This window comes from Hoplias malabaricus, chromosome 7 (genome assembly GCF_029633855.1).
Source record: "Hoplias malabaricus isolate fHopMal1 chromosome 7, fHopMal1.hap1, whole genome shotgun sequence".
NCBI lineage: Eukaryota > Metazoa > Chordata > Actinopteri > Characiformes > Erythrinidae > Hoplias > Hoplias malabaricus.
Genome location: NC_089806.1, coordinates 15334713 through 15405926, shown reverse-complemented (window position 1 = coordinate 15405926; position 71214 = coordinate 15334713). Strand labels below are relative to the sequence as shown.

Below are 71214 nucleotides of genomic sequence, written 5' to 3'. Positions count from 1 at the left end.
CAGTGTGATTGGCTGTGCCTTTCCCTGCTGTCACGAGAGCCTCTGTAGTTTGGTTGTTAGCAGCACCAAAAAGGGGAAGGAAAACTTTCCAGTCATAAGTGAACATTACTTTGCAAGACTCGGGTGCATCGTGGGTGACACACGGGTGTCAAAGGTGAGTGAGGATGGCAGCAAAAAAGAAGAAGGTGGACATCATAATAACAGCTGGCTAAAATCATCTGTAGCTATGAATAACGTGGTTTGGAATTAACTGCACAACAAACTGCCAATCGTCAGTTCTTTTACATTGTCCTTTTATCATGGAACAAAGGGGGGGGAAAAAAGAAACAGTAAATGTGGGTGTGTGTGGGTGGAGGTTGTAGATTCACAGGTCCCCACCTATGTCAAGAGCAAATCTACACCATTGATCTTGTTATACCATGACAGCGTTAGAAATGCAGCATTCAACCAATATTCAACATATATTCAACTATATTAACTCATAATCATACTGTCTTACCTTTAGCCTGGTACCTTACTGAGGAAGCTTACTGGAGAAAGCCTATAGAGATCAAGCATTGTTTGATCTTACCATACGTTATACATGATCAAAAGAGGTGTGCACTTTTTACCATGATGTAAATGAGATGTGCGTGAGGAACCTCTTTTGAAGTTTACACAGCTTTAACAGCTCTATAGCAATGAGACTTAACAAATACCAATTAGGAACCATTTTAAAGAGTGTAAATCTGTGCCTGAATTCTATGTACACGTCTTTACCATAAATAATTCTTGTCAGCTTCATTAGATGGCAGATTCTACAACATCAACATGTCAACAAACCATTAAAACTGTGACTGTTGTTCTCTCTCTCTCTCTCTCTCTCTCTCTCTCTCTCTCTCTCTCTCTCTCTCTCTCAGTGTGACGAAGTTTTGCTCTTATTTCTCTTTCATTATGTTGCTGAAGTCAGTGTGCTTTTTAGTCTGCCGTGCTGGCGGGGGGTGTCTGTACTCTCTGTGGGAACAGGCAGCCATTTTGGCTGCATACAGGGAACCTGATGGCGTAAATACGGCTGCCATCAATCAATCCCTGGAGCCCTGCAGCGACACCATCCCTGATCTCTCGCTCATTCGCTCTCTCTCTCTCTCCCTTTCTCCTGCTCTCTGAGTAACATTTAAAGACACAAGGCTCTCTAACAAAGCACCACATTCTACTAAATGATAGTCATCGGGAAATGGGTACACCTAGAGCTAACACACAACCAGCCAAATACACCATATACACATCTCATCCAGCACTTTGTCTTAAATATAGAGTGTTGTCCTATACTGGAAGGCTTTACACTGGATGTTGTAACATTGCTGTAAGGATTTGGTCACATTCAGCCACATAATTATCAGTGAGGTCAGGTCCTAATATATTGTTAGCTAACCTGCTTCAACTGATAAGCATTTTGGGTCAAAAACTGTTGTTTAAAATATACAAATAACGGTCATTTGAGTGATTTCACATGGTTTATTAGTTCTGAATCACAAACCCCATTCCATCTCCTCCCAAAGGATTATATAAAATTTATACCACTTTAGCTAGTGCTAGCCACTGGGCATAGTGATCTTAGGGTCATCCCATGCACCTGGCAAAACTTTAAATGCAAGAAATTTATTTCTGGCATCAGAGCAAAGATTCATTCGTTCATTGAAGGTCTGGAGCCTAATGGGAATCATTGGGCGCAAGGCAGGAACATACCCTGGAGGGGGCGCCAGTCCTTCACAGAGCAAGACACACACTCACACATTCATTCACGCCCTCAAACCTATGGACACTGTTTTGAGTATCCAATCCACCTACCAAGTGTGTTTTTGGACCATGGGAGGAAACCGGAGCACCCAGAGGAAACCCACGCATACACAGGGAGAACACACCAAACTCCTCATGGACAGTCATCTGGAGCAGGACTTGAACCCACAACCTCCAGGTCCCTGGAGCTGCATGACTGTGACACTACCTGCTACTGAAGGTTCAGTAGTATGTCTTCCCTATCCTTATTACAACTTATGCAAGACTTGCTTTATAGGTGACAAATTAGACCCCTTTCTCCACAAGTTAGCACAGTTCCCTGGGGTCTTAATGAAATGTCTGTCACCTATTTTATTCAAAATACACAATGATCAAGGACTAGCCCCATATTCACCCTGTCTCACCCTGACTTTCAACTGAACAATAAATGATAGAATATTAAAAAAGTGAATGTGATTTCTGACTTCTGCAGAGTAATGTGGAGAACATGACGTTATTTGGTGTATTGGCCTTTAGTATAACCAGTGTTTCCAAGAGAACCAAGAAAGCTTCATGATATGCAGCACGTTCCATGTGGTCATTAGCTATTACGTGGAATTTAGTAGAAGGAGTAAATAGGAAGGACTTGTTCAGCAGCATCTGCCAACGTTCTCTGCAAAAACTGAAATAGCCAGTATAGATGAGGAAGGAGCTGTGTGTCTGGAGGTCGCTTAATCAAACAAGAATGCAGATCAAGTGTCAGAGGAGAAATGTTTCTCACAACACACACTCATTTGACCCTATATATTGGCAGCTGAAAATACTGACTCATGACCACTGGAACAACAACTCACTCACACGTTTTCAAAGAACTGGAGGGATGCACCACCAATTTTCAGCCGAGTTCAGTCTATCTATGAACAAACAAACAGACAGACTGACAGCCAAGAGTGAGCGTCAGAGCAAGTTAATTTCTTCATTTATACCTAGAAGACAGGTACGGAAGTGAAACAAAAAAACATCGAGACTGTTTTATTCAGTGAGAAACCGGCTGCATTGTTTGATCACACACTGTGAAAGTAACTAAATGCCAGATGTAGAATTTCTAATGCTAAGCTAGAATTTGACATTCTTCAAAGACCTGAGTGACTTACAAACCTGAGCTTAGCTCTATGAAGTGTGCAAGGTCAAATCACAGAAAATTAATGATGTTTACTAAACTCCAATGTTCTCTCAAATTAAAGTCATTGCCAATTCCACTCATAGCTATGTCTTCTCCAATCACATAATAGAGACCCTAAGCAGCTACAGCAAGAGGGACTGTAATGGTGACCAGAAATAAAAATGTGTTCACACTGTAAGCTGTGGAAACCAAAGTCACTAAGCAACATCTGTAGTGTTACAATGATAGAACTGAGGATTTGACAGTTTTGTACACCTAGAAAATATCATTTATTTAGAAAGAGATATTTTTGTTTGTTTAGACCTTCATTTCTTCACAGAGAAGCACATCATATTTCTGAATAACATCAGTATGTTAGTAAAATAACCTTTTTAGAGACGGGGAAGTTTAGATATTGAGTTCTGTAGTTTCTTGTTGAGTATCTGTTGCGTTATCATTGTGTAAGATTTTACTTACTGAGCACCATCTGATGCGCATTATGCTAATCTTGGGCTACTTTGACAGGAAGCAGCAAGACAGGTTTCACGTATGTGTTGAACATCACAGATATCCTTCTGTTCACTGTTGCTGTCACTGCCACCGTAGCTACTTAAAGTCCCTGGTGTAACCAAGCTGGGCAAACCAGCACAGATTTCCTCAGTGACGTATAAAACCAGCCACCACTTCTTTTCCACATCATCTTGTGTTAGCTAAAAGACTAGCCAGTTGTGCTGTCTTGTGGATGGCTATATGGATATATATAATATAATAAACAATTTTTTCTCACACAAGTTTTTGGAGGAATGATACCACTTGGGCAAACTTGAAGTTTATTTGTGTGCTGCCATGTGTACAGTCATGTTTATTATAAATCCTACAGTAGAGCTTTAACATGGTGCTAATTGGAAACCTCTGGAGAGTCTGGACAGCAGCCTTATTTGCGTTCACTCTGTCATGTTTGGGATTGTTTGGGGGTTATCTGAGAACAGTTCTGCATATCCGTGATTTATGCTGTTGTTGTGTGTGGATTTGGGGTTGGGGTATGGCTAATTGAGTTGTTTTTGTTGGGAATTCACAGTAAACGTGAGGTGTGTGTGCTGGCATGTTGTGCACCCTGTGAGTTGCCTTGCACCAAGCCCAAACTGTTTGCATGCCCTTGTTCCATATACCTTTGTTAGGGTATAATAAAGAGCACCCTTGAGAAATAATGGCAGTGTCTTGCGACACCTTCCACACTGTGGAATTTTGGAAAACCATGCACATGAATTTTAAGATTGTGGCAAAGTAAGACAATTACAAATCCTTGTCTTAAGTACTTGTTATCCTGAAACACACACTAGTACAATCAATTGCATATCTGTTCACTATACTTGAGTACCTTAATCCAAATGAGAATTTCATGCAGTCTGAGAGAGGACATACTCACAAGTTCCATGGCAAAGCTTCATTCTCTTACACGATGAGCAGAGGAATCATGGTCAGTGTGTCTCACTGATGGCACATTCTTTGATGTGTGGAAGACAGATGCAAACAATGGTAGTCAGGGTTCTATTCAATCCAATTGTTCTCATCCATCGCTAGTCCTTGAGGCAGGAACACACAGATTTAAGCTTAGTAACCAAGTAAACTAAGCAATGGAGCTTAACTGTCATGTTAAGTATTACTCTGGACCAATTCTAGCTAGCCCCCTCCAGGGTGTGTTCCCACCTTGCGCCCAGTGACAATGGTTACAGACAATGAATGAATGAATTAATTAATTGTAGCTACACCTCAGCTGTAATGAGAAGTATTAACTGAAAATTAAAATATACATAACATACTCAGTAGGAACATCCATGATGGAATTTGAGCCATGAGAGCATTCCTGAAATCACGTACAGATGTGAATAATTTGTTCTGAATCACAAATGCCACTTTAACTCAGCTTGGATAGAGCCCGCTCCACTGCTCCAAAGCCCAATGTTTCAGGGCTTTATACAGCTGGGTCCATCTTGTGTTGACCTTAAACTCGTGCAGCTGCTCTATTGTGTCCGACTCTAGTAATGCTCTTCTGAAGAGATCATACAAACGGTGTGTGTACAGCTAAATGCCAACAATGTGTGCACCATGTTTCAGCTAAACAAACCAGTAAGTGAGTATGTGTTGTGGCTACAGGTTACAGCTTTAAATCAAGCATTTTGTTTAAAACATTGCTCACTAAGCATTCAACACTTTCTCCCAGATCATCCCACATGTCACCACTTTGTAAAATATTGCTCCCTTCATTTATCTTCTGTAACCATTTCATCCTGTCACAGTGTGTCCGGAAGCTACCTGGAATCATTAGGACCCAGTGAAATCGACCCAAGTACGGCTTAAATCTATGAGGTACCATTTCAACACTGGGAGGCTATTGCTACCTATACTCTTAAAAACAATACTAAAAAGTAGCAGTAAACAAACAGGTAGACCCATCTTACCTACAGCTATTAATAATGTTTGAAATAAACCAGTATGCTTTAAATAAACCTATGCTTTATAACATTTGTTTCAAAGAAAACATCTAATGCAGTCAAGACTGCCCTTCATTCCAAATGATGTTCCTCTAAGGTTAAATGTTTTAGTTGCAATATTCGGAGAATGTTTGGAGGATCTTGTCTGGACCACAGATTATGTTACATGGTGTTGTGGAAGAAAACGCCCAACACAGATGTTTTATGGATGACATTAAGGCATGTTTTTGAAAGAAAATATTAATAGCTGGATAAGAAGCATCTTGTTTGGCCTTTACTGAACAAAGAACAAGACCACAACTGGATCTGTTCCTTAAAGTAAAGTCTTACTCATCTGACATCTGAATGCTTTGTTTTGAACAATAGTGGGTCAGTGGATTGTGTTGAATGTTTATTTGATCACAATATTATTAAGACAATGTTCCACATTTTATTTGCATTCTGTCTGGTATGCTGCTGGACATTTTGGTAGCTCTTAAACCAGAAAGTCTCTGAATCAAATTACTCACATTAAAGGGCAAGGATTTGGGCCCCTGAATATTTGGGCTCTTGCAAAACAGGAACCATATATATATAAATATTTGTAACCATTACCTGAAATGACATGTTTGTTGCCTTCTTTTATAAGAAGAACAGTAGATAAGATATTTAAAAATAATCAGGCTATAGATAGAACATAGTTTCCATTCAGTCTGAGGTTTAAAAGTTTCACACTTTTATAAAATATATGCTCAATGCATTAAATGCTTCCAACGTCAGGTTCCTAACGCCACCACTGCGAACATGTCAGTGAGTTTGTTTTGGTTGTTTGTCTGACACTAGGAGTTTTTCTTTGTCAATGTTTCACCTCAAAACAATGCTGCAGGGGGTCCAGCACTGCAGGGGTTCAGGAAAAATGTAAGAAATAACTGTTGGTCCTGGGGCATGGGTGATAAAAATACAAAGAAAAGGTTGCAAGACTTGCCATTTTCTGTACGCTAATGAAAACCTGAGTGAGCCACAGCATGTCAGCATATTTCTTTTTAAAGGAGCAGTCAGTCATTTTCTCCAGCGATTTTTCACTTTTGTTACACTGACACCTACTGCCTTGGATGTATCGAAAAGTCTATACGGGAACTCATAAACATGGCTGCCCAATGTGTGGGACCTGCTCTTTGGAGCACAAACTGGTTTGTTCAGAGACTACAAAGCAATATGATTCTTCATTTTATGTGAGTTGCATGTTGCAGAATAGACATAGATATAATCACTATCATTATTATTGTTTGCTACATGTAACTGGTATATCTTAACACTTTAAGCTTTGCCATTTGTAAAGGAAAGGTTTTCTATATTTTATATACAATATATTGTATTGTAGGGCGGCACGGTGGCGCAGCAGGTAGTGTCGCAGTCACACAGCTCCAGGAACCTGGAGGTTGTGGGTTCGATTCCCGCTCCGGGTGACTGTCTGTGAGGAGTTGGTGTGTTCTCCCTGTGTCTGCGTGGGTTTCCTCCGGGTGCTCCGGTTTCCTCCCACAGTCCAAAAACACACGTTGCAGGTGGATTGGCGACTCGAAAGTGTCCGTAGGTGTGAGTGAATGTGTGTGTCTGTGTTGCCCTGTCAAGGACTGGCGTCCCCTCCTGGGTGTATTCCCGCCTTGCGCCCGATGATTCCAGGTAGGCTCTGGACCCCCCGCGACCCTAAATTGGATAAGCGGTTACAGATAATGGATGGATGGATGGATATTGTATTGTAATCCAGTTTTTTTCTGTATTTCTTTTCTTTATCTGAGCCCAAACTGTATCTAAGTCGTATTCAATTGGGAAAGTGCCTAATACAATCTCTTTGGGATACTATTGTATTATTGTATATTTTTCTTCTTTTTCTGTACTCCAACACTCACTAAGTTTGTTCTGTTGTGCATAATTAATTTGAAAATTAACACACACACCCACACACACACACACACACACACACACACACACACACACACACACATATATATATATAAAGACAGAAGTTGTGATTATTTCCACATTGTAAGTTATAGTTTTACTATAACTATAAGTTTATAGTTAAACTTTACCACTGTTATTCCAAATGTAAAATAAATAAAATAAAATAAAAATAGTTTGGGATGTCACTGGAACTGGCTTTTATTACCGCTAAACTCATGCTAAAGAAGGAGACAGTGAGAGGATGTTCTGATGGTTTGTTAACATTTACTGAACTGGGCTGAATGGTATGGGAATAAGGGGAAGACCAGACGGCTGGAGCTCTGGCGGTGAGGAGACAGAAGCAGAATGCTAACTAAAAAGGAAAAGGTCGCAGCTCAAGGGCACAGATTAGCAGAACTCCGGCAGCAGGCCCTCCCACAGCGCCTCCCTCTGCTGGCTGCAGCCGTGCAGCTACACACAGTCTACAGTTACCATTCAGTTACCTTTCACGCATATCTTACTGGAACTGAAGAACACTCTGTTTTATCAATGTCAATATTAGAATCAGTTTATTTTGCATTACTTATTTAGAATCAATTAAGTTACACACAGGAAATAATTCTTATTAAATTTACACAAGTATCCAATCTCTTCAAGCAGTTAATGGCTTTGTTACTGTCCCTTTAAGACCAACATATCACACACATATTTACATGTGTTGCCATGGATTGTGTTTTCCAGCATGAAATAATCCTTTAAACTCCAGTGTGAATGTGTGGGATTGGAATGTTGTAGATGCCATTTTAAATATATGCTTTTACTTTTATAAATGGAGACAAACAATTTAACCCATTAATGACATAGAAAACATATGAGCACACACACACACACCACTCCCTGCTGCCACATTTTTCCTGCTAGTAAAAATACTTTTTTGCCCGAATTTCACCTCTGTAACCTCTAGGCTTTGATGACAATACTTACATGTGTTTTGTGACATCAGAAAAAAAACCAGTGCAAAATATGTCATTAACACCTCACAAAATATCAAACTTTTTTTTTTTGCTTAAAAAGGTGAGGGGGGGAGAAATTCTATGGTTTTCCATAGAGAGAGAGAGAGAGAGAGAGAGAGAGAGAGAGAGAGAGAGAGAGAGAGAGAGAGAATCCGGTTAGCCATTGTACTGAGGGAAATCAAATCATGCAAATGTGTAGCTTTTAAGTCCTTAACAAAAGTACTTTGTTTTTATTTTGCTGTGTGTTGTGTAGAGTCATATGGCAGAGAGCAGGGTGGCACTGAATGAGGTGAGTGTGTGTGTGTATGTGTGTGTGTGTGTGTGTGTGTGTGTGTGTGAGAGAGAGAGAGAGAGAGAGAGAGAGAGTGTGTGATAGTTCAAAGTGCATATGCATTATGACGGAATATGCATTACAACAAATTGTAAGTTTTGCAAGTAGGTGTGTGTGTGTGTGTGTGTGTGTGTGTGTACTAATGCATATAAAACACTATATTTTGATTTCATTAGTGGCAAATCATTCGGATGCTAATCATTCGCCACCACCCCAACACCCCACCCCGCCTCAACACACACACGCAGCTCAGTGACGCTTCATCTGAAATGCCGCAGTGCCCTTAGCTGGCAGTGCCACTCAACTCCCTCTTGGCTGCCATGCCAGGCTGACTTCAGACTGGGAACAGTGCCAAGCCTTCACCGCCAGAGAGAGAGAGAGAGAGAGAGAGAGAGAGAGAGAGAGAGAGAGAGAGAGAGAGAGAGAGAGAGAGAGAGAGAAATAGCAATGTATAGATGTTTAACACTACTGTTCAAACTGAATGGGTATCGACACACAAAACACACTTTCACACAGTTAACTCACAGCTCACAATATAGAGCTACAAACACAGGCATGTGAAAGAGTAGGATGAGTAAAAAGCAGACAAAATGACATACAGAGAAAGACTGAAGGGAATGAAATGCAAACAAAGAAAGGAATGGAAGAGAGAGATAAAGGGGGAAAGGAAAGAAATAAGAAGTAAAGAGGTCGAGCGGAGTGAGACGAAGAGAAGTAAAAATGCTATACAAGCTTAGTAAAAGGACAGAGCGAGAGAGGGAGAGAGAATGAATGCAAGTAAGAGAAAGAGGAGAGAGGAAGCAAGAGAAATGAGAAAATAATATCAAGGAGCGAAAGCTAGTAAAAGAATGAAGGGGGAAATACAAAAAGGAGAAAAAAACAAGGTGTAAGATTTCTATAGACATTACAACTCAACACCAAGAGAACACACACTCTGACAGAGATACACACACACACACACACACAGAGAGAGAGAGAGAAAGAGAGAGAGAGCACAAAACACAGAGAATCTGCAGCGAGCTTGAGAGAGAAAAGAATGGAAAAAAAACTGAAAAGGAGAGGAAAGAGAATGCAAGGGAGAGAATGTGCAAGACAGTTGTGTAGAAGAGAGAGAAGAGAGAGAGAGAGAGAGAGAGAGAGAGAGAGAGAGAGAGAGAGAGAGAGAGAGAGAGAGAGCTGTTTGAGATTGCAGTAGACCTTATCATTTGGCTGAACTAGTCTCGACACAGAAGGAGCAACACAAAGAGAAATTGCACTGAAAGAGGGGGAACAAATGAGAGAAGAATGGGGGAGAGAGGGAATAAAAAAGGGGCAATGAGAGAAGTGAGAATGAGTGCTAGGCAGGGAAAGGGAAAAGGAGAGAGAGAGAGAGAGAGAGAGAGAGAGAGAGAGAGAGAGAGAGAGAGGCTGAAAATCAATAGCTGGGTTCCATGCAGGGCAGGTTGCTGTGGGTTGTGTTGTCAAGGTGACAGAGGAGCTGTGGGGCTCGGTGGAGCTGGCTGATAAATGGGCGGCGGGTGAATGACCTCACGCTACCAACACACGGCTCTGCTCACTCTGCTCCGCCCTACTCCAGCTCACAGACGCTCCACTGGCCTCTACTCAGCAACACTGAGCTAACTAAGTCCACAGCACACCACAAGCATATCGCAGCTGTCCAAAGAAAAAGAAACACGTATCTCCTTTTTTGTGGATGTTTTTAGTTTACTACATCATTTGAACACAGCAGCAGTCCTTCACATTGTGTGAAAATTTCATGATGAATGGACCCATAGAAGTTAGTTGGAATAAACTCTTTTTACACTGAACTTCCAATGAAAGTTAGGAAGGGTTTTTCCTTTGCCGAAGTACTGTTGCCTTAAGGCTTAACCAGTAATACCAAGAACGGCCTGTAAGGTTGTACCATTTAGAATGTCACAAATGTAGTGGTTACAAAAACACCTGAATGGATAAATGAATGAACATTCACTTCTAGCCTTAGCATTGTTAGCATCACAGATCCAGTGCAAAACAAATAATGAAGAAGTAACAGAGGTACTGAAATTACATCCTAAATAGTGGCCCTTTTGGGGCATTTTGTATACATATAAACGTATGTGATAAAAGTTATAAGCCAGCTTCCAGTACCAGTATTTATGATTTGGTATTTTTGCTCCTGGGCTCCCCCTACCTTGGCAGATGGTAATTAACTTTTACAGCTCAGTCCTGAATTCAACGGGGCAAGGGGAAAAGGAGGGGGTTGTGGTTTCCTACCCTCCTCAAATAGTATCCTAGTACAGTTTCTGCTGTGCTGAGCCCAGAGAGGCCACACTAGAGGCTCTGTTCTCCCTGTCACAGGCCCATGGAACATCCCAATGATTTTGAAGCTGCAATTCTGTGTGTGAAACTGTATCATTCTGATTTCTTCACTGACCATTTATAAAAACCAACTAAACTGAAATGAGCGGAAGAGGCATCAAGAGCGACAGATAGAGAGAGAGAGAGAGAGAGAGAGAGACATATACAGAAAGATCGAGAGAAACAAATAGATCCTCCACCCATTGGCACTACTATGATGCCAAGCCCAGCAGATGGCACAGGCTCAGTGCAAGGATGCGTCACATCATCTCTCTCTTTCTCTCTCTGGTAATTAAGCAGTGGTTGGGCAGCAGAGCAGTGCAGTTCCCTCCAGAGGCCACAGGCACACTGGCCATGAAGTGGTCCCTCGGGTGACAGGGAAGAGTGGGTGGAGCTTACAACATGCAGGTTCGCTACTTATGAGTTCAGACTACACACATACGCACACTATGACAATATAAAATAAATATATCATATATATGTCACGATGGCACAGCATGTAGTGTCACAGTCACACAGCTCCAGGGACTTGGAGGTTGTGGGTTCAAGTCTTGCTCTGGGTGACTGTCTGTGAGAAGTTGGTGTGTTCTCCCTGTGTCCGTGTGGGTTTCCTCCGGGTGCTCCGGTTTCCTCCCACAGTCCAAAAACACACGCTGGTAGGTGGATTGGTGACTCCAAGTGTATGTGAGTGTGTGTGTGTTGCCCTGTGAAGGACTGGTGCCCCCTCCAGGGTGTTTCCGCCTTGCGCCCAATGATTCCAGGTAGGCTCTGGACCCTGAACCTGAAAAGTGGTTACAGATAATGAATGAAGGCATATACGTGTATGATAATGGTAATACAATGTAAGTTAAAATCAGAAGATTGAAAACAACACATGGATTGTCCTCTTCTGTTCTTCTCCACTGTAAACATTAACCAGACTTATGTCATTTTTGTTAATATCATTCATTCATTCATTATCTGTAAGCGCTTATCCAGTTCAGGGTCGCAGTGGGTCCAGAACCTACCTGGAATCATTGGGCGCAAGGTGGGGACACACCCTGGAGGGGGCGCCAGTCCTTCACAGGGCAACACAGACACACACATTCACTCACACCTACGGACACTTTTGAGTCGCCAATCCACCTACAAACGTGTGTTTTTGGACTGTGGGAAGAAACTGGAGCACCCGGAGGAAACCCACATGGACACGGAGAGAACATACAAACTCCTCACAGACAGTCACCCGGAGCGGGAATCGAACCCACAACCTCCAGGTCCCTGGAGCTGTGTGACTGTGACACTTCCTGCTGCGCCACCATATATATAATATCAATATCTTTTTTGAGCTCAAACTTTGGTTTATGACGGCAGGTGTCAGTGACTGTATTTGAATGAGAGTGTGACAGTGATGGAGTCAGCAATGGTATGTGAGCAGCTGGGCCTCTGGCTGGAGCTACATGTGGTTTTAGGGGTCAGACTAGGAAAATATTGTAATAGGTTTAATGAAACTAGATATTACATTAATACATTAGTCTGATTAATGACTAAACCTAGCCACAGGATTCTGCCAGCTGCATTCTGATTGCAATCCATGCTGCTGCATATACACACTTTTAAACTGATCATTGTAAACTTATGTAACATCGGACCGTCTATGGCTGAGACTACCTCTTTCAAAATAGCATCCTTGTGATTGGTCATTCGTACTGTATCAGTATTGCTGAGGCATTTATGTTCGACCTGTATATGGACAGTTTATAGCCCAGGAGTAATACACTTAACAGTGGCTACTTTATATTTACATTTCTGGTGTTTTAGCCTAGGCTCTTAGTCAGGGAGATTAACAGTGTGAATCATTATAGATATTCAGTGGTGTCCCTATCTGAGCTGGGTACTGAACCCCAGTCTGCTGTGTGGAAGTCCCTGATGTGACCCACTGTAATTTCTGCTTGTGTAAAGGCAGGTCAACTCACAAAGACACAATTCATTGCAGTGTTGCCGACCCACTCACATTTCTAGGTGTGTGTCACTGGCTGAATCAGTCTCCAGTCCCTCTCTTCTGCTACTCCATTTTGAAGGTGAGCCACACTATTGTGAGGTGTGTGTGTGTGTGTGTGTGTGTGTGTGCTTGTGTGTGCGAGTGTGTGTGTGCATGCACGCATTGAGGAGAGCCACGCTCCAGAAGGCCATGCTCCAACGAGACAGAAAATGAGGCACAACAAACCTTCACCCACTCTGACTCATCTCAGAGAGAGAGAGAGAGAGAGAGAGAGAGAGAGAGAGAGAGAGAGAGAGAGAGAGAGCAAGTAAAAATGGACTAGGAAAGACAGGGATATAAGAATGAGAGAAAAAAGTGAAGCAAAAAAATCAAAGAGAATGTGGCAGTGAGGATAATCCAGGAGAGAGAGAGAGAGAGAGAGATTGCACCCCCGCGGCGTAGCCAGACGTGGGTTGAAAGCAGCCTCCCTCTTTCTATTTTGTTCTCTCTCTCTCTCTCTTTCTTCCTTCTTTGTCTGTCTCTTTTTTATCACTTTCTTTCTCCATCCCTCACTTCGCAGTCTTCTGAAAGTACTGCACAGAGACACAACTGCATCCAGTCAATAGCAAAGGGACATTCCTTTGTGGCTGATACCAGCTGCGGAGACCCCTGCACTTAAACTCTGTCTGTCTGTCTGTCTGTCTGTCTCTCGCTCTCTCTCTCTCTCTCTCTCTCTCTCACACACACACACACACACACACACACACACACACACACACACACACACACACACACACACACCCATTTGGGCTTATGCCATCAGTGGTAGATCTCAAGGGAGGCTAATTAAGTTGAAGTTAGGGCTGGCTGTTTGCTGATGAGCTGCAGTGTGCTCAGGCTACTCACTGTGACTCAATCATCACACAGAGTCTTATCCAAGCAAAGCCGTCATGTATGGCCTCTTAGTACAGAGGGGTATTGACTTCAAGAAACCCACAGTGGAAAAATATCAAGGCAGACATTTCCTAGACATCACTGCGATCAGATTGAAGGACAAAGGTGACTCCATCTGAAAATAAATGTGTTTTATCATTGCACAACATGCAACAAAATTGTGCCTCTGCATTTATCTGTGGCAGTGAACACACACACAAGTGTTATTAATTAGCACACACACACATACACACACACACACATACACACACACACACATAGAGCTACTGTCCTAGCACTCAGGGAGCCAGTGAGGTTAGATGTTTTGTCAGATTGACACAAGCCTGCTACACTAACCATTAGCTGCCCCAGGAGAGAAAGTCATTTTTTACCACCAAAAAGAAGAAATCAATATTTATTATGGTGATTTTTATACATTACTTTTTTTATCTATAAATTGAAACTTACAAATTCAAACCACATTGCTTTGCACTCCTTGTATGAGCCTGTTTATGCCTCACTGAGCAGGTCCCTTGTATGTGCCCAGCCAGGTTTAAAACAGGTTTAGAACTGAGTCTGAGAAACTTTCAGGCCTCAAGGTGTCACTATTAAACTGTATAGTATAGTAACTATTGTGGCTAGAAGAGGCATTTTCGTTTACTGACTGAGTGACAGACTGACTGATTCCTAATGTTAAAACTCACTTGCGTGAGTAGGAACTGCTAATTCAGCTGTATTTCACAGAGAGAACTTAGTTTAGCCATATTTCACATTCCAGTCTGTGAACTAAATTTGGAACCAATTGGCACATTTCCACCGACGTAAACTGGTTCACGAACCAGAAAAAATTGTTCCCAGCTGGAACCAAAGAAGAGTAGGTTCTTCAGTGTGAACCGTGGCTGAATAATAGGAAATAAGACAGGAACATTCTCCATTTGTGTGTGTTTCTGGGGCTGTGTTTGGCACAACACCATTAGCATTGGCCAGAGCCTCTGCTCGTTGGTTAGTTCACAAGCTCAGCAGGACGACTTGGAACTCACATTTACACACATATTATAGTGCACAGAGAGAGGAGGGCTGCTGAATTTGTCTTATTTCACATGAGTGTGTGTCTTAGCCAGAAATATTGAAAAGGAAATTTGTGGAGAGACATTTTGTGGTATTAGTGTGTTTACAAAACTCCTTATAGCTGTGCACAGCCACATTGAACTTCACATGCTTAACCTGTTACATTAAATAAATAAGTAATTGGAATTCTTAAAATCAACAAAATGTTCTTGGTCTAGAATTTATTTTTAAATAAAATGAACAAGAAAAACACTGATGCCGGTGTTATATATTAAGTAGGGTGACCAGACGTCCTCTTTTACCCGGACATGTCCTCTTTTCTAGACTTAAAAAAATGTCCGGGTGGAATTTCACAAACGTCCGGGATTTTGTTCTTCTAGAGCTTACAGAGAATTTCGAGAAGCGTTTCGTTCATAAACTAGTCCCGCCCTCCCCTACTTCGATTGGTTCGCTTGAGTGAGAAGGGGGCGTGGTGAAGTAGCCTAAAATCTTCTGATTGGACGGTCTGACTGTAGAGCTACCGTTATTGGTCGATAACCTTCTCTGTAAACATTTAATTGGTCAGTCTGCACGTCAGTAGTCCTTGTTTACGTCAGGCAAAGCTCATGTACCTACCCTCATCTCGAGCAGCTATGCTCCTTTTTTAATTTCTGCATTAATCAGTCTTCCACTCCATATTTTCTGTACAATACAATCACATAATAAAAAACATTTGTGAACAAAGACATTGATATGAAGCACCAAAGCTTCTCCAGACCTTCCAATGACAAGAGTATGTGTTTTGGGCTTTCCTATTTTTGAAATGCCAGAAAACACCTCTGTGACAATGACTTTATGGCTAATGGATGTCCATCAAAATTAGGCTTGCATAGTTTCTCTTTGCTCTTGTTTCATAACATTAAGATGAATCTCTGGAGAAAATAGGCTTGTTCAACTTCACCCACCACTGCGCATACGGATCGCTGTCTGTTTCAGTGCAGTGCATGCTGGTTAGGTTTTTTTGTCCAACTTGCATCTGCACCTGCAATACGTCACGATTACCCACGCCGTTATAATCTCGTGAGCGCGTGGTGGCTGCAGACTCCAGAGCCAGCTGCTGTAGTTGCTCCCTAGGAGCTGTGCGAGACGAGACACAGCCTCATGATCCATCCATCCATCCATTATCTGTAACCGCTTATCCAATTTAGGGTCGCGGGGGGTCCAAAGCCTACCTGGAATCATCGAGCGCAAGGCGGGAATACACCCTGGAGGGGACGCCAGTCCTTGACAGGGCAACACAGACACACACATTCACTCACACACTCACACCTACGGACACTTTTTGAGTCGCCAATCCACCTGCAACGTGTGTTTTTGGACTGTGGGAGGAAACCGGAGCACCCGGAGGAAACCCACACGTACACGGGGAGAACACACCAACTACTCACAGACAGTCACCCGGAGCGGGAATCGAACCCCCAACCTCCAGGCCCCTGGAGCTGTGTGACTGCGACACTACCTGCTGCGCCACCGTGCCGCCCTAGTTCTAAAATGTAAATCTCAATTATCTTAAAGACCCTGTACAGTAATACTGTATTATTTTAAATATGACGTAGTTCAGGTCATGAAATGCTGTGAGATCTGCCAGAGCTCACGTGGGCTGCAGGTGGCTACTGTCCGTGTTGACAGCTCTTTTCTACCCCTCCCAACAGCAACTGACTACTCTCGCTGACCACCAAGGCGAGGCGCAGTTCATCTGGAACAGGCCTACTGACTGACTGCTCCTTTAACTCTCCTGTGGCTCAGCGGACTCTGGTGTGTGTCCTCTCAGTAAAGCCTCAGTGAAGTCAGATTTGCCCGAGATAGCAACATTTTTGTCTCAAGACAAAACAGAATCTCTGCCCGTTTTTCCACTCAAGATTTTTCTCAGTTTTGGAGCTGAAAATAACATTTTAACTGAGAAGTACCCCATTACTTTTTCTGCCTAATGCCTTTAATCTTCTGAGCCATCAACAAGCAGAGAGAGAGAGAGAGAGAGAGAGAGAGAGAGAGAGATGTGAAGTTTTGGGCAGTAACTCCTCAGACAGCCTATAGGAGCCAGTTTCAGCTGTTCACTTTGTCCTCTGTAAGACTAATCTTTCACAGACAACTGATTTCAGCTTGAGCCAGCCATAAACCTATTCAGCCCTCCATCTCTCTTTCTCACCTCAGTCCTCCTCTGCACTGCTACAGTGCAGCCCTTTGTCCACTAAAACTTTCTGAAATAAAGATTTGATGTTATGAACATACCTTAATACACTCCCAAGTCCATATAGGGAAACTACGCTGCAAAAAAAGAGCAGCTTGGAATTCCTTGTATTAACAATGTCATAATAATTAGATTTAAGGCATTTCTCCCATTTCCTAGTCCTGATTTAATCTGCAATCTGAATGGAGCTTCCCCATTGAAAGGAAATGTTTAGAAATTTTACATGTGTGCTGTTCCAGTTTTTCTTCTGAAATCAATGGTGTTAATATGGAACCCCAGTGTAGAGGAATAGGGTGGCCTTGCCACTGTCTTGAAAGACAACCATTATACTTGCCAGAGGTGGTATGCCTATTGGGTCCAGTTGGTTTCGCTGACCAGTTCTCTACCAACTGAGCAAACCATGGTTCGAATAGCACCTTGGGTGACTGTCTCTCCTCATTCAGGTTCCTCGGGGTGCAAGGCCACGCAGATTCTCCACATTAAGTTCAGATTGTTTGGCATTCCTTTGCTTAAGGGCAAAGCCATCCTCTTCCCCACAGGTGTTTCTTTCACCACTGGGAGTCTTAGGTTCTAAGTTCCAGGATCTAATCAGGGTTTCCTTGGTGTCTGTGGTAGCACAAGCAGACCAGTGGTACCCCAATGATATAGTAAACAAGGACAAAACTAGCTGTTCTGCCTGTTCCCCCGCTGTCAGGTTTAGGTCATGACTCAACTACTAATATTAGTGTGATAAATCAATGATCAGACTTGACTGTATTGCCCTTCCCAACTTCAAATATCTGGAATCTTCTGATACTAGTGTATATTCCTAGTATATATCCATACCGGCCTTTTTCCGGTCTTCATTTTTCTCTTTGCTATTCTCCAACAAGAAGAGTGAAGGTACCTTAGAACCCTGTAGCCTCCTACATTTTCACACACCTTGCTTTATCTCATTCATGCATTTCTCCTTAATCTCTCTCTCACCTTTTTCCCTCTCTCCCTTTCTCTCTCACTAATGCACTGATTCTCGGCAGGCCCCAGCCCCCTGCGGTGTCTCTCTCTCTCTGTCTTTCTCTCATTAAGATTAAACACAGGCCTGTGTCAGTGTGGACAGGGAGCTATGGGCTCGGAGGCAACTCAGGTTCACAAGCTGATTGCTGCAATTACGAATTTATTTCTCAAAAAAAGCCCCCCCGTGTGCCAAGGGAGAACCATTAGAACAATTTAATGTCTAAACGCAACTCAGCGCTATTTTTGCAAACAAAATCAACTTGCTTTAAAAGCCAAATTTCATGCGGCTGTTTCGGGATGAGCAGTATGAGTCGAGTTAGTCGAGATTGTTGAGTTGCCCTTGCATGCACTTGAACACACTGTAAAATAAAGGTGATGTTTTAAGTATTCACTGGGCTGCGTTTAAATTTTACTTGTAATAAAATAGACAGGGTGAAAGAGAGATTGGTCAGTTTTTAGTTTACTCAAATTTCAGTGGCAGCCCAGTAACTTTGTAAAGTTAAAGCTTCAGTGTTTACATCATTTTACACTGATTTTGTTTTCTATTTTCCTTGTTTTTCAGGAATGATGATGGGTTCCCAAACCAGCCGTTTTCACAGACCCAGCTCCAACACTAAAGTAATGAAAAAGCTGTGACATCACAACCATAAGGAAGTGCGACTGTGAGGATGCAGCTGTCAATATGTGTAATAAAATTAGTTATGTTTACATGATGATTCTTTATCCTTTCTATAATTTTTATAAAAGTTTTGACATCACAACCATGAGGAAATTGGATCGATTTTTAGTGTGGTTTTCATAGGAACCGTGGGGGTGCAACTAATATGATTTATAAATGATCGTTCTTCATCTGTTTCTCTTAAAAGTTAAAAACTTCACAGAATTCCAGTAAAGATATAGTTTTGACATGAATTGTAAAAATGTAAAAAAAAATATCCCCCAGCAAGCCAGGGGCAACATTTGGAGGAACCAAGGCTCACAAAGGGGGGACCTATCCTCGTCTGGTCAATCCATTGGTAATAATAGTTAGGAGTCAGTGAAAACTTCAGTGTAGGATGGGCAGCTAGTCCAAGGCAAGTGGTGGTGACTGGAGCATGGGCAGCGGGTCTGAAGCGTGGAGCAGGAGCTCAACAGTCATCCATCAGTGTCCAGTCGGACAGGTGTGCGGTTGTTTACTCTGAGAAAGGTAGAGGGATGGAGTTAGTTTTGTTCTGTTTGAGCGAATGGAAAGCAGAAAATGTGAAGTAATGTGTGGCTAATGACTCACATCTGACTACAACAGCTTTAACTACCGTCGACAAACCTGAGTGACCACCTGAAGCAGCGGAAACAACAGCACCAGCGTCTCAGTTTACTATAACACTCTCTGTGTCCATGGACCCCCTGGATCTGCCGCCTTTATCTAAGGGGGAACATATTCAAGAAGATCATTCCAGAGTCGGGGGGCTTTATAAGAAAAAGCTCTTCCCTGAGTTAAGACCTTCTGAATTCTGGGAACTACTAAAAAGCCAGTACTCTGTGATCTGAGTAATTGTGGTGGCTCATAATAGGAAATAATATCTTAAATCTCTGCTCTTCATTTTCAGCCTTTAGATCCCAGCTAAAAACCTACCTCTTCTCTCAGTACTTCTGCACTTTGCAGGTATAAGTGTTCTCCGTTTTCCTTTTTTTTGCGTGTAAAGTGACCTTGGGTATTAGAAAGACGCTATATAAATGTAACTTATTATAATGTTAATTAATAATAATTATTATTATTAAAGGTACACAGGAGCGAGCCCATGTAGGGCTTTATACCTCAATAACAGAATTTTGTAATCGATATGGAATTTAACAGGCAGCCAATGAAGTAAATAAATGCTCCGTAACTTGCAAAGCTTTATGTTCATTGCAGAGATAGTAGCAAATTGCAGTTTTTCATTAATCATCCTCACATTCCTCAAATTAATGAACAACAGTAAATTTATAAAGCAAATAGACAAAACAAAGCTGCGCTGCTAAACTAATCAACGTGAATGAGCGTCTTGCAGCAAGAGTAATGCTTTTATTCACAGATTCATTGAAAATGTTGTGATATTTAATATTTAACATATTGGTTTATCTTTTCCTCATTAAAATGTCCCACTGTCTCTTCCCAGGAAAGCCACTGCTCCATATATACCCTCGCTCTTGCTTTGCATGGCTGACTCCCCAATGGAGAAGTTCGAAATAAACAGATGAATGAATGTATGGCAGGTCATTCACACATGGTTTAATATGTGAAATTATAATTTTTTTCACTAATGAAGACGGTTCATGTTTCATTTTTACTCCATGACCAATCAGGTCAAGTCAACAGGCCTTTATTTTTAAGGCTCAATGTAGCTGTATAATAAATACTAGAACAATATGTAGTTTTTCAGACCCAGACCCAGATTCACAACGGTGTGAAATGTGTGTAAAATATACAATGGAAAAAGCATACAATAAATACAGAGGAGAGGAGATACACATAATGCAGACGAGACAGGGAGCCAGGAAGAGATGGGGATGAAATACGTGCGTTTGTTTTGGAGCAGAACTAGTGTTTACATACCAAGGTCCATGCTATGCTTTGTTTCTCCTGCCTTCCTCCAAAACATACATACATAGTGCAGTTTCTGCAGTGCTGAGTCAGGAGTAGCAATGACAGAAGCTCTGTTCAGGTTAGTGAAACATCACAATGACCCTGGAGCTGAAATTTTAAGGTTCGGATACTGCATAATGTTTGTTTGCATGTCATCATATCCTCACAGAAATGTTTATATTCTTGCTTTCAGAAGAAATGCTGGATGAGCAGTTGTCCATGAAGTGTTGGCAATATGGTTCACATCAGAGAGAGACATGCCCACACCAAAGCTTAAGCCCAGACATGGAATCATTCATTCATTCATTGTCTGTAACCTGCTTATCCAGTTCAGGGTCGCGCTGGGTCCGGCGCCCACCCGGAATCACTGGGCGCAAGACGGGAACACACCCTGAGCAACACACACTTACACATTCACTCACAAACTCACACCTATGGATACTTTTGGGTTGCCAATCCACCTACCATTGTGTGTTTTTGGACTGTGGAAGGAAACCAGAGCACCTGGAGGAAATCCACACGGACACTGGGAGAACACACCACACTCCTCAGAGACAGTCACCCGGAGTGGGACTCCAACCCACAACCTCCAGGTCCCTAGAGCTGTGTGACTGTAACACTACCTACTGCGTCACCATGCAGTCAGTTTTAAATTAAGCAAACACTTAAAGAATTGACCACAACAACATCTGGCTCTAATACAGATGTGCACACAGATATTCTGAGGTGAACAATGGCATTGCTTTAAAGTCCTAATGGAGAGTGACGTGACAGAAATGTCTTGAATCTTGTTTACAGTGTTTACAAAGAACTGAAAATGTGCAGTATACTAAAACAACAAAAGAAAGTGTTTTCCATATTATGGGCTTTTTAACTGGGACAATGTAGATTAGAATATGATGCCCCCCAATGTTCTCTCTCTTTCTCATTATGATGAGCTTCATTGCCCCCTCAGTGAGAACGGCGAGGAGAGAATGGGAGGTTAATACACAGAAGTGAGTGGACGCAGCTCAGTGCTCCTGTAGTGTCCCCTGCCAGGGGCAGTAGTGTGAATGTGTGAGTGTGTGCTTGAGATCCTGAGATGTAGGGGTCCTCTCCCATCAGGGTAATGATATCTCACGCCTGGTTAGAAGCCCGCTGCATAATTAGAGAAGCGGGGGACTGATGGATGGGGAACTGTGTGGAGTGGCGAGAGAGAGCCGCTGCCCCGCTGACCTTGTCATCATTACGGATGGCAGGGTCAGTCCAGGCAGCACCAGCTCCAGCAAGCAGCTGCTTCCTTTAATGGTACCATTTGTTCTTCACCTTGTCCTCACTTGCTCGCCATCTCTCTCTTTCTCTCTCACTTGTTCCCCATCTCTATAGATTTGTGGTCAAGGGCAGCTGCGATCCTGCCAGCTGACCACTGGCCTCTGTGCAGGGTAATGGCTCCTGCCGGTCAGATGCTAGTTAGAGTAGAACATGGCCTTTGGTGACCTCGCGACTTCTTGTCTGCTCACCTTTCCTTTTGGAAGAAAACACACTCCCTATTTCCAGAAGTGTAAACATCTGCTCGTCTAATGTTTATCCCCCATTGCTGCAGTAACAACCTTTACTGTTCTGGGAAGGCTTTACACTGAAGAGGAAACATTGCTGTGAGAAGCTTGTTGCCCTCTGCCACATAATCAGTGAATTAGTGAAGTCAAAGTACTGATGATGGTTGATAAGTTCTGGATCATAAATACTATGACAGCTCATGAAAAGCTTATATATTCCAGCGGCTGTTGCTTGGCATTGGGCATGGGGATAATAAGCTCATGTGCAGGTGCTTCAGAGTGTCCCATTCAGTTGACAATGCTTTTTGAAATATGTGTATGTGTCTTGGAAAATCTATTTACTATTTACTAAATAAATCTATTTATTGTTATGTTTGTGATTTTGTGAATTTGAATCGTTTATAAATGCATTTCAATGTATAGTGCCATATTTTGTTACCAATAACCAATAATTTAAACATTAAGCTGGAACATCACTGGTCCCTCTGCACAACAGTGGCTCCTACTGTTCAGATATTATTTAGACAAGAATATTACCTTAAGTGACCTCACAGCCTCTTGACTGATCCCTTTTACCTCCATTTCCCTCAAAGACAGCATAAACTTCAAGACATTCATGGATTTTTTAAAATCTAAATACCAGTTGTACGGTAGTCTGGAGAACACTTTTATTAGCTTTATTTTACTTGTGGCTTCAGGCTTGACTCGATCTCTGTGTTTGCTCTGCCTTGGGATAAAGAAAGATGATTTGTTCTTGAGCCAAATGAAAGAACTGATCATTGGTGGCTGAACTGACTTTTATTATATGCAAATCACATCATGGAACAGGCTTAAAGGTGACATACATATCTTAAGAGTTAACAGTTCTTGGATCTTAGTGAAACATCTGACACAGCACAACAAGGATCAAAGAACACAGCACCTATCTCCCCATCGAAACAGTCCTACTCAGTCCTGGAGTTAATGAGACTTTGTTAACTCCAAGTGGGAGCCTCCAAGCAGTGAGGAGGAAAAGAAAGAGAACAGAGCAAAAACAGCTAAAAAAAGCCAACAACCATTTCTGCTTCTCACTCCTTGGAGGCTCCCATTTGGGGTTCTCATTCTTCAGTCTCATTCCTTAGAGTAAATAGTAATAACACATCCAGCACTGTGATTGGAGAGACTTAGATGAGGAGGCGGGACAATTCTAAAGTGCCTGCAATTTATACACAGTCCCACTGTGTGATCCACTTGTACCAGCAAAATACACACTAATATAACACCACCACATATGTGAGGGTCACTGCAGCGTTGAGTATGATGTACCTCCCAAATCACACCTGCTCTGTGGTGGTTCTGTGGGGGTCCTGACCATTGAAGAACAGGGTGAAAAGAGGCCAATAATTAAGCAGAGCAACAGGTGGACTACAGTGTGTAATTGTAGAACTACAGAGTGCTCAGTGGAATAGAGAGAATGAACTGTGAATGTAGAAACAACGAGGTAGCCATAATGTTATAGAGATCCATGTATTTTTTTAAGGTAAGATTGGCTGATGGTAACTTTTTCCCTCATTCACTGTCTAGCCAAAGAAGGGTTTTTTCCCAATAGTCTAGTACTAAGACCCAAAAAGGAACACAGCTAAATGTAATTTCACATTCTTATTCAGGTATCTGTTTTAGTTTTAATAGCCTCGAAGCAGCTGCTTACTCCAACATTGATATTTAAATTCTGCTTAAACACCTTTCATTGAATGAGATGTTCCAATTACCAGTTTGCAGAACTACCAGTGAATCTTTGGTTAGAAACCAAGGATACCCCCAAAAGACAGTGATGGAATGATAATGGTCTTCGTCTCTCATTCTTTTCTGTCTCTCTCCCTCACACACACACACACACACACACACACACATGCAGTGTGCTCCTCAGTTTCGAGAGGATGACTGTCCTGCTGCAGGGTTCAAATGAGTTCTCTGGTGGCAGGATGAGCCAGTCTCAAACAGAGTGAGGCAGCCCGGAGGCCACACCGCACCAAACCCACTCTACAGAGCTCGCACACTCGAGTGGCAACTCACAACCTGGCCATCTGCGTGATCCGGGCCAAGGACACGACGTCTTCATTCAGCCCACTGACTGCAGTCGGGATTGTGTACTGATGAAGAGCAAGGTAACACCGTCATTCAGTACTGAAGCACTTGAGTTAAATATCATAGAGACACCTATATTTCACTGCTATTAACAAGTCCATAAGGATGAAGTGTGCCAGTGTGTTTGGAAACCTTGAAAATCCATCTACTTAAGTGCTACTATGCATAAGAATTTCAAAACAGGCTTTCTTTAAGCAGCGAGCCTTTTCCACAGTAGCTACAAAATATCAGTTCTGGATGCATTGGCGCTCCATCAGTTTAATTATGCATTAAAAAATGGTTGAAATACATTTTTGAGAAATATTAGCATAATTTGCAATCACAGCAGTGAACAGGATTGTCTTCTTTGTATGTGAGCAGGCAAGTCAATAGTTAAACATCTATCACTTCAGTTGTAGTGAACACACACACGAGGTGAGCATACACAACCTAGGGTGGCGGGCAGCCATCCTCAACACCCAGGAGCAATTTAGACTTAGTTGCCTTGCTCAAGGGCACCTCAGCTGTGAATGCTGAGGGATAAGACTTTGAGCTTTTCCTTCACTCCCTCTCCTCCCAGCGTTCCTGACTGTCAAGTAGATTGAATCATGCTGACACCTTCCAGTCCCAAGCCTGCGTCTCTAATAATTAGGCCACTGTTAGGCCCCTTTTATATTAATAAATGTGTTATTTAAGGGAGTTCTTAATATACAGAAAGCTGTAATTGTGCTGAGAAGTGTGAACTGCTATCACAGGAGGATCTCACCCCTCAACACATATTGCTCTTCTTACTGTTTTTAAATATCTGACTTATGCCAGTTACCTTTTTTTCTTGTTTATGTCAGATTGCCAGTGCTGACTGGAAGATCCCAACTGGACCAGCCTTGCTGGTCAGGGCTAAATCATCTGTCCAGAACGAAGATGCTCAGCTCACACCTGCTCATTATTATCGCATCCAACACACCAACTACGAGAACCATCCGTTAGCATACTGTCATCCGACTGTCAAAGATATTTACTGGTCAGTGAGTGGCTTTAATGTTTGGGTTCGTACTTTTGTTTGGGCATTTATATCATTTTGCCGTTTTTCTGTCTTCCAAGCCTACGGTACCACAGATAAGATGGAGCCAGATCAACATAAGGCACATTAAAACAAACTGGTAGAGGAGAAATCTCTGTTATTTCTCATGTGCAGACAACAGGCTTTTGTTTTACGAGCTTTTGTTGTTGAAGATACGGAGGTGTATATATGGGAGCATTCCTGAACAGGTGTACTGACAGGGGAGAGGGAGGAGGAGGAGAAGGAGGAGGATAGATACCGTGCAAGGCAGGGAGATTACATATGCATAAATATAAACATATGCAAAAAGAGTTGATAGAAAGAGAGTGGGAAGGAGAGAGTGAGAGAAACATGATGAAGAGAGAGAGAGAGAGAGAGAAAGAGAGAGAAACAAGATGGATAGAGAGAGAAAGAGAGCACTGCAGAATGCCGCAGTGCCAGTCCTCACCTTACTGCTCCCCCTCCATGGGTTTAGCTCCCCTCACGACCATCTGTAAGCCAGACAGACCAAGCCCAGAGCCAGGGACAGCAAGACAGACTACAAGAAGTGTGGTGAAGAAAAAGCAGCCCAACCTTTGTATTATTCAACACATCCTGAAGGGCCACTGGGAAGATCAAACTTTAAACCATCCTTAACAAACACCAGATCATTTCCCCGGGGATCACATCATTCCAATACAATTCCGGTTTAGAAAATATACCAAAATTTACTTAAGTAATGTATGTGGATCAGTCATGCAAGCTAGTTTACTAATAGTATTGATGCTGTTACATGCCCGATGCAATGTATCAGAGCGGCACATTAAGAGCACTGGGATCTAGAGCAGTTGCCAATGGTGTTTTGGTCATTGGGTAATTTAAAAACTAGCCATCTACACGACTCACACATTGCAACTGTCATCTAACACTAAAGGGTTTATTACTGTGGTCACCTCTTATAGAAATACCAGCAGTAACCACTCTATTCCTAAAGCTTAAAACATAAACTTTCTCTAAATGTACATACTGTACAGTATTTGTGGATAGCTATGTCTAGGAGTTCATTATAAACTTACCTCAACAGTGACTGAATAATCAGCTGTGGTCATAAACAAATAAAATTTAATTTAGTCACCCTCACAATTATTTTGAAGAGAGACCAGTTTATCACTGCTCATATACAATTGTATGTATTTTTCACTCTTTAGATAACATCATGTTTTAGTAGCAGAATATCCAGAATAAGAGTATTGGGGAGTTTATTGTAGCCACTCTGACCAGATCGCTAGCTGCTCTCTACATGGCTCTGGCTGTTCCAGTTATCTGTGCAGTGTTGTTATTATTATTAATATTAATCAGTGCCTTATTCACTATATAAATACTTCGCTACATAGTGAGCAACAGAGGCGATTGCTCTAAGACTGCAAGGAAAGCTCATCTTCCCCTAAAATGTAAAAAAATAAGTGATCAAATATATACTGTTGTGTGTACATCATTGAATAAATATGCACTACAACGCGCTCAACTTTTGTTCAGAATCAGCTTCTTATCACTGGTAAAGACGTGGCTTTGCTCTCAATCATTCCTGCAGCTTTCACAGTGATTTAAACAGCGTCCACAGAGTTCAATAGCGAAGCAGCGAAGTGCAGCGAAACGAGACGAGTGATTGGATAAATGCTGGGCTTTGTCCCGCCCATCGGACGCTCAGCGTCTCTGGAGGTCTATGGGGCAGTGGGCTGGCCTCGGCTGGCCCGGACGCTCAGCTCCTGCATGATGATTGGATGATTTGTCTGAGGCTGAATCCCTTTTTGATTGACAGCGAAATGAGCGAATCAGCGATCCTCTGGTGTAAAGATCCGTGGGAGCATTATATTTTCATTCTGTTCTGAGTTGAACCGGAGACTTTCTTAAACCTCTTAGCAGCATTTTCTTTGTTAAAAACGACTAGTGACAGATCGAGCTTCTATTTCTGGTGGGGTTTTTTTTGTAGCTGCTTGTGTTTGGAGACTGACTTCTATCACTCTTTCTGACTTCTATCTCAGTTTCTGTCCAGCGGGTGCCGCTGAGCCCCTCCACCGTCATAAAGCACTCACTGGCGGACACACTTCACATGGGCCAAGGCCGTTTAAGCAGCCTAGCTCTGCTGGCCATTGAGAGGACACTAGTCAAGTCCCTGGAAAAGACGCCTTGTTGGTACGACAGGGTCACAGATCATTTTCTTGAAAAGGAACGGAGGGTAGAATTTACGTATAAATAAACCGACACATTTTATGATGTAGGCCGAAATTGAGCTTCCCCTCCTTGAAAGACCAGCATCCGCCACTGGTGAGCAATATAGGGAATGTAGTAGGGGACCATTTGAAACATGCCTCACATTGAGTACGATGAAAGCACATTGTGCAGAGCCCTTTCAGAAGCCAGAGAGAATGAACTGAAGGCTCTGCAGCTCTAAAAATATAGCTTGAAATTTGGGCGATATTCTGCCATTTTGAGATCGCTCAAATAGTGGCATGATTGCACAGAACAAAACCAACGCTGATTGGACTGTGATACTCAGATGTGGGAAAAACTCTCTGGCAGAGCATGGTTAATACAAAGAAGTGGGTTAATACCCCCATAATGGACAAACCGACAACATAACAAATTCACCTATGTCAAATCAACACTATTAGTGTTAAATTAATACTGACAGTGTTGATTTAACACAGGTAAATTTGCTGTGCATGCTGCAGAGGTGTTACACTTTTATGTTTGGGTGCACACTGGATTTTTTTGGATGGGCAAAAATTTTTGAAAACATTTGTTTCATTTCATTGGACAGGCAGATGAAACTTCTGGATAATTCTACCGTAGCCCTCCCATACACAAGCCCCTGATGGGCTTCATTAGTTTTACTGCACCCTCACTGAGTTTGTTGTGCCATTTACCACAGAAGTTTCTTTCCTTTTTGCATCTGCTACAAACTAAGAGTGCTCTCTGGATGTTCCTCAGCACTTTCCACTGAACTGAAGCATATCCTCAACACACACCTCAACTGAGTGAGTTCACTTCTACACCTGAGCTCACTCCTCTCATCTCACCTTCATCCTACAGGCTCTGATCACACACACACACACACACTCAAACACACATACTCAAACACCCTTCCAAACTCTCTTTACATTACCAGCAACCAAAAAAACACATTCCTGACATCACCCCCCCCCCCTCCACACACACACAGGCACTCTTTTGTCTTTCTGTATCAAACACACTCATACTAGTTGTGAGGCGGGAGTTAGTTAAGGCTCATCCCGCGCCAGACAGCTGTCATGGAAACAGATGTGTGCTAGGTGATGAGGCGCGCGGTTCGCTCCCATAGCAACGGGACCGTTTGATTGTGACTCCTCGCGCCTGCTCTGCCATTGATGTTCCCGCCACAAAGGGGCCACGCGCCGGATTCGTTAGCGGGAGATTCCCGCCACGCCGTCCTCCACGATTTGAGGAGCCGAGTCAGCTCCATTTGAGGCAACGAAGAGACCAGATGTGCCATAATGACGGAGGGTGTGTGTGTGTGTGTGTGTGTGTGTGTGTGGACAAGCACGCGCCTCCCTCCTCCCACCCTCTCTTCATCTTCGACAAATTACTGCGATGTGGTTGAATATCAAACGCCTCGCGCGTGGAGGTGGAGGACGCGCTGTGTCATAAACGCACACGCTGCAAGCAGTTTACATTGACTACTGTGAGCTGGTCTGAACAGCCCTCAGGTGAGGAAAAAAATGTGGGTGGGTGGAGTCTGACTCAGGTGAAAGGCTAATGTACACCGGTAACAACAAATTTATGGTCACAACACGTGCCCTATCACCACATTCTTGCTTTTTGTAATATTTGGTCAAAGTGTATTTCTTTTCCCTGTAAACTGGCATATGACATGATTATATCAGCGGGAGCCTGCAGTGGAAAAATGATAAGTCAATAATATCACTATTTTAAAATGTGCACTTTTCACCATCAGATGAAATTATAGTCGTCGTGCTCAAATGTCTTGTAATGTCTTGCTTCACTTGGAAATACATTACATTGGGGAATCAAAATGTGTTCTGATTTTGGTTTCACATTAACTTTAAGCATCCAGCTTCCAGTCTGTGGTTAAGTGGCCTATAATCAGACTTTTCAGAAGATAATTACCTCTACACTTTGAAAATAATTAATTAAAGCCATAACATAGTTTATGTTTCCTCTTTCTAAAATAATATAAATAGAGCTTAGTTGCTTGAAATAGCACAAAAATATAGTCCCTGCTAAGCTAACCATCTCCATAGCAACAGGGTAAGATTATCAGAAAATATCTCATAATTAGTTTTGTTGTGGAGGGTAAAGGTACTATTTACATACTTTTGGTTTTATGTTATTTATTTATTATTATTATTATTATTATAAATATCAAGAAGCCTTTACGAAAATTATTCTACCACTACATCACTGGTTAAACCTGGAGCCTCCGTATTTGTCTAGCCAAGAGTAGGCAGTTATGAAATAGTAAGATAATAAAAATGTATTTTATTCTTCAAAAACATTAACATTAAAACACTTTAAATACAAACTGATCAAGTTATAAGGCTTCAGAAATATCAGTAACATTTTGATTAAACCCCTTAGGATGGTGTAACTATAGCTTTGCAACATACATTTGTTCATTTTTATAGGTAACAATGTTTTATACATTGCAGAAACACACTTGGACAGTTTAAATTTGGCTAAGTGTTTGAAATGTAAGTGTGAGATTTCAGATGCAGCTCACTGCCTTTAGCTCTAGTCTGCAGAGCCTCCGCTGTGGATACCGCAGCATTAGTGTTTAATGCAGTCTGGAGCTGTAAAGCACACTGCTGCAACAAGAACAGCTGAACTGAGACGATCCATGGGATATTCACAACTTTTCTTAAGTAGAACTCCATGTTGAAAATTGACAGATTTGGCTCACACATTTGATTGCCTGTTTCTGTGATTAAGGCTCAGGCTTTAGCTGTAGTTACTAGGCATAGAATAGCATTTTTCTGTCATCGATGATGATTTGGTATATGAAATAAACTCTGCTAGAAGGTTATCCAAATAGTTGAAATATTTCACTGCTATTCAATTGACTTTTAGATGCAAAGAACCTCTTGGAACTAGCTTTTAACTCACTCACATTGCAGGATAGAACTCATTTCTGACTACTTTCAGTATCATTGGGATAAGTTAGAGTGCTTTTGTTATCACAGACTAATCATCAAACATCGGTACCCCATGTCTGTAATATTCTTTTGGCTGATTAAGATCAAAACTTCACAGAAATGCACTAGCATCTAGTTTACAGACTTATCGGCGTAGCAGCTGTTGCTGCTGAGAGTTCCTATTGATATCCTTGATTTTAAAACAAATGTAAGAACAAACAGGAGTGGTCTTAAAGTTAAGCTCTTGATGCTTAATAACACCACGTGCCCTGTGCATTGTTTATGCAGAAAGTTCTGTGTATGATATTTTAGCCCGTATACTATAGTGATTGAGATTTTTAAAAAGTTTTCATGCCAGCTTAGTTTGTAACCCAAAAACCTGTGTTTAATCTCATCACATCAGCTTTTAACATTATCATCTATTCTTGTCACACTTGAGAATGTTCTAAGGAGAGTCTGCAGTGTAAGGTGATGCACACTGAACCCTGCTAGATATAGCAATGGAGCACCTTCTGTCTGGCCCAGAGCTATTGCCTTAATATTCCAACATCAAGGACACAAGCCTCCACAGGCAGGATTCACACCGGCATTCTTCTGGAGAAGGAGAATATGTTCTCACTCTCTGTCTCTGCTGGGAGGCTTATCAGTATTTTAACCAACACGCAGCATTGCTGTCTAGACACAGGCTTACTGCAGAGGGCTGGGGAGAACAGTCATCTGGCCACAGAGTGGAGATGAATAGCTGAAGCTCGGAGGACACCAGAACACCACCAAGAGACTATTAGTAATGTCTAGGTAAATGAGGTCAGAGCACAGGTTACAGTACATCTTCAATATGTGTACATCTTCGGTTTTGATTATTTAACATTAGATGCTCAAATATATCTAGGATCATACATAATCAGACACAACTGCAGATGAAATCTGAATTCCTCATCACTCCTAAAATTTGTTCATATACAAAAGCAGTAATGTCTGCGGGTAAATAAATATAAAATAATATCTGGACTAATACACTAGACTTGTACATATGTGACATTACCAGTGCACTGTATTCCAAAATCAAGGGCATTAATATATAGGTGGTTCCTCTTTTGCAGTTTTTCTCGCTTCTTGTGAAACCTTTCAACAAGATTTTGGAGTAAATTGGCTGTGTTCAGTCAAAAGAGCATCTGTGAGGTCAGGCACTGGTGTGGGAGCGGGTGTCACATTTAAAGGCACTTCACTGAGTTCTTCATTAATGCCAGTGTTTGTTTATGGAAATGACCAGGCTAGGATCCTGATGTTATAAACCACTTAGTGATGTGTGTAGCTATAAAATTAGGGCGCTTTCACACCTACCTACTTCGGTCTGGATTTTCTAACTTTTCAGATTTATCCTGCAAAAAAGAGCATGTGGGAAACCTTCCTTGGACTGTTGTCCGTACCAAAGAACCAAAATTCCGTCCCATCAAACCAATCCAGTATATGTACAGTGACCAGATCTGAGATGGTGAAAAAGAGGATACGTCTCTTTGGGGGGGCTTGGACGACTACTGACGTGCAGACAGACCAATTAAATGTTTACAGAGAAGGTTATCGACCAATAACAGTAGCTCTACAGTCAGACCGTCCAATCAGAAGATTTTAGGCTACTTCACCACGCCCCCTTCTCACTCAAGTGAACCAATCGGAGTAGGGGAGGGCGGGACTAGTTTGTGAACGAAACGCTTCTCGAAGTTCTATGTAAGCTCTAGAAAAACAAAATGCCGGACGTTTGTGAAATTCCGCCCGGACATTTTTTTAAGTCTAAAAAAGGGGACATGTCCAGGGTAAAAGAGGACGTCTGGTCACCCTTGTTTATGTGCAGTGTGAGGAAATGTTTTTGGATTGGTCAGACTACTAACACCGGGTCAACAACAACATTATTCTTTCTCAACACCTCACTCTTCTGTATGATCCATAAAAAAGTTTAACTCTATTCTAAAAATGGGGGAGTGGGGTAATGTTATTTTACTACAAGATGTCTGTAATTTGACAGGTAATTTACTCACTACCCTAACATAAAAAAATGAGGTGAGGGCCAATGTAGTGTCACTGTCGTAAAAATAAAATATATAATCAAATGCTATTTTTCCTGCACTACTTAACTTAAAGAGCACACAACACTGGGTATAAATAATACTGCCTCATTATCAGCGAGGCACTCAGTAGTATAGAAGGTAAAATGCAGTTATTCATAAATCCAACCATTTATGGTGGAATAGAAACATAATATCAGTAGTACAGCAGCAACGGCCTGAAACTCTTCATTTTATGTTTTGTTGTGGCTATCCGACGAATTTAACACACGTCCTCCTACAAACCAATCAGTGTCAAGTATGAGGAGACACACCACATAGGCGATAAACGTAAACCTTAAACTTACCGGACCAATGTTTACAATGTGACAAAACCTTTTTTCACATTTCTTGTGTGCAAACGGCCTTAGTGAATTAGCCTGTAGAATATTATGTATTATTGGCACTTGCGTATCTTGGTAGGTGTTACATTACACAAAGTTATAAAAACAGAAGGAAATACAGTTTATGAACTTAAATTGTAAATAAACGAACTACATTACAAAGGTCTTTTCCCGCCGCACTTATCCATTGAATAGCCTTCACTGCCATCTAGTGTGAATGTAAGGTATGAAAATTGGTGAAAAATGGGGAAAATACTGTTATAGCCATATCGAGACTGGACTGGAGATTAAACTCATTGGGAATCAAAATTAAAAAGGGTTGATTAATAATTGTATCCATTAACCTTACTTTTTGAATCCAAAAAAGCATGTAGACAAACTTCACAATTTAAATCCAGCAAACCATGGATATAAGCTCTTTATTTATAACAAACGGAATTTAGTTAAATTTGGGAAGAATTCTTGCGGTCTTAATCAAAGTTTAAAAACATGCACAAGCTTCTCTGTCCATTATGGACTAACAACATGCTCTGAACAGCCTCAGAAATATGAAGCCAATAAGATAAACATATAGCATAGCGCTCTCCAACTAACACTCCGATTTGGCTGCTCCCTCTCTGGAGAGTCTGTCTGCCTCCTCATTTCCTTTATAGCCAGCATGGCCTGCAATATGCATCTGAAATCCAAAGATATAATAAAGGGATTGAAATGCATTCAGTTTAAATGGTTACATAAGATTAAACTGTATTGCATTAAAAGTGCACCACAGAAAACTACAGCTTTTAATATTCCTTTACATGCCTATGCTGTGTGATGACACTGACCAGACATCAGGAAACATACCCAAACAACCTCAAGTTCTCCATTAAGTTCGTCAAGCTTTTGGAAGTCCTCTTTATTGATCACTTCTCCACCTGCTCTGAGCTTCCAGCCATTTATCTTCCATTTCTTCACCCAGCTTGTGATCCCTTTGCAGAGCAATTCAAGGGACATAAGAATTCAGTGTAAATTAATATCTCAGGTTTTCCTCGTACACATGTCTGTATGAAGATCAATTAGGTTATTACAATATTAGAGCTCATATAGCACAAAATACCTACCATTAATAGTGAACTTGCTGTCAGTGTAGAGCACAAGCTTTTTGACATTCATGTCTCTGGCTTGCTCCAGTGCCTTACAGGCTGCCTGAACCATGAGTAATTATCAACAACACAAGCAAGAGCAGTGAAAAATACAGTTTAACAGTGCATTCTTTCAGTGCCACATTCATGGTAAACTTATTCTTACCTGCAGTTCAGCTCTTTGATTTGTCTGTCTTCCTGACAGCCTCTCAGCAACATTACTGCAGAACATCAAATACATTAATATTCTGACAAAAACAAGTCAGGTTTGGCCACTGCAATGAAACTGCATCATTGCAGCAGCAACAAAGAAGACTGTCAGAGAATAGTATGTATTTCACAGACAAACAAAAAAAAAGCTTGAGATATGACTGGTTAATCGTGGCTATACAATCTTTCATTCTGACAACATGCACTGAAGTTAATTTTGATTATATTACATTGGAGGGTGTTCAGATGATTTTGGGCATATTAGTTTCACACGGTGTTCTCTCTACATTTCACTAGACTGGTTTACATTTTCATGGACGGTGATTGAGTAGGGGGTATATAGGAACTACCCTGTGTTCTTATCTGTGTGTGGGTGGGAAAGTGGGAAGAGAGAGAATGGTGAGACATGAGCTGATTGAATGAGCACAATTGAAGAGGTCGCTTTCAAGGAGTTAGTTACAGTTCTGGGTACACAGATATATCACTCAGACATTGTTCATATCATTGAAAACAAATTATTCCTGTTTTAAATAAACATATAAGTGAATTCATAATTTAATAATCCACACAAACATCCTTTTCAAAAAGCTCAGATATGCATCAGGAGTTCTGCCAATGATGAAACGCAACAGCGCCACTCAAAGGCTTTAAGATTTTTTAAAACATTTTTAATCGATTGATCATCTGTTCTGGGCAATATTATAATTAAACACGTTTTTAAACGATAAGTCAATATTGCACAAGCCTAGTGCATGTGTATGCAGCAATATGTTCCAAATACTCAGCAATATAAAAGCAAGTTTAATTGTTAATGTTTCTGTATTGCTTTAGGCATTAGAATATTTGCAGACCACTATTAAGTAATTAGGATTGCTAGTAAAATGACAGCACTGCTTAAGCCAGAACTTGCATTGGTAACCTCTGCTTACCAACCAGAAAACAAGTGTTGTTAAACTTCATAACTCACAGAGGGTGATCAGGACCCCAGTACACTCCAATCCCAGCACGAGCTCCATTCCTGCCATTGAACGAACAACAGCCATCTGTATACACCACCACAGCATCTCCTACAAAAAACAGATTTACACTGGCTGCTCTACTGTGGTGAGATTTATGTGTAACCTCTTGTAACTAAACGACTAGAAACGATAACAGGGATACATTACCCATGTAAGTAAACCCATCCGTACTGGCTGCAGCAGATGAAGCCTTTGGCTGAGAGAGTTTCACTCGCTTTAAACTTGTTCCATCATCACTGTTATCATCACATGTTCGTTTGGATCCAGCCGGAACACTTTTTTGCAATGGGGGGTCAACTACAGAAAACGTAATTTTAAGCAACACTTAAAGCTGAATGACTGACGGGATGATCATTGAGCCACTGTTTAAGAGCTGATTCAATTATCTCACATACCCTCTGAAGTTAAAGGTGTTCCTGTCCCCTCATTCCTCACAAAACCCCAAGCATCCTCCTCAGAAGCAAACTTTTTATACTGTGCATGTGGGAATTTCTCAACTTGATTCTTGCATTCATCCCTTTAGGAAAAAGAGGACAGAAAATCAGTATCAAAACATTAATTCCTCTAAAGCTGCTTTTTCTTTTTTAGCAACATTAGAAAGTAATGATCCTTTGTTTTTCCCATCTATCAGTTACCCATCTTACACTCTAAAAAGTCATTCTAGTGGCCTTTAGCCAATACTTAAATATATGCACTGCTTTAAGATAAAAAATGTAGTTGAATGATTTTTGTAGAGTTTTTATATCCATGTGGTGTTTTATTACCATAAGTGTTGTTTCAACACAATTTCCTGACAAACCTGAACTCAGTATATTCCATTAAATACTAAAAAGCAAAAATCATTTTCTGGCGACTCAGTTATTTGTATTGGACAACACCATTTTCTCATTCATTTGCTTTCTCCCGCCCACTCGGACAATATGAATGTTACCGGAGAAGGTTGCTTCAGTTTGCTCCCCACACACCTTATTTTGGATAAGGCATTGTCATGACCCAAAGGGGTTTATTTTATTGGTGTGTTTAGGTTTGCCCGTTTTTCTGTTGTGTTGATGGTCAGTGTTTGGTGGATATAAGCAGAATTAGCCGGCTAGCTTTCCTTAACTCTGTAAGAGACTGTTATAACTGCTAAGAACACTTTTATGACCCTCGGGTGCTTTTGTAATTTAATTATTTACTCGCTTTGAGACTTAAGGCACAACAAGTTAAACAGAGGGAGAGGGAAACGGAGGAGAGAGAAGTTAAGTTTCTATTACTGTTTTTATGAATGTTCTCATGTTCTTGCATCATTGTTTAAATTGTCTCACACTCAATTGACTGAAATGGAGCCTTATAACTGTGACATTTATACGGTAAACATAATACATATTTTTTACTGTTTCATGTATGTGAGAGATGATCACAGTACGGAATAAAAGTAATCATACTGTTGAATATCTTTTGATCCATCCATCCATTATCTGTAACCGCTTATCCAATTTAGGGTCGCGGGGGGTCCAGAGCCTACCTGGAATCATCGAGCGCAAGGCAGGAATACACCCTGGAGGGGACGCCAGTCCTTCACAGGGCAACACAGACACACACACATTCACTCACACCTACGGACACTTTCGAGTCGCCAATCCACCTGCAACGTGTGTTTTTGGACTGTGGGAGGAAACCGGAGCACCCGGAGGAAACCCACGCGGACACGGGGAGAACACACCAACTCCTCACAGACAGTCACCCGGAGCGGGAATCGAACCCACACTCTCCAGGCCCCTGGAGCTGTGTGACTGCGACACTACCTGCTGCTCCACCGTGCCGCCCATATCTTTTGATGGTGACGTTTATTAAGTTCATGTGATATAAAAATGCGTTTTACTATGACTGTCAAAGTAACTCACTGTACAAAACACATTGTTGTATCACTGTAATTTTACTAGAAGTTGACACAACTCAAAAAGACTGTCGCAAAACGTTGCGTTGATGTTTCACGTTGACCCAATGCTCTGAAAAATGAATTCACCGTACTCTAATTACTTTGTTGGATCAATGTTATTTTACCAGAAGTTGACGCAACTCAAAAGACTGTCGCAAAAAGTTGCGTTGATTATTTTACGTTGACTCAATGTTTTATTTTTAGAGTGTGTATATGAACAGTAAACAATGTGTGTGATGTGTGAATGTGAACTGTGGGCAGAGAACATACCTTAAGGATTCCAGCATGTTTTGTTAAAATAAAACAAATCCCTTAGTATTTGTTTATATTTAGCTTGATTTAAACTGCTCTCATAATATTGGTTTTAAAAAATCGTCTTTTGTCTGATTAGGCCAGTGCTGATTTGAGTAAATACTGACCAGTATTTTCACCAGAAAAGCGTCTTTGTGCAGGAGCAGGTGGTCTTACCATGTCTGGTAAACTCCGGGATGGTGGCCTTTCCTCACGGCGTAGAAGAAGCTCCCTTTCTTCCCCATCTCTTCGGCGCTTACGGACAGAGCCCTGCGGACCAACCTGCACAGACTGGACAGTCTCAGCATTCCCTCCTCTCACAACACACACATCTCCAGCTACTCTAGAGAGCACGCTTTAACCTCTCATATACACTTCACACACAATACATGCGCATAAGGCAATGTTATAAACAAGAAACTAACTGCACAGGCTCTCTCAGCGGACCCGAGTAAAAGAAAACTATACTCAAAAACACTGATATAAACTTAACACACGTTTCAGAAGTCGGAGCCGCCGCTGGTGTGTGTGGATTTGTTGGTGTTTTTTTTTTTTTTTTTTTTGGAATGCTGTACAAAAACCTTTCTTCTTCTTCTTCTTCTTCTTCAGGTTTAAGTCGTTTAGTTGTGTAACGTGAGCGCCTTCTTCTGGACAACTGGAAAACCGTCTAAAAGTAGTGAGTTACTTAGTCTGAGTCCCAAATAACACCCTGTTCCCAACGTAATGCAAGGTGTATGTGTTTAAAGTAACATCTCCTGGGCTCCCCCAGATCTTAGGATACTACGGTACATTCAGGCTCAGCTACAGAACAAAACTATTTGTGTCAAGAACCAAGAAAGGCACAGCTTTAGAGCTCTTTTGGAAGTAGCCAGTAAATTGACTCACAGTGTGCACTACATCTATTTGAGACTTAGTCTTATTTCCAAGTACTTTAAGTAAAACAAACATTCAACTTAAACCATTTTAAATATATCTTATGCTTAATTTAATTCAAACTATTCTTCAGTTTGACAGGTCAGCTGTTGAATGCACAACCCTGTAGAACAAGAGCTGGCTGCATGGACTTTGGGCTTGGCTAGCTGAGAAATCTTGAAGCGTAGAACGTATAGTAGCCCAAATCTCAGATTTGAGAACTGTTCAATAGATTGTACATCTGATCTTTTTCTACAGGACAGGTCTGACTTTGACTTTGTGGAACAGACCCTGCTTTCTGAAATACCCCCAGGATTTATGAGTGGTCTACTTAAGCCCAGGGTTGAGGATTGCCCAATAGGAATGTCTCCTACTTTTTCTAATGAACACATTTGATTTGAGGTCAGTTTATCCAGCTAACTGATAAATCCTGGAGGGCGGCTGTTCCACAAAGCAGGACTTCTCTGTTGTCTACTAAGGCAGTATTCTGATGGAGGAAGGTGCTGAGTCATCCCTGAAACGAATACCTGAATAAATGCTGCCTGCTTTCTGCACCAATATCTTCAAAGTGGTAATTAATTTGGCAGGCACTTTGGGTGTACTGGTGTCCTGTGTTTAAATATTCCTGTTTATAAAAGCATGTCTCTAACACAACTCAATTATATACACCTTAATTTTAAAACACTGATTTGTGAGACAGCAAGAATACATTATTCAGGTTGCTTGTTTCAGATACAGCAAAGAACTGACCAATAAATTCTCTGCGTTGTTCCTATTGAACAGGCTTGACTTGGATGTAAGTAATCAGGCTAAACTGAGAAATCATGCTTTGTGGAATACAGAGTGTGGATAAAATAACATTAAAACAGTTAAAAGAATCAATACAGAAAAGTCCACATGAACGGAAGGGGTATTGACACAAACGGCTCCATTAAAATTTATAGCTCCAGCTGATCCTGGTTTTATTTCTAACGCCATTAGTCTCGGCACAGATAAAAAAACACGCCTCCTATTGGCTGAGAGCGTGATCGCTCTTCTTCCCATGATGCTCGAGTGCGCCGCGCTTTTACCGGGTTCTCGCGAGAGTTCGGTCTCTTCCCTGGCCGTCGTTGACCGAGGTGGGTTAGTTGGTTGTGAGCAGTCCAGAGGATAATGTGTTTAAATGTTTAAAATGGGTGGTTTATGTCGTTTTCAAAGGGCTATTTGGAGTGAATATACGGGGATTCGTTAGATGAAAATGTTTGTAGCTGTGGATGGCAGGTTAAAGAAGTGTATTTTTGTGTTTGAGAGATGGCTAGGCGACGTGTGTTAGTGTTCAAGGTGGAGAGGGCTGAGGGGCTCGGGCCTGTTCCCCACTGTTTCTCTTTGAGAGTAAAGGTTGAACGGTGAGATGTTCAGGCTCTTTTTTCGTATTATCTAGATAAAATTGTATGCGGAGTTACTTGATATTCTGTTGAACGGTAGCTACGTTAGCGGGTTGTGCTAACGGTGCCACGCAAAAAGCTAGACACGTTAGAGAAGTTTGTAGAGATCTCTTTAAAAATCTGCTATATTTAAAGTATTATTACTGCAGCTGACTTAATAAATGGAAATGAAAATATGTACAACGGGCGTAAATAATCAGTTTGCTGTTAGCTCTATCTCATAAGACTGGCTCAAGCACAGAAGCAACTAGGGGAGTTGAGGGAGACTTGATACTACCTTACCCAGAACCGCTTAATAAAGGTTTTCTTATTTTATTTTCGTTGCAGACATAGGCCATGTTCAGTACCAGCGCGAAAATCGTGAAGCCTAACGGCGAAAAGCCAGATGAGTTTGAATCTGGCATTTCCCAGGTAAGACTGTGATAAATGAATCTTTATTGCATTGTGATGCCTTCCTTAAATACTACTTTTCACCACAGTAGTAGTTCAAGGTTTTGTCCTAGAGCATCTTTTTCTACATCTGTATATCAATTCAGACACCCACTGGTTGAACGAATTGTAGCAAGTGCTTCTAAGATGATGCATGTTACAGCATAGGAATTTGTAAAATATATTGGGCAGAAGCACTTCAGATCCAGGCTTGGAGACTACATGTTCTATGGATAAGTGTGCCATAAATGTATTTTTTCCCCTCTCCTCCTGTAACAGGCTCTTCTTGAGCTGGAGATGAACTCCGACTTGAAGGCTCAGCTGAGGGAGCTCAACATCACAGCTGCAAAGGTCAGGAATGACCTTAGTCTTGGAGCAAGGTTTTAATTATTTAAATGAAAATTAGAATTTAAAAGTCTTAAATCAGTTGATATATAAAGTGCTCAGATTTTTTTTTTTATTGACTAGTTTCTGAACAGACCACTTTGATACCAGTTTCTTAGCTCTGACTATTTTTTTGGCCCATTCTTATGTAAAGCTTATTTTTGTATTGGGTTTCTTCAATTAAAATGTGGCGTTTGCCACTTTTGTTCTCAGACATTTATTTTTTTTTTGTAATCAGTGTTTCACAATTCTGATGAGGTTGTGCTTTAACAAGGCATTTTCTGCTAAAATAAGGAAATGCCTAGTTAATGCCAGCCCTAATTAAATGATACATGACCAACGTGGACACCCTGTGAGTTGGCTCTCATATGGCTCTGTCCGTGTGGCGTATGGGAGCGTAGCACTTCAGTGCCATGACGTACAGTCCCTTTCCACGACGTTGGATAGTATGCATGTCCCCAGCTTCTAGCTGGTGAGGGCAGCGTCCTGTATATTCCTAGATCTTCTCAGAGCCTTACAGGCTGTGACTGGGGAGGTAAACCATGCAGTGCACATTTTTAGCCATGCCTTTATGCTACTTCATGTGAGGCATGTTGTGGTGTGAACATCGAAAATCAAATTGAATCACATTTTTAAAAAATCAGGTTTGGCCACTTTCGTATTAATCCAATTTTTAACTCCAACAAACTTGCTCCTCAATTAAAGGAAGCATCAATTCATGTTTAATATTCTTTAGACTACTTGTTTAACAGTGCTTATTTGGAATGAAGAAAGGATTGGTTTTGTCATACAGCACTGCAGTAAAATGTCAGTTCAGTCTGTCTTCAAAATAAGTGCTTTATATGAAACACTTTTCCTTTCTGCGCTCACAAAGCATTTTGTGTGATCTGCTCAAACTGATGTCAGATAGGCCACGTGGTGTGAATAGAACTCATAAAAAAAATCACAATCAGGTTTCGGTCACTTTTGTACTCTGAATGTAGCCTTGTAAGGATGTTTCAAGAACGTGTGAAAGGTGGTTAACTGAAACTTTTTGTTTCAGGAAATTGAGGTTGGTGGTAACAGGAAAGCCATCATTATCTTTGTGCCTGTGCCCCAGCTGAAGTCTTTCCAGAAGATCCAGGTGCGGCTTGTGCGTGAATTGGAGAAGAAATTTAGTGGCAAGCATGTTGTCTTCATTGCACAGGTAAGGAGAACTTCACATGCCTTGGCAACTCTAGAAACCCATGCTTTGAGCAACATCTGCCTTTTGCTTATTTAAAGTGTTCATATACAATCATTTTGCTGGACGAACCTTATTTTTAAAATGCATGTGAGCAAATGGTTAACTCTTTGGCCAACTTGCCCTCCCACATATATGCACCCTCATCTTAGCATCATGTATGCAAACTGCAAAGCTGTGCCTGGACCCATGGAGCCACTTTGAGAAATTTCAGTGTTAGTAGTCCCCTTTTTCCAGTACCCCTAGTGAGCAATCTGCTGGTTCTCTAGGGGTTTGCCTTACAGTTATTAATTTTGGCATGGTCAAAGATTTTAGCTGCCCAAAATTTTCAATGTCTTGGAGAAAAGCCACCACTTGATTGACCACCACTGTTTGAAGTTCCATTTTTCTGTTTTGCCCAGCCATATTTTGGCTTAGTTCTGGGCTATATTCTCCTTCCAGTATAAACTCAACTCAACCTGTGGTGTAGTCCAGGACTAGGCTTAAACCCCCTGTCTGAGGAACCATCACATAGTATACAACATTAAGCCTTTCTCAATTTGGCTTGCTCTCCTGATGGATATTTACACTTCATGTTAAAACTTCTTTACTGGAGTCCTGTGAAGCTGCTTTGTGACATCAGTTGCAAAAAGCACTATACAAATTGATTAGAATTTGTGTAAACTAGCTTAAAGATAAGTATCTAGTTTGAGCAGGTCTATCATTGCATTTTCTGTAAATTAAATGTTTTATGAATGGTCTCAACCTGAATTTGAGTTGAGTGAATCTTGGTAAATAATGCAGTTATACACAGTGTATGTAATAGATTCCAAGTAAAGCACTCTAGTTGAAAAGGTGATCTTGCTTTCCAAAGATTGTTATTGCTCAACTTGACCAACGTGGACACCCTGTGAGTTGGCTCTCATATGGCTCTGTCCGTGTGGCGTATGGGAGCGTAGCACTTCAGTGCCATGACGTACAGTCCCTTTCCACGACGTTGGATAGCATGCATGTCCCCGGCTTCTAGCTGGTGAGGGCAGCGTCCTGTATATTCCTAGATCTTCTCAGAGCCCCAGGGCTGTGACTGGGGAGGTAAACCATGCAGTGCACATTACTAAAGTGTTTTCTAAGTGTGGCGGGGTGTTTTTATTTTTATTTTTCATTTAAATGAGTTTAAAATGAGTTTGTTTGCTTGCAGAGGAGAATCCTGCCCAAGCCCACAAGGAAAAGCCGCACAAAGAACAAGCAGAAGCGTCCCAGGAGGTAAGTCTCTGGCTTTATTTGGTGGCAAATGTCTGTTTTTGGCACCTTGCTCATGCTGTCGGTAACTGTCAAACCAACGTGGACACCCTGTGAGTTGGCTCTCATATGGCTCTGTCCGTGTGGCGTATGGGAGCGTAGCACAATAGTGCCATGACGTACAGTCCCGTTCCACGACGTTGGATAGCATGCATGTCCCCGGCTTCTAGCTGGTGAGGGCAGCGTCCTGTATATTCCTAGATCTTCTCAGTGCCTTTCAGGCTGTGACTGGGGAGGTAAACCATGCAGTGTACAAATTTAACCTGTAACTCCCTTTGCAAGTCTCTTCCTAGCATCAGTTAGACGTCTAACTATTGAGTTTTGCTAGTTATAGATGTGTAATGTTGATGTGCCTGTGTTTAATTGTGATTTTTCTTCTGTAGCCGAACTCTTACTGCTGTTCACGATGCCATCCTTGAAGACCTGGTCTTCCCCAGTGAGATTGTTGGCAAGAGGATTCGTGTGAAACTGGACAGCAGTCGGCTCATCAAGGTCCACCTTGACAAGGCACAGCAAAACAATGTAGAACACAAAGTGAGTATCCTTCATAAGCCAAACACACTACCAACGTGGACACCCTGTGAGTTGGCTCTCATATGGCTCTGTCCGTGTGGCGTATGGGAGCGTAGCACAATAGTGCCATGACGTACAGTCCCTTTCCATGACGTTGGATAGCATGCATGTCCCCGGCTTCTAGCTGGTGAGGGCAGCGTCCTGTATATTCCTAGATCTTCTCAGTGCCTTTCAGGCTGTGACTGGGGAGGTAAACCATGCAGTGCACATTCGTCCTTCTCCATAAACATGCTTGTGATTATGCTTCTATGAAGGAAAGTCTTTTGTTCACCAGTTTAGAAATAACAATTTAAGTGATGTGTACTAGTGTTTATGTGGTTATACTGACTTTCTAAAATCTCTTTCAGGTCGAGACTTTCTCTGGTGTGTACAAGAAGCTCACAGGCAAAGATGTTGTATTTGAATTCCCAGAATTCCAACTGTAAAGGGCAGATGGCAAAATAAACTTTGTATACCATCATGTTCACGATCATGAGTTTTTTTTTTTTTTTTTTTTTTTTTTTTTTTTTCAGCTGAGCATTTTGCTGCATTTAACTCTAGGGGGTTCTTAATATTTTCATATTTGTGACTTTCTGTTTGGCTTTGACCCTCAACTTTTGATGCACCCAGATGTCTTAGTCTTATTGTTCACCACAAGCTTAGGCATTCATTCTGGTTTAATGCAGTGCACAAAATTTAAGTAAGGGAAATCTCAGCAGTTCTTTTAGTTACTGCATGCAAAATAAGCTAAGATTTTGCAAGTGTTAGGCTTAATTTTAAGTTTTATGCTTAAATGTTTGGAGCGCATCTTTACATTTACTGCTTAAAACTGAGATGATATCCAGAATGAAACTCAACTCTTGAGTGAAGGGAGTGTGACACTAAGCTTGATTCTCTGTAAAGCTTTTGTACGTCCCTGACACCCAGCTTGTGGCCTGCTATGCTTTGAATTAAACAAATCCATGTGTTCTATTTGTTAAATGGTCTCGCAAGTTGATATGTAAATTGGCTTTACCACTGAGGGTGGGTATATGTCATCTTTTAATGCAAAATTTAATTATAGGACTTGCGTCACTGACTTAATTCAAGATAAAACCAGACGTAATGCAGGGATGTCAAACGTTACAGGAAGATTGTGAGATTTCCTGGTTGTGCTCTGGAAAATAAGCATTAGTGCTGTGTCTGAAATTGCTCCCAATTCACTCTTCTCCATATTATTCATACAGTGCACTAATAAACAGGACTGAGTTTGGGAGGGTAGTGAATTATTTAGGACACTAACTCATGCAGGATTTTATCCAACTGCACTGCATTATGGATTTCCTCTTGTCAGGTGTAAATGGGGTTGTATACCTTTGCAGTGCATCGAGATTGAGTGCTCTGAAAATTGTTCTCGGTTACTACAAAATGGTGAAACCACAAAATAGTGCACTATATAGTGAATAGGGCACAGTTTTGGACACAGACACTTTCAAACTTTAGTGTCTGTAGTCCTTTAAATATAAAGTCTGAGGTCTCATGGCTTCCATGATCCCTTTTTAAATAATTTAGTGAAACAGAAGGGTGTAACTTGGCAGCAGTTTCTGCAAACTCTGGATATGGTGTCACTGTTACTTTACAAACTATAAGTACTTAAACGCTTCATCTGAGTAAGTGATAAGTTGGTTTGTGTGGGCTGTGAAAATACAAATGTGCTTCCAGCACCAGTTAAGACATATCTCAACTCTAAGGACACAATGAACACTTTCAAGTAACAATGTGCACAGAGTGATTATTGTGAGCAACTGTTAAAAATTATTGCAAGCAGAACCTTTGTGGGGGAATATAAAAGGTTTTATAAATATGCTCCTCCTGCGCTACAACAGGCACACATGCTGTTGTCTAACTCTGAGAACAGCTCTGAGCCTGTGTACTTTGCTCTGTTCGACCTTTCAGTAAACAGTCTGTCCACCTGACAAACTCTGTAAGAGCAGGTAGCATTTTTCTGAAGCATTTCTCTCTCATAAATCTTTGAGGTCGTCAAATTTCTATACAGCGTTTCGCACTGAAGATGGCAAACCGATCAGCTGTGAAATTGAACTCCAGTCAACCAGATTTTCTGCAGTTCAACGACCTGGCCTGTGAGACAGTTGGAGGAAAGGTGAAAACCGACCATCGTAACAACAGTGTATTCAGCACACGATAATTCTGTCAGTGCTAGTGGCTTTTTTTTTCCTAATCAGTTTGTATTAATATAATACTCTGGATTATTTTAGGTCATTTTTGCAACTGATGAATGGTTTGCTCCTGCTCAAAATCTCTTGAAGGTACACCATTAGACATTGTCCATAATGTGTGTGTGTAGAAATGTGGGGAAAATTGTGGACACTTAAACCTAATCCTTGAGGTACAATATAAGATTAAAAAGAAAATACAGTAAAAACTAGGCTTAATTACTCTTCTGACTCACTGATTTGAAGAGGGTGTCTCCGATGTTCCTGGCTTCAGCCTTCACAGAGTTTGGAAAATGGATGGATGGCTGGGAAACGAGGAGAAAGAGAATTCCAGGTATGTTTTTTTTTCTTTCATAGGAAGAATATCCCTGTAGGATTTAAACTCAGACAATATTTCCTTATTTCCAATCTTATCATTGACTGGCTTGGTTGAGTTCAAGTGTGGAGTAATTCTGGTAAGAAAATCTTAATCTCTACTCAACTTGAAAATCAATTAAAATAAAATGAAGGAAGAGAGCTCTTCAAACTATTTCAAATGGATGAACAATTTGTCTGAACATATCCAGACAGATTTTAGATGAATGAATTTGTTTTCTGTAAGGTGCACAGGGATCTAGTGTACTCACAGCTTCACAAACCCCATAGAAAATGGAGCCTTTTTTGAATCTCCACCACTCTATTAAAGGACATCTTATGAAAGATACAGGTGCAACTCAATAAATTAGAATATCATCAAAAAGTTCATTCATTCATTCGTAAACGCTTATCCAGTTCAGGGTTGCAGTGCGTGCAGAGCCTACCTGGAATCATTGGGCGCAAGGCAGGAACACACACTGGAGGGGGCGCCAGTCCTTCACACACTCACAGACACTTTTGAGTCGCCAATCCACCTACCAACATGTGTTTTTGGACCATGGGAGGAAACCAGAGCACCTGGAGGAAACCCAGGCAGACACAGGGAGAATACACAACTTCCTCACAGACAGTCACCCGGAGCGGGAATCGATCCCACAACCTCCAGGTCCCTGGAGCTATGTGACTACCTGCTGCACCACCGTGCCGCCCAAAAAGTTAATTTATTTCAATAATTCAATTCAGAAAGTGAAACATGTATATTATATAGATTCATTACAAATAGTGATGTATTTTAAGTGTTTATTTCTTTTAATGTTGATGATTATACCGTACAGCCAGTGAAAACCCAAAAGTCATTAGCTCAGAAAATTAGAATAATCAACAAAAACATCTGCAAAAGTTTCCCAAGCCTTTAAAATAGTCAATCAGTTAATCAGTGGGCCATACAATCATGGGGAATACTGCTGACTTGACAGATGTCCAGAGAACAGTCATGGACACCCTCCTGCTGTGTCCTAGCATATTAATGGAGTTGAGTGGAAGGAAAAGTGTGATAGAAAAAGGTGCACAGGCAACAGGGATAACCTCAGCCTTGAAAAGATTGTCAAGAAAAGGCCATTTAAAAATTTGGGGAAGATTCACAAGGAGTGGACTGCTGCTGTGAAACTGGAAGGAGTCAGTGCTTCAAGAGCCACCACACACAGACGTATCCAGGACCTGGGCCACAACTGTCGCCTTTTATTAAGCCATTCATGACGCAGAGACAACGGCAGAACCTTCTTATCTGGGCCAAGGACAAAAAGCACTGGACTGTTGCTCAGTGTCCAAAGTCTTGTTTTCAGATGAAAGTAAATCTTGCATTTCATTTGGAAACCAAGGCCCCAGAGTCTGGAGGAAGAGTGGAGAGGCACACAATCCAAGCTGCTGGAGTCTAGTGTGAAGTTTCCACAATCAGTGGTGGTTTGGGGAGCCATGTGATCTGCTGGTGTTGTCCACTGTTATATCAAGTCCAACGTCAGCGCAGCTGTCTAAGAGGAAATTTTAGAGCACCTCATGCTTCACTCAGTTGACAGGCTTTATGGTGATGCAGATTTCATTTTCCAGCAGAATGTGGCACCTGTCCACACTGGCAAAAGTATCAATACTTGGTTTAATACCGACAACATCACTGTGCTTGATTGGCCAGCAAACTCACCTGACCTAAACCTCAGTGAATCTGTGGGGTACTGTAAGGAATATGAGAAACACCAGACCCAACAATGCAGATGAAGTCTGCTATTAAAGCAACCTCAGCAATGCCACAGGGTGTTCGCCTCCATGCCACGCTGCATTGATGCAGTAATTTATGCAAAAGAAGCCAGACCAAGTACTGAGTGCAAATACTGTACATACTTTTCAATAGGCCAACATCTCTTTAGGGGTGGCACGGTGGTGCAGCAGGTAGTGTCGCAGTCACACAGCTCCAGGGACCTGGAGGTTGTGGGTTCGATTCCTGCTCCGGGTGAATGTCTGTGAGGAGTTGGTGTGTCCTCCCTGTGTCTGTGTGGGTTTCCTCCGGGTGCTCCGGTTTCCTCCCACAGTCCAAAAACACACGTTGGTAGGTGGATTGGTGACTCAAAAGTGTGTGTGTCTGTGTTGCCCTGTGAAGGACTGGCGCCCCCTCCAGGGTGTATTCTTGCCTTGCACCCAATGATTCCAGGTAGGCAGTTGGACCCACTGTGACCCTGAACTGGATAAGTGGTTACAGATAATGAATGAACATCTCTTTATTAAATATATATATTTAAAATTATATTTAAATTTTTGAATTGAAATAAATTAACTTTTAGATTAATAATTGTATCTAGTTTATTGAGATATACCTGTATTTAGAGGGTTTTCTCTTGTCCTGTGTTTGTTTATGTGGGTTTGTCTGTGTAAAAGGCAATGATTGGTGCATTGTGCAGTTGGGAGTTCCTGGTGTCATTCATGGATTTGATGTGGACACGTCATACTTCACAGGAAATTATGCACCTTCTATTTCTATTCAAGCTGCTTGTCTTGGTATGTACGGAAACCCATAAGAGCTGAGTTTGGTACTATAAATAAAATAATTCAAAAATTTTTACTCTATCAACTAATGCAGTTGGGTGGAATGTACTCTTATATTCCTTGTGTGTGTTTCAGATGATCTGTCTTTTCCGTCCTTAACACCTGATGGTGATCGTACAGGAATGGCTGCCACAGAAAGTCAGTTTGAAGCTGTATCACAGGTAACTCAATACATCTATTATGTCTTAACACAGGCCAGCTGGCCTATAAAGCAAGTGAATGGAAAATGAATGGACTTGGCTTTTTGATTGCCAGCTTCACTCAGAGAACTGGGATGAGCTTGTACGAGTGACGGAGCTGAGGCCTGGATACGCTGATTCATGCCACAACTACTTCAATGTGACATTCCCCAAAAGAGTCACCCACATTCGCCTCAACATGTATCCTGGTAACACGTCATTTCAATGTTACAGGTTCAAGTTTTCAGGATAAAGTTTATTTGAACCATTTATTACGCTAAACAAAAAATGTACGTGAAAATTTTACTTTAGATGTATACATTATATATATATTTTGTAGCTAAACCAATAAGAAAATTGTGGGTTTATATCATGTTTTTTTCATGTTATTAGTTTAGTTTGGGCAGCTGCAACATCTGAATTTTTACATCCTACCTACATTATTCAGGTAGTGATGTGACATACAGTGCTGGGTGATTGTAACATTAGGATATTTGTTTCTTTATAGTATCAGATCCATTTAGGTCCAGGTAGCTTTCTACAATTTTGTTTAAGTTAATATCAGTCTAATAACAAGGAATAGCTTTTATGTTTTTGTCATCAAATAACAAAAAAACAAAAATTGTATGAAAATGATTTTCTTGTCAGTATTTCAGTGTTCCTACCTCTTCAGTCTGAAATAATATGTTGAGCTGCTATGTAAATATACATCACTTCCCTAGCTTGTTGCTAACATTGCGAATCCCATAGTTGTGCATTTTCCTGATTGAGAGAAACTATAAACATTTTTTTTTTATTGACTGGGAGCAGATGGAGGTATTGCAAGACTGCGTGTGTATGGGGTTGGTCAGAGAGACTGGTCAACCGTATCCAGTCAGGAGGAAGTGGATCTTGTTGCTCTGGTCAACGGTGGAGTGTGTGTGGGATACAGTGATGCACATTTTGGTCACCCACGCAACATGATCGGTACTGGGATCAGCTGTTCTACTGAGCTTAGACATGCACCAACACATGAGTTAAACAATTCATTTGACCAGCTTTGTATAATTCAGAGGGCAGTCAAAACACAGTACTGCTTTCAAGTTTAATCCACTAATAATCTCACTGGAATTGTTGCTGTCACTGATATTAAAATGAAACTTGTGCTATTTAATTAACATTAAGAAGATTATGAGGCATAGCACAAAAAATATGAAACATTCCCATCTGCATTTTTGCAGGTTTGGGGAGGGCTGAAAACATGGCCGATGGGTGGGAGACGGCTCGGCGATTGGATCGTCCACAAGTCTTAAAAGTACAATGGCTTAGTTTATAGTCACCTGATTACTAGAAATAATGCCACATACTCACCACTTGGTCTGATCCTCAGGTGGATGAGAGGGGGATCTTGCAGGTCCCTGGCTTTGAGTGGGCCATCTTCAGACTTGGGCATCTAGGGGAGATCAATAAAATTGAGATAGACACTAATCATTTTAAAGGTACACTAACAACATTTTATCATCATTTCTATAAGTAGATTAGCTGATATTTTTACTGTTACCTAATAATTAATGTAACACCATATTGTTGTTTAAATGTTAAGGTAACTTCCCAGATTCGTGTAAAGTTGAGGCCTGCCGTTTAACCCCAGAAGAAGAAAAGACTTTTATATACGAGAAATGGAGCAGTGGCACAGTCACCAGATGGAGAACTCTTCTTCCTCCTCAGAAAGTATGTCATCTGTCGTGGTAGAACTTTAAGCTGAAGTGTGCTTTAAAAATAAAAAACTATTTTATGGAGTGTATTTAAATTAATGTTAGCTAACATCACAATTTCATATTTAGCACACCATGCACATAAAAGTATCTTATATTATTTTTCTCTTCTCTAGCTCAAGCCTCATTTCAGACACATCTATTCCAGAAACTCTGTGCTGCAGTCGGGGCCTGTTACTCATGTGCGGTTGACCATAGCCCCTGATGGAGGAGTCAGTAGACTCAGGCTATGGGGTCATCCAGTTTACAACAACTCTACTAATCTTGGTCCAACCTCAAAACTATAACCTTATATGTTTTGAAACAGATAAAATGTCATGTTCTTTTATGACTTTATGAATTAAAGACTAGATAAACAGAACAATCTTTGCTACACTATTTCATAACCAAATTGTACCATTATGGTGTTTTGACTCAGTACATAATGTACATTATGAGTTTTCACATGTGAATATTGTTCCCTTCGTCGTTGAATGTCAGAGCAGGGTTTTATTGTACTTCACAGTACAAGTAAAACTTGCTTAATAAGATACTTGAGTCAAATAATTGTTTAAATCTATTGTTGTATTTCTAGCAGCAGAGATGGTAAACGAGAAAGGGCAGTGGGTAAACACTGATTAGTTTCATTTTGATTTCTTTCTCTTGCTGCTGGTGAAATAGTGTAAATGGTGTGTTAAGTGATGAATGATGATTGGTTGCTGGGTCTGCATATAATTAGTAATGATGTGCAGTGAAAAACTCCCTGATATTGCCTTTTCTCTTTAGCCAGGAGGATGTGGCATCCATGGTTTCTAAATAGAATTTCTAATTGATTTGCTGAACCACAGGACACTTTTGCACTTCAACTCAGTCCATCTCAAATGAGCTCAGACCCAAAGAAGGTGGCAGCAATTTTAACTGTCAGCTGTGGATGCAACAATGAACTGTGTTCACAGAGAGTGGTTTTCAGAGGCATTTCTGAGCCCAAGCAATGATTTCCACTAAAGAAACATGTCTGTTTTTAAAGTCCAAGTTATTTATTATTATTGGAGAAATATGATTCTTGAGTTTTTTCATTATTTGCCCATTCAGTCTTTCACAGAGTGGTGCAACTCACCCCATCCTTGGTTCCAAAGCCTCAGCCTCTCTGAGATGCTCTTTTTAAACCAAATTATGTCACTGACCGGGCGGTACGGTGGTGCAGCAGGTAGGTGTCGCTGTCACACAGCTTCAGGGACCTGGAGATTGTGGGTTCGATTCCTGCTCCGGGTCACTGTCTGTGAGGAGTTGGTGTGTTCTCCCTGTGTCTGCGTGGGTTTCCTCCGGGTGCTCCAGTTTCCTCCCGCAGTCCAAAAACACACATTGCAGGTGGATTGGCGACTCAAAAGTGTCCGTAGGTGTGAGTGAATGTGTGGACTTTCGCCCACTCCAGGGTGTATTCCCGCCTTGCGCCCAATGATTCCAGGTAGGCTCTGGACCCACTGCGACCCTGAATTGGATAAGCGCTTACAAATAATGAATGAATGAATGTCACTGACCAATGAACATAATTTACATTTTGTAGCATTACACAGCCTTACTCATTTTTTTAAAGTTCCACCCCAAGTTTTGGGAATCATCAAGCATCAAGCATTGATAGCATCAAATTCAAAAAGGACATGTATATTAAGACAATAGAGACAAAAAAGGCGATAGAATTTCTCAGTCTGAACATTTAATTTACGTTCTATTGAATGTTTTCATGGGCGGCACGGTGACACAGCAGGTAGTGTCGCAGTCACACAGCTCCAAGGACCTGGAGGTTGAGGGTTGGAGTTCCGCTTGGGGTGACTGTGAGGAGTTGGTGTGTTCTCCCCGTGTCCGCGTGGGTTTCCTCCGGGTGCTCCGGTTTCCTCCCACAGTCCAAAAACACATGTTGGTAGGTGGATTGGCGACTCAAAAGTGTCTGTAGGTGTGAGTATGTGTGTGTGTGTTGCCCTGTGAAGGACTGGTGCCTTCTCCAGGGTGTATTCCCGCCTTGCACCAAATGATTTCAGGTAGGCTCTGGACCCACTGTGACACTGAACTGGATAAGTGCTTTCAGATAATGAATGAATGTTTTCATTTAAATATAGAAGTTGAATGATTTGCACATGACATTGTTTTTGCCATAGTTTTAATTTCAAATCTTGGTCTGAAACATTAGATTATATATTCCTGAATTTTTGAGAGGCACATAGGGTGAGATACATAATGCAAACAGTCCCTTTTCATCTATAGTATCTGAACATTATATTTTTAAATGTTAATTTTAATTTACATACAAAATAAATAAATAATAAATAAATGGGCCACAAAGCACCCTCTGGTGGTCATTTGAAGTGTAAATGGCTTTTTATAAAACAGAATTTAAAATATTCTGAATGCTGAAAAGCATGAAGAGAAATTAGGATGTTGCTGTGCTCCTGCTCAATAAGTGGGTTACTTAAGTTGGAACTGACAAATTCGGGAGATTACTAACTACATGAATATAAAGGCATAACAAATGTGCTACCAACAAAATGTACTTAAAGGCAAGTTAAACAACAATGAACCAGCTACAGTCATTTTCATAACTTTTTCATTCACATCCACCTTCAGGTTGAACACCAGTTAGTTTTGTTGTGAGAACAATAGCTCTCTAGGACTGTCTATGTGGCCTTTATATAGGTATTGGTGAAGTATTTTTTACATAGTGCACTCTTCACTCGAATCCAGTCTAACAGTTTAATGCCTGCTGTTTTTAGTAATTTGCTAATGACAGTAGAGAAGCTGGAGTAAATGAAAGATTGGAGAGGTGAGAAGAACAACACCTGATGAAACACATGCACATGAACTGGAACAGCTTGAAGAGAATTTGGTTCTCTGAAACTTACAGCTCTATTTGGGTGAAATAGATTCAGAACCTGAAGATTTCTTAGTTCTGTTATAAAGTTTGGACTGACATCACTGTTTTAGACTTATGCTACTCAGTGCTTATCCTGTATTATTTTAGAACAGTGTTGAATGTGCACGGAATATAAATGACCCAGTGTGTTTCACCATTTTAGCCCTGATGTACTGAGAGTTTTCGAGGAAGCAGAGTTTTTCCTAGGCTTTTCTTGTTATCATTTTTTGTCATGTCTTTCCCCAGATTAAGCCAGTGGTCCACAGCAGGATAATAGTGCCAGCACAATGGAGAAGGATTTTACCAGAGTCACGCACTATCAAGTCAGTACAGATTTCCTGGTTTCGCTACAGTTAAAGCACACTGGCAGACACATAAGGGTGGATGCTAGATTGGGTGCTTAAGCCTGGGAAAGGAAACAATTGTCTCATTTGACTCTGAAGCATGTACAGAGACGTTTGAGCAAGTTAAGGCCATGAACTCCAGTCGTTTCTGAACTTCAGAGAAGACTTTGGGAGAAGTTGAGTGTAAACTGTTGCTCAGGCCAAATGAGCTTTTTCATTTCTCTTTCCAGATCCAATATGAGTGTCCTAGCTTGTGAACGCTAGGATCAATTGCCAGTGTTTATATAAATTCCATCATATGCCAGAACAATTATTTGCTGTGCTCTGAAATTTGTGCAAAACCCCAATTGGTTCCTTAAAGCATTCAATGAATGGTTCTTTAAAGGGTGTGTGAGTGTGAGAAACATATAAAGTCTGAAGCACACCCAAATGTTATAAACATTTACTACCTACGTCCAAGCTAAGAAACTCCTTATTCATTAGACTGTTGCTATCAGGTGTCACATTTTGCTTTGTAAAATATGACATGACTACTGTGACCCTCTAGGTCTATGATCACAGAGAATGTGCACCTGGGGCTGTGCACAGGTGATGAACTCCAGAGCAGTCAGTGTACATACGTGACAAAGCGTGTCCCTTCAAGTGCCCGATGGCCTTGATTGTGTTGTAACTGCTTCTGTTAGAAGAGTGTATGTTGGTGTTTGTTGTTGTGTTTTGTTTGCCTGTTTGATAGTAATCTAGTGGATGGTTTGGTGGAGGTAGAGAACAATCATTATTACATCGTGACAGGGATGGTCTCCTTTGCTCTCCTGCTTTATCTGGGTTTCTAAGAAAACAGCCGAAACTACAGCATGAGGCAAGTCGCCGTTAACCGTACCCTTCAACTTGTTGTGTACATTGTTTTTAGCTTTTTTTTTTATCTCTTCATCTGAGTATGTGTATTTTCTTCCACTAGAGGCAATAAAGAAGGACACAAGATATTTAGTAACTTTTAAAACAAATTTCACTTTACGAAATTTCTGTGTAAAAAATATATTCTAATTTTAAGAAAACGCACATTTAAAATCAGATGAAACAGAAGAAAAATGTTTGCCATTGAGTTACAAAGGCAGCAATGGCTAAACAGGTGGATGTTTACATGCCTACATTTACTGAAACGTAGAGAAGGACAACAGATTAAGTATCTAAATGCCACAAATGTATGGCCTTAAAAGGGCCACATTGTTAAGTCAGGACCTCAGTAATCCAGTCATAACTAAAGCAGTATGGTCTCATGAGCTGTCTTTCATCATTTCTGGCATGTCCTTATTACTGAATGTGTTAATATGTATTATTAAACATGGTAATTTTCATAATGATATAACAGACGTGTGGGAATTATTAGGGCTGGTGCTGGCTTTGCCAGGTCATATAATGTCTAAAATATATGATGTTACTTTACTAGACCATGTGTGGCAGGGGTCATCAGTCTAGGAACTGGAGCACCCCTGTCCTGTTTATTTTCATATTAAACCAACATTTTTTAACTTTGCAGTCTTTTAATTAGCTGATGAGGTTTGAGTGTTGAGTTCATGTTTTAGGCCCCATCCACACTGATCTGTTTTTGTTTTTTTTAGAACTGAGATTTTTCTCCCTGTGTTTGAAATGATCACTGTCCAGATGAATACGAAAACGACTGCATTATCATTCCAGTCCAGTAGGGGTCCATGGTACCTCTTAAGGAGAGGCTTCAAAACACCACGATGCATGAGAGAAACACAGAGGTGTTAATCCCATATCATTCCATACTCCCTATTTACTCAACTCTTCAGACTAATCACCACTCATTATCAAACCAAAACCTCCAAGTATGAGTCTTACCACAGAAACATGTGCGCCCCTGTTTCTTCTGCTTCAGGGGCAGATGGGGGGCATAAGTCTTGCTTGAATTTCTGCTGTTTTTGTTGGTTTTTTATTTTTTCTTGAAGATTGCATGCTTTACACAAAATTCTTTTAAAAAATGTACTACCAATTATAGAGGAAAAAAAAAACATTTATGACAACAAAACAAATGTATGGGACAAAAGTGTTTTGAAAGAAATAAAAACTTGAAGGAATCAATTTTATATCAGTTATGTGCTTTAATAGGCTAGTGGTGAAAACAGAGTCTCTGCGCTTGTTTCAGAAGATGAAGGAGGTGCGACGCTGTATTAAACAGTGTTTTAGGACTTTAATGATGCGAAGAACAGCCACGTTGTTTTGCTTCAGTTGAACGATTACTTCTATTTTGTCTTCACATTTACAGAATTCTCGCTGTGTTTCTCTCTATTTTTGCCTCTAGATCAAGGGCATTGACTGAGGTGACATGTTCTCACCAATATCCAATGATTATTGAATTGTCCCCACCAATAATTTGATCCCCTTAAAAAAGAAAAAAAAAAAAAACAGACCTGTCAACGTCTCATTAACCTATTGGTGCAGAAAGGGTTAAATAATGTTCTCCACTTGAGTCCTACCTCCCCATAACACATATGACCAGTGTGATTGGCTGCTTTTCCCTGCTGTCACTGTCGTACGAGTCTCTGTAGTTTGTTTGTTAGCAGCGCCAAAACTGGAAGGAAAACATTCCAGCAGTGATGTTCAATACAACTGATATCCTTTCTGATCTGATACTGAGTAAAATTTAGGCTGGTATCGGTCCACTGGTGTAAAAAGGTTGGCACACCACTGACTGTAGACCACTACTGGTCCACCATTGGACCACTCAGATTACTGTCCAGTACAGGATGTAAATAATTTCTAATCTCCTGAAACAGATTTTAAATTCAGAGACTTTTATTCTGGAAAACAAACTAATACAAATATTACCAACAACTATGAGAGATGTAATAATGAGTATAAGCCTGATATAAAATGATTATGCCGTAAATGTTGATACTGTGCTAGATTAAAATTATTTACTAATCTAATTTATAAAGAATAATAAAAGAACCTAAAGGGCGGCACGATGTGTCACAGTCACACAGCTCCAGGGACAGGAGAGTCCCGCTCCGGGTGACTGTCTGTGAGGAGTGTGGTGTGTTCTCTCTGTGTCTGCGTGGCTTTCCTCTGAGTGATCCTGTTTCCTCCCATGGTCCAAAAACACACGTTGGTAGGTGGATTGGCGACTCCAAAGTATCCCTAGGTGTGTGTGTGTGTGTGTGTGTGTGTGTGTTGCCCTGTGAAGGACTGGCGCCCCCTCCAGGGTGTATTCCCGCCTTGTGCCCAATGATTCCAGGTAGGCTCTGGACCCACCGCGACCCTGAATTGGATAAGCGCTTACAGATAATGAATGAATGAATGAATGAAAAATTAGTAAATTGGATTGTGAATGGAAAAGTGCTCAAATATGGTACATATGTGATACATATTATTACTCCAAGCTGAACTCATGCAGCTATTTGTTGAAGCATGTATTTATTTTGTTACTTATTTCATAACCATAAATATTATTTGAACAACTCCAACAGCAACAGTGCTTAGTGCGGCCTAAATCTCCACATTTACTCTCTCTGTACCTGGATAGTGCCTGTCTGCAGCACCAACGGACTCCGCCAGAGACTGAAGAGAGACAGAGCTGAAATAACTCCACACATGACTCTTTTACGCTCTGCCATTGTGTAAGTCTTCAGACTGAGTGACTGACTGCCGCTGCACTAACGCATTGCTAATTAGATTCATAGGTCCCTACCAGTGTCAAGAGCAAATCTACGCCCTTGCTCTAGATTTAGTTCTTCTGGGCTCTGGAGGATTTCTCAGGTTTGGTCTCGGATTGTTTTTCTCATTTCCACTTTGCCCTGTTTGTAATAAAGTCCAAATTGCTCACGTCAGTCTACGGCCTTTGCTTACGTCCAGTCCGTTTCCTCCCCGAAACAAAAGTGACTATGGTGTATGTGTAGCACGTTGTATTTTTTAACACAAATGAATTTCATTGGGGCATAATTATGAAAACTGTGAAACATCATGCTATTTTCACATATGAATAAATTCCTTAATTAAGTAGTACATTTTTTAGGTCATTTGGCATACCACCTCTTGCTGCTTCATGTACCACAGGTTGGGAACCACTACCCTATGTAGTGCACTACACAAGGATATCACTGAATCTAGTGGGTGGGTTTCCTCCGGGTGCTCCAGTTTCCTCCCACAGTCCAAAAACACACATTGGTAGGTGGATTGGCGACTCAAAAGTGTGTGTGTGTGTGTGTTGCCCTGTGAAGGACTGGCACCCCCTCCAGGGTGTATTCTTGCCTTGCACCCAATGATTCCAGGTAGGCTCTGGACCCACTGTGACCCTGAACTGGATAAGCACTTACAGATAATGAATGAGGGAATTCCTCCATACCCATTGTCCATGGTGATGGCAAATGCTTCTTTTTCAAATTAGTATGCTCATCATTTAAAATTATTAGGAATACAAATAGGTTTTAAAGTGACAAGTCATTTTATTAATTAATTATATACTTGTACACCTAATAGATAAAATTTTACTCATGTACCCTATACATAATCCTCACAGGTGATAAATGGTACAGGTAAATGCTGCCTCCTGATATTTGGTTTGTGTACAGTGAAGAGTGCATTTGAATATTATTCAGCTGAAAAAAGTATGCCCTCATGTGTTTTATGGTTTATTCCTACATTCCATCTCCTATTTCTCTGTACTGTGTTTGTCTCTTCAAGGTTGTATTTATGAAGCTCTGAGGTCTGAAGTGTTCATTGTTGTAAGGACAAATGGAAGTATTCTGATATTCTGTAGAGGCTGTCTTTCCTTTGTGCATTCACAGAACCGTATTAATTTGGACGAGTAACACTTAAAGACTATGATTGATGTATATCAAGGTCATACTGCCTTGATGTGTTGCTTAAAGTTACCACAACATTTGCGGAAAATGCCAGAAGCGTAACGGCATGTTTATGCCACTTTGAACATGTGCACAGCTTCAGATGTCCTTGAACAGATTGACCATGTGGAGACTGAGACAGCACCAGACATCCCTCATTTCTCTGGAGTGAAACAAGCTGTATTGTGATTAATTACAGTGCATGATGCTCACTCATGCACCACATACACCAAAACACACACACACACACACACACACACACATACTAGTGTTGTCACAAGTCCAGAGCTCCATGCAGTGGATGAAGATAAGTGTGCCGAGCTGAAATGAGTGAGGGGGAGTGAATCACAGACTCAGCTTCTTTGGTCTGAGAAAAGGTCAATGTAAAATATCTGATGTGTCTTTATTAGCATGAAAAATGATGGTATAGATATCCACAACACCTAGAGTAGAGGCAGGCTTTTTTCCTCATGCTCTTTTTGCCATCCAAATCACGCTTGGTTAACTCGTTTGAAATAAAGAGTTATTGGGGATGCAGCTGTCTGTAGAGGCCTAATACAGTCTCTGTGGGCCTGATCATAAATGAGCTGCGTATTAAAGCCTAGATCATACAGAGCTGCATGTCTCTCAGCCTTTACTGATAGGAGGGTTACCTTACAATGTTGTGTACTTTATTCATATTTATGTTACGTGTCAGTTAAGGTTTTTTTTAAATGCCTGACCTAGTAATTAGTTGAATAATTCATGTGATGTGATAACCACATACACACACGTCCCAAGGTTTGTAGACACTCCTTATACTAAATAGTATCAGCTACTTTAAGGTGTAAATATTAATATAATCTCTGTGGAAAACTGATGCAGCTGCACAACAGCTTGGCTTGGGGGGGATGGGGAACATTACAGCTTCAAAATCATTGTGATGCTCCGCTGTCCTGTCATAGGGGGAATATGTTCTCTGTCATTGCTACTCCAGGCTCAGCACTGTGAAAACAGCACTATGTAATTTTTGTAGGATGGTAGTTCCAGGGGGAGACCAGGGAGCAAAAAACAAACAAACAAACAAAAAAAAGAACTAATGCACTAGTGTTCCTTTAATTGTCAGGTTGCGTGGGTGTATTTGAGTAGGGGAACCACCAAATATGCTGGACACTAACTCCAACCCCATCTGACCCCCACCCCCCAAGAATAGAGCTGTGCCTCTCTGCGCTTAAGTTTGACTAAAACAAAATGTACATGGATTAAAGAAGGGATTTCTATCAAGGCAGAGATTTCTGATCAAGTGACCGGTATTGTACGTGTCTTTCTGACACCCACCAGCAGGGGGCAACAGAGGCATAGCGAATCCTTATTCATACCCTCAGGTAATTTGAGACTGCAATGTGCGAGTGGCCAGTGCACGTCTGGACCCTCAGCATGACCCCCACCCACTCTCTCTCTCTCTCTTTCTCTCTGCAGCTGCTTGTCTCTCCGTCTGTCAGCCTGTGGTTTTGGCAGTCCGTAATTGAGGTGCAGTCTGAGTCACGCTGGCCTTGAATTTCCTGGCCACTGCCTCTCTCTGTGCTGTTACAGGACTAAAGTGCCTGAGGGGCATCAGCTCGCTCCCCTGCTGCTCTGCTGAGGGCTCCAACGTGGGTGCACCATGTGTGTGGAAACATGTCATTTGCCCAAGGGTATTCAAACTTTTGCATACAGCTGTATACATATTGTCACACTTGCTTGATTGAACTGAGCTGATGACAGTAGTTATAAACTCTATATGTACACACTGACTACAGTATTTTGGTATTATGTGTAACTAAGCATTAACCCCTTTGAAACAAATTAAATTGGACTCTTAAATTGGTGTAAATGTACTTAAATGTGTGTAAGTTACAGCCAAAATTAAACGTAACAGTAGAATAGCAGTGGCCTGTACCTGTACCTCCATGTTTGCCTCACTCTCAGCCTGACTTCAACATACTCAGACTTAGCAGCTAACAACTCTGCTCTGTATGTGTACTCTATACTCTAATACTCACAGAGCCATCGGTTCACTTCACCCCAAACGCCCTGAGCCTGTACAGAGTCAATGCGTGAGGACGGAGGAAAAAATATCATTCAGTGGAGAACTGCTTTCCCCAGATACACACATTTGATATGTAAGCCACGGACTTCAGATTTGTAACTCTTTCTCACCAGCACTCAACAACCCCTTCAATACACACACTCCCCAGTCCCCACCTTGCCCTTGCCTTTCACTCGGCAGCCCCCATCAATACCCGTCGACCGGCTGTCAGAAAGAACGATATTCCCAGGAACTCTTTTGTTTTTTTCCCCCCTCTTTCCTTCCAGCATGTTTGGATTTTCTCTGTTTGATTTGCACTGTTAAATAAGACGAATGCCATTAGAAATTCATGGCTGCTCTGTGCCATCAATAAATGATTAGTTTGCGGTGCTCGCCAGTGATTGATTGGCTGCGCATGAGACGTATTGGAACCGGACTCAGTCAGTGCCAGGCTAAATCATTGGGGAATATCTAAGCTTATCAGTGCCTGACCAACATCAGGAGAGTGTGCGAGAGAAAACAGGACCTGGCAACGAACGCAATTTATCTGCCGCTACATGTTGGCACTTATTTTCACATAGTATTTTTACTAAAGGTCCACCAGGCATGATTATGCTTATGGCTGGTTCCAGTTTTACTTACTTATTTATTTATTTATTTTTACAGGCAAATTGACAGATGACCTTTTTTAATTAACCTTTTTCAAATACACAGACTACACCAGTTACATTTTTTTCTCAGCCAAAGTTGCAAAGTAAATAACATCAGTGGCTTTTTAAGAGGTCACTCTGACATTTTCAGTTTTAAAATATATTGCTACATAGAAAGTAATAGGCAACTGACTTTTTAGCACAGTATGATATACAGAATATGGGTGCACTTTTATAATTCATGTTATTTGAAGAATCAAATGGCAACAGAGATTGACCTTGTTTCCACCAAAACCCATCAAATTCTGATTTTGGTCAATTCTGAGTTTGAGCCTCTAATTTATACTACATTGCTTTATTCATTCATTCATTCATTCATAATCTGTTACTGCTTCTCCAATTCAGTGTCGCCGTGGATCCTGTTCAGATCATGTGATCATGTGTTTTTTTTTAAGTAGGCTTTCATTCCTGAAGAAGGTTCAAACTGCACAGGTGGGAACTTAAAGGTGGAAACATGAAAATATTACATAACACAAAATCATTATGGGATATATATTCTATATTCTGACATGCTCCAGATAGAACGACTGTACAATGACTGCCAAAATTCTGCCCTATAGTTTGTGCAGAGGTAAGACAGTCCATTGGCACTGAGCACTGAAGCTTGGCTTGCGCTGGAAGAACTGTGTGACATGAGAGCAGTGTCTATAGATGTCTTTCAGTGTTGAGTTTTTCTGCAGAGATGTGTCAAATCTAGATGGTTATGGAGAGCTAGTTTGCCACTCCGTATGGATTGAATATGGCAGTGGAGGAGCACAACCTGAGAGCTAAATCTGTATTGGCATTTGAATTAGTGAAAAATGTTGAGTACATTGGTCTGCCACTTAACGTTGGGAGACTCAACCATCAATACTTTTGGGATTGTCCAGGACACAGATAGAAACATAGAAGATATTTATTGTTATTTGAACGTTGTGAAATTTTATTCCCATGCATTTACCTTGTTGCTGTTTTCATCATTGCTTTGTTTCAAACCTGTAAAACCTGTCAAAGCAGAATTTAAATGAAATGTAAATGAAATATAATTGATTACACACGTTTTATAATTGTGAAATTGCTTTACACATCATGTTCACTGAATGTATAACAAAACAACAGTAACTCTAGACCTCTAAGGGCGTATTGGTTCGTGTGTAGATTCTTTGTTTGTCCCTGCAGTCTGTAGTGTTTGATGTAGTTTGCAGACCCCAGACTCCATGCTGGTTCTGTGTTCTATGCCAAGCCTGAGAGCAGTACAGCCAGGCAGCAGAGAGATGTCTCCACAGCTCCTCATCTCTTCTCATCAGGGGGTATGTTTGTGTGTGTGTGTGTGTGTGTGCGCAAAGAAAAGTCAACTCCTGGACCAGCAGCCCCTGCCTCAGAGAGAGGCAGCAGGAGCTTTGCAGTGAAGTGAATATTTGTGCGCTCCTCAGCCTCAAATAGGATCATAAATTAACTCAGCTCTTTGCTGGGAGTGGTTTCAACCTTGTCCCTGGAAGTCTCTCTCCCTTTGCCTGTCTTTCTGTGTCTTTATGATGGGTGTGGAGACCGTCATAAATCATTCATCTCATCATAACCGGATCAGACTGGAGATCAGGTCGCATAGTGGGTTTTTTTTGTCACGCCTCCTTACACCTTCCCAGTACGCATTCATTCCTAAGGTAGATGCAAAAGCAGTGATAGTGCTGATGGATGCCCAGCCATTACTTGCATTACTTTGAATGTTAACAGGATCATTTCCGTACAAGTCCCCGACTCATTCTCTGAGGCTGTGTGATCATGTCAGTGCTGTTTAATTTATGTTCCCATAGGAAGTTTAATTTGCCTGGCCTCATAACAAAAAAATAATACTGATCCTTCAGGAGAAACAGCTCCCAATATTTTAGCTGCTGTAGCTAATGCCAGTTTATCTCATCCACAACAGGAAAACACAGACGCCTCAACCAATCCATTCATAGCGGCTGCTGACTGACAGGGCTGCTGCTTCTGGTCTGGAGATTCCTATTAAATCCATACGGCCATTCACATATTCCAGTCAGCATCACTGTCAGTTCTATTTACAAGGACTGCAGCCAGAGCGCATAGAGAGCAGATCGCTCACCTTTATTCTGTTCGCTCAAATCACTTCTCAAACCTCTGCAATAACCACAGAACCACATTCTCTGTTAGTTACACTCTTATAGACAATATAAAAAAAAGGGAGTGAAGTCATCTGTATTTTGCATTCTTATATCTGTATTCTTGGATATAATTTGGTATTGAAAACAATGTGGAAGTTCTTCATTTCTTCTATCTCTCATTTACATCAATAGGCATTTCAAGAATCATCCATTAAAAAGCTCTTAATGCTCTTAATCGTAAAATATCTCCCAATTTTAGGGTGATTGTAAACTATTCTCAGACTATCCTGTAGTGTGGGGAGTCCATAATCTAGTCTTTGCTCCTCTGATATGTTTGTAGTGCAGTTGACGGGAATCGTATATATGAAACAATTTCAATATTTATAACCCAGAATTCTGTAGTGTGGGGTGGACATCAACTCTAAGGTGTGAAAATTGATGTTAATGTTATGCCTGAAAACCATAAACCGATGTGAGCCAAGCTAGGTTATGGTTTCACTGCCATCCGCCATATTGGTTTACATCTACCCTGCATTTCAGTTCTGGTTTTAACTTGCCCTCACCAACTTCACTTTGCCAAGATCCCTGGGGGAATCCCTGATGTGATCTTAAGGGCTGTTCTGTTTCTGCATTAGCTGACAAAGCAATTTATTAATGTACACAGAAAAAAATATCTTCACAATGCTTAAAATGTGAAAAAAAAGGTTGCATTTTTCAAAAATGTATATCATCGCTGTCCAATGAAACATAAGTATCTCCAAAATAGCAACTTTACAGGGAAAGTAAAAACATTCTACATTTTCAATGGAAGTCAGTGTAAAAAGATATTATTCCAAGTCATTGTGGAGCATTTCTATTGGCCCATTCATCATTGAAATTTTCACACATCATGAGATGACAGCTGCTGTGTTCAAATGGAGATACATGTTTTTCATTGGACAGTGATGATATGCTACAATATGGTTAGATTATTAACTTTGAAAAAACATACTAGATGTTCAGCTCTTGTGAACACTTGTTGAAGTCTTTGCTTTTTTGTCGATTATTCTCACTAATAAACCTGCTTCTTCTTGCCCCCTCCTTTCTTTGAAATGTGAGTGGCCACTTGTGTGATGCTGTTGATATGCACTTCCAAACAATCTATGGAAATGGGCGAGGGCAAGTGAAAATCAGAACTCAAATTTACTAGTTTGTGAGAAACTCTCTCCTGCTTTAGCACTGTAGCAGTTTGCAAAAGAAACTTGAGGTGTCTGTTGGGTGTGATTAAGCACAGAAAAATCTGTGAAAATGTGTCATTATGTTTGGGGTGTCTCACGTTGTCAACATTGGTTAGGATTTTTAAAATCTTCTAGTGTGGTCCAGGCATAAAGGAACAAAACTGGTTTGTCTGTGCCGCAGCTCCATATTCATGAATAATTAACAGAAATTGTAAGATTTTTGGGTGGCATGATGGCGCAGCAGGTAGTGTCACAGTCACACAGCTCCAGGGACCTGGAGGTTGTGGGTTTAACTCCTGCTCCGGGTGACTGTCTATGAGGAGTTTGGTGTGTTCTCCCTGTGTCTGCGTGGGTTTCCTCCGGGTGCTCCGGTTTCCTCCCACAGTCCAAAAACACACGTTGATAGGTGGATTGGCGACCCAAAAGTGTCCGTAGGTGTGAGTGTGTGTGTGTTGCTTTATGAAGGACTGGCGCCCCCTCCAGGGTGTATTCCTGCCTTGCGCCCAATGATTCCTGGCAGGCTCTGGACCCACAGCGACCCTGAACTGGATAAGCGGTTACAGATAATGAATGAATTAATGTAAGATTTTCAGATTTAATCAATATTCCAAACCCAGAATTGTGGTGGTATCTGTCGTACTCTGGAAGAGCAGAATGTTTAAGTCAGTTTAAACCATTCCTCAGGGATTCTCAGACAGCACATGTTTGCTTGTTTTGGGAGTTGGGATCAATCAAAAACACAAACCATCAGGAGGTCCTTGAGGACAGGTTTAAGAATCTCTACAATGCTGAGCTACTTTATCTGTAAACCTATCAAAACAATGCAGTTAGATGTAGTTTTCTACCTTGTTTGCATTTTATAAAGTCTTTATATCTGCATTGGTACATATACACATTGGACATCACCATTGGCGCCTAGTTCCCGCTGCAACCCTAGTAAACAGCAGAAAGAAAAGCAACTTCTCTGGGAATTGGAAGTGGAAGATTAGCAAAAGTCAATCCAGCGGGTGTGAAAACCCTCCAGGATGTCAGTCAGTCATAGTGAATGGACGCAAAGCTGGAGCGACAGGCTCATTGATTCCCTTCATTGGTGAAGAAAGGTAGAGGAATCCATGGGGGGGAGCAGAGTAAAAGGATCACTCACTGACTGACCCACTGGCTGAGTGGCAGGCGGCAGCAGTAATAGTGATTAATGGCCTCTCCACAGAGGGCAGTGTGTTTAGAGCTTGGGAGCACAGGGAGGAGACCACAGGAGCCGCAGAGGTACCAGAGGATAGCCAGCTCAAGGTGGACCTGCCCATCCATCAGGTATTCTCCAGACCCGCTACTCAGTGACAAATAAGCTATGTAAACAAGGCTCTGAGCTCAAACACTGACTGAGCAGATGCTATCAGTAAATTTAAAGGATGTTTGAGGATGTTTGTCATTGTAGTCAATGGATCTAGGTGGAGGCCAAAGTGGTGGAGGAGCAGTGTGACTGCGGTGTTACTGAGTCTGACACGGTCTGTCCCTGTTCTCCTTCTCTTGCCACAGCCAGCTCCAGCACGGTGAGCTAGAACATGCTCATATATGTTACTCAGCAAATTATTTTCATTGCACATTAAAGAATTAGCCACTTAAATACATCCATTGCTAGACACACATCAGATATGTGACTCACAACTTGATTCGTATATACCCCATTAAACTCAGACTTGCTTGAGACTAACAACCTTTGAAAGAGGTTTACCTGTTGTATGAATGTGTCAGATAAATAATGGTGCATTTCCACTGCATGGTTCCGACTCTAATAGACTCAGCTCTACTCTGCTTTTTTTTCTTTCTTTCTTCCCCACCCCCCCATAGGGTAAAGCTAGTCCCTGGTAAATGGAACCAGGAACTTAGGGACTAAATCGTGGTGTGTTAACCTTGCAGTGCTGTTTGATTAGAGAGACTTGTCAATCATGACAAAAAGCAGACACCGAGCACAAACTAGACATTTGTAAAATCACCCAGCTACAGGTGAGATCACACTTGTGGGCCCTACTCGACAGCTCATCAGATTTCACGATGGTCTTTTGAGGAGGCACAAACGATGCTTGGATTGGTGGCAGATGAAAGACTCCAGCAACAAAGAATGAACCTGTCTGAACCGGTGAAGAGAGCCATGTTTAGTCCCCAAATGAACAGCAACATGTAAATACATGATGAGTAAACAACACTTAACCTTACCACTGCCAATGTTGGGGGTGGTACCTTTGAGGTACCAGGCACCAAAAATCGTGTACGGTTGACTAGAGTAGGTATCAAGCAGTGGAAAAGTGCCAAATACTGAAAATATCAAGGTAAGCAAAATGCTAAGACTTTAGAATATGAATGCAACAACAAAAAAATATATATATAATAATAATAATAATAATAATAATAATAATAATTAGTTCAATTAATATAGAGCCTTTCACAAACCAAAGGACACTTTACAATCATAAGCAGTTGGGGAAAAATAGAAATATAGTCCTTTCATATGTTAAAGTTTTATTATTAAAGTCTAAAACAACATTCAATTGTTGGTTCATTCATTACACTTGGAGGTTAAATAGTCAAACTTAATAACAAATATGAGATGAAGCTGCCAGGCCCAATGTTGACAGAAGGAGAAGACAAACAATGTAAGTATTCAGCAGGATCTGAGGTTTAAGGATGTAGATAGATGTGGGTTCACTATTTAGCACATAAAAGGTCACTGTTGCCTTTTCTCCCTATGTATTATAACAGAATATTTATGACTTTTAAGGTGTTTATAACCTTATTAATAACTATTAATAAACTAATTTTAAACAATTTATAAACATATATTAGCATATAATCATAGTCTTATTCTACACTGCTACTGAATTTAGTTTTCAGTTTGGTGGGTTTTTATCTGTGTCACTTTTACAGTGCAGTTTTTATGCAGCTTCCTGGAGAATCAAGGCCGTGTCTGGTATACATTCTACTGGAAGCTCCTCCAGGATTGCAGAGCACCACACGTGATCACAGAGAGTGAGCCCCGTCACCACCTGAGAAACCTAAATTTGGCCGCTTGTATAAGGACGCATAATAGTAATTGTGGTTTTTAACAATGGAAAGAGGAAGGTGTATAATAATAACCTGCACATTATTATGACGGAAATATACAATTAAGCTAGCTGAAGTCTTAGCACCAGATCACAATCCTGTCTTCTCAAATGATATAAGTTCAACTTGGATTAGCTATACAAGCTGCCTATCGCATTGTGTATAAACTACAGACAAACCAAATATATCAAGTTATACTTCTTTCTTTTAAACACTGAACTTACTGCATGTGGTGCTTCAGTCCTGTCCTTCAGACTGAGGACTTTCTATAATAAAAGACTTGTTTGATGCAGTATCAAACTTGACAGGTTTTCAGCAGGGGTTTACTTTTGTAAAATGCAATGCCTGCAGCCAATAACAAGACTAAACTAAAACTCTCTACTGAAGACTCCAAGCTCAACCTGCACCTCAGAGACTCGAGGCTTAACTCTGGCACACACAAATCAACTTCTCTGGTCCAGACTTCCCATAAATATATGTAGAACCTTTACATTATGTGAAAGTTCTTTAAACCTTTTCAAGTTTCTTCACATTCACAAAAAAAACATGGTTGTTTAGGGATGCAAGTGTGGATTTTGTATAGGAGTGGAGGGATGTGGGTATCCAAAAGGGGTTAAACATACAGGAGTAGATTTTTTCACACTCCAGTTGTCAAAGCAGCCCTTGGCACAAAGCCACAAATTCCACAAAGTATGAGTGGGAAATAAGTATGTGGATAGAATGGCATCAGACAGGTTTATATAACTCTTGGCTTATTACTCAGTAAATACTATCAATTATTGGATAAATAAGTTTAAATTAATATGCATATGATATAGTTATTTCCCCATTCATTCATTGTCTGTAACTGCTTATCCAGGTCCTACCCGTAATCACTGCGTGCAAGATTTGAACCCACAACCCCATGACCCTGGAGCTCTATGATAGCAACACTACCTGTTACACTACTCTGCCACCCGTTTGAGTTTCTTACACAATTTAAAGTTTTGGACATAGGTAGAACCATGATGCTACACAGCTCCTGGTGTCCTGGGATCTATCTCCACTTTGAGTCACTGTCTTTGAGGAGTTTGGTGTGTTCTCCCTGTGTCTGCATGGGTTTCCTCCAGGTGTTCTGGTTTCCTCCCACATTTCAAGAACAATTGTGAAAATTGCTCACAGTGGGTAACTGGGTGAGTATGAAATGCGCTCCAGTGGACGGGCACCAGGGTCCAGGGTGTGTTGCCTCTCTACCAAGTAGCTGATGTGTAGTGAGCCTTCTCATATGTATTTTTAAACTGCTTTGCGTGTCTATAAAGCTTGTAAGTGTAATGTAAGTAAATGAGTATCAAAAATATTACTATTTCCGGACCTCTATCACAAAAACAGTAATGCAAAACCCTCTCCGGTCCCTATTACCCTGACCTGTACTTGTATGCACATGTAGTGAATGTGGTTATTAATTCACATTTAATGATGCCAGCTGATTTATCAGTCAGTCAGCTGAGCATTTCTCCTCAATTAATAATATCAAATGTGCCGATACCACCCAGAGACACTTGATCGATGGCTCAGCCTGTCCCTCTTCAACAGGAATTAGTGATGAAAAAAATTAAATCTCCATTGATTGGCCTCCATTGATTTACTTTAGACTTTTCTACTGCAATTACCCCTCACACGTCCAGTGCTGTTTTCCAGCTGGGGTTAGGGCCAAGCGTGTCGCATCTCTCTCTCTCTCTCTCTCTCTCTCTCTCTCTCTCTCTCTCTCTCTTTCTCTACGCTCAAGGTCAACTTTAATCATGCTCTGGGCCTGTGAGTGGCTGCCGACAGCCTCAGCTGCAGCGGCTGCTGGTCCTCTGGGTGCGGGTGCGCAGGCTTACAGAATTTACCCTGCTGTTCATCAAACACACGCTCATTACTCACCACACTCCTCCCGGAGTCATTAGGAGCTCTGCAGCCAACACACTCACTGCAGCTGAGCTCCAGCCAACTCCGCACAACCACAACACCAGCTCTGTTAGGCCATGCCAAATGGTGTCGGCTGTAGGAGTTCCGGTGTCATTTATTTTTAGCAAATATTGGTGTCAACAGTTTGATTGATGTTTGTTTGGACTTTTTATGAGGTCTTAAACTATTAATGAACATGTTTCCACTGCTCATACCTATACCACTGCAAATGTTATGCTGTAATTTGACTAAGGTAATACCAGTGACAAATATACCACTCACATCATTACAGTTTCTTAGTCATTATAAAGTTGCAAATGCACATTATCCATGTATCTAGCACAAGAAGTAAGGACATTTGTGATTTGTAGGTTATTTTTTTGTTGTAACAATGCTTCTTGGCAATGAATCTTATACTGTTGGAAAGCCTGTTTATTTCCTTTTTAAATGGTGCCACATTTGTAAGGAACATGTGTTTGTGAGATGAGCAGTAGAGCTGAGTATGTGGGTTGTGCCAATGAAAATTTTGCCAAATCCTCTCTGCCAATACCAAACAACTTATTCTGTGTGATAGTGTGGGGCGGCATCTCCCTCACTGGAAAATGAGGCTTGTCATCATTGGAGGCAATCTCAATGCAGAGAGATATTGAGTTGAAATTTTGCAGCTAGTGACAATCCATAATCTCCACTGTCTGGGACTGAACTCTATCCTCCAAGATGACAACGCTTGCCCCACAGAGCAGGGTTCATCAGAGACTACCTCCAGAATGGAGTGGAGAGGATAGAATGGCCTGCCAGCGTCCTGACCTCAAACCCACTGAACACTTGTGGGATCAGCTTGGGCATCCTGTTCGTGCCACAGTAACTGACACAACCACGTTGGCTGATTTGCAACAAATGCTGGTTGAAGAATGGGATGCCATCCCATAGCAGTGTATGACCAGCATGAGGAGGAGGTGCCAGGCTATTGTGGCTGTGTATGGTTCTTCCACATGCTACTGAGGCTCCTGTTTGTTAAATGGATAATTGCCAATATGTCTAGTTTCTTCAAACTTCCATCAAACACCAAACG

The 71214-nt window shown here is 41.2% G+C and overlaps 3 protein-coding genes and 4 non-coding genes across 11 annotated transcripts; 6 read left to right on the top strand and 1 right to left on the bottom strand.

Annotated features, from left to right (window-relative positions):
* Positions 1-33525: 33525 nt before the first annotated feature.
* Positions 33526-38273, bottom strand: rnaseh1 (ribonuclease H1). 3 transcript variants are annotated; one of them, XM_066677091.1, is made up of 9 exons: positions 38162-38273; positions 37842-38038; positions 35851-35972; positions 35603-35752; positions 35404-35503; positions 34393-34447; positions 34206-34290; positions 33949-34073; positions 33526-33781 (listed from the first exon to the last, which is right to left on the bottom strand). In XM_066677091.1, exons 2-9 carry the CDS (start codon positions 37970-37972, stop codon positions 33695-33697), a joined length of 855 nt encoding a protein of 284 aa, XP_066533188.1. In that variant the 5' UTR covers positions 37973-38038; positions 38162-38273; the 3' UTR covers positions 33526-33694. The 3 variants fall into 3 exon arrangements, with proteins under 3 accessions (XP_066533188.1, XP_066533189.1, XP_066533190.1); XM_066677092.1 differs by having other exon boundaries at positions 37842-37946; positions 38162-38269; XM_066677093.1 differs by having other exon boundaries at positions 37842-37955; positions 38162-38182.
* Positions 38274-39622: 1349 nt separating this feature from the next.
* Positions 39623-44346, top strand: rps7 (ribosomal protein S7). The gene is made up of 7 exons (XM_066677474.1): positions 39623-39694; positions 40328-40411; positions 40709-40780; positions 41856-41999; positions 43213-43277; positions 43697-43847; positions 44234-44346. The coding sequence occupies exons 2-7, from the start codon at positions 40337-40339 to the stop codon at positions 44309-44311; spliced, it is 585 nt and encodes a 194-aa protein (XP_066533571.1). The 5' UTR covers positions 39623-39694; positions 40328-40336; the 3' UTR covers positions 44312-44346.
* LOC136702867 (small nucleolar RNA SNORA73 family) lies at positions 41150-41370 on the top strand. Its single transcript, XR_010803971.1, has one exon. It is a non-coding gene; the product is annotated as a small nucleolar RNA SNORA73 family (small nucleolar RNA).
* On the top strand, positions 42909-43128 carry LOC136702869 (small nucleolar RNA SNORA73 family). The gene has a single exon (XR_010803973.1). It is a non-coding gene; the product is annotated as a small nucleolar RNA SNORA73 family (small nucleolar RNA).
* On the top strand, positions 43351-43571 carry LOC136702868 (small nucleolar RNA SNORA73 family). The gene has a single exon (XR_010803972.1). It is a non-coding gene; the product is annotated as a small nucleolar RNA SNORA73 family (small nucleolar RNA).
* LOC136702870 (small nucleolar RNA SNORA73 family) lies at positions 43878-44098 on the top strand. Its single transcript, XR_010803974.1, has one exon. It is a non-coding gene; the product is annotated as a small nucleolar RNA SNORA73 family (small nucleolar RNA).
* A 1474-nt stretch (positions 44347-45820) lies between the features above and the next one.
* Positions 45821-51431, top strand: allc (allantoicase). Of its 3 annotated transcripts, XM_066677660.1 has the most exons (11): positions 45821-46005; positions 46121-46171; positions 46325-46412; positions 48857-48976; positions 49100-49185; positions 49280-49412; positions 50014-50169; positions 50424-50497; positions 50573-50681; positions 50786-50913; positions 51074-51431. In XM_066677660.1, exons 1-11 carry the CDS (start codon positions 45916-45918, stop codon positions 51242-51244), a joined length of 1206 nt encoding a protein of 401 aa, XP_066533757.1. In that variant the 5' UTR covers positions 45821-45915; the 3' UTR covers positions 51245-51431. The 3 variants fall into 3 exon arrangements, with proteins under 3 accessions (XP_066533757.1, XP_066533758.1, XP_066533759.1); XM_066677661.1 differs by lacking the exon at positions 46121-46171 and having other exon boundaries at positions 45992-46054; positions 51074-51430; XM_066677662.1 differs by lacking the exons at positions 45821-46005; positions 46121-46171; positions 46325-46412 and adding an exon at positions 48523-48632 and having other exon boundaries at positions 51074-51430.
* The last annotated feature ends 19783 nt before the right edge of the window (positions 51432-71214 follow it).

What these genes read in the sequence shown, in the direction of transcription:
- rnaseh1 (XM_066677091.1), bottom strand. Translation starts at nt 37,972, where the DNA reads ATGCTGAGACTGTCCAGTCTGTGCAGGTTGGTCCGCAGGGCTCTGTCC. An exon ending in CCCGGAGTTTACCAGACATG is followed by an intron (nt 35,973 to 37,841) that starts GTAAGACCACCT and finishes TTTTTCCTAAAG; the next exon opens with GGATGAATGCAAGAATCAAG. An exon ending in CAGCAAGTTCACTATTAATG is followed by an intron (nt 34,074 to 34,205) that starts GTAGGTATTTTG and finishes TGCTCTGCAAAG; the next exon opens with GGATCACAAGCTGGGTGAAG.
- rps7 (XM_066677474.1), top strand. Translation starts at nt 40,337, where the DNA reads ATGTTCAGTACCAGCGCGAAAATCGTGAAGCCTAACGGCGAAAAGCCA. An exon ending in ATGTTGTCTTCATTGCACAG is followed by an intron (nt 42,000 to 43,212) that starts GTAAGGAGAACT and finishes GTTTGCTTGCAG; the next exon opens with AGGAGAATCCTGCCCAAGCC. An exon ending in AAAACAATGTAGAACACAAA is followed by an intron (nt 43,848 to 44,233) that starts GTGAGTATCCTT and finishes AATCTCTTTCAG; the next exon opens with GTCGAGACTTTCTCTGGTGT.
- allc (XM_066677660.1), top strand. Translation starts at nt 45,916, where the DNA reads ATGGCAAACCGATCAGCTGTGAAATTGAACTCCAGTCAACCAGATTTT. An exon ending in TATTCAAGCTGCTTGTCTTG is followed by an intron (nt 48,977 to 49,099) that starts GTATGTACGGAA and finishes TGTGTGTTTCAG; the next exon opens with ATGATCTGTCTTTTCCGTCC. An exon ending in CTCTTCTTCCTCCTCAGAAA is followed by an intron (nt 50,914 to 51,073) that starts GTATGTCATCTG and finishes TCTCTTCTCTAG; the next exon opens with CTCAAGCCTCATTTCAGACA.